Source organism: Balaenoptera musculus, chromosome 1 (genome assembly GCF_009873245.2).
Source record: "Balaenoptera musculus isolate JJ_BM4_2016_0621 chromosome 1, mBalMus1.pri.v3, whole genome shotgun sequence".
Taxonomy (NCBI): domain Eukaryota; kingdom Metazoa; phylum Chordata; class Mammalia; order Artiodactyla; family Balaenopteridae; genus Balaenoptera; species Balaenoptera musculus.
The window spans coordinates 7,117,546-7,186,879 of NC_045785.1; the positions used below are offsets into that span (position 1 = coordinate 7,117,546).

Genomic DNA, 69,334 nt, shown 5'->3' on the forward strand with positions numbered 1-69,334 from the left:
GATACTTAAAGCATTTACCATCACAGTGCCCCACTTACTTCCTTCGTGGCATTGGACACGAGGTAATAGCTTATTGTACCATTTGTTCTTTTGTTTATTGACGGTCTTGCCTAATGGAATTTGAGCTCCGTGACGGGTGGGGACCACTTCTTGTTCTTACCTGAGTCCCTAGTGCCCAGATCAGAAGGAATTCAGCTAGAAGCTGTGAAAAAAGAAAAAAAAAATCAGACTTTTCGTGATTCAGTGACTCCGTTAAGTCCTGAACTGATTCCAGGCCTAGAAAGCAACACGTGGGTGATGATGTCCTTCTGATGGTGACCATCCAGTGGGGCAGATGAGGTGGGCTGGGGAGGATGGGCTGAGGAATCAGTAGATGGGCTTTGTCAATGGTCGTCCCCACCTGCCTACTCAATCCCCATCTGGAAGTGTCAGGTAGGTGGATATTCCAGAACAAATCTAGGGAAAGGGTGGAGCTGCAGATAGAAATTGGGAGTCAACACGAATGTCATATGGATGGCTTTTTAAGTCTTGGAACTTGATGACATCACCTAGAGAGAGGGTTTGGCCCCCAATCACAGCATTGGGTGGCTTGGCTGTCTTTGAGCGGTAGGGACCACATTTAAAACGCTTTGTCAACCACCCAGCACGTAGCCTTCGGTGATGGGCATCGGGATCCCATGGAATCGGGAATGATAAGACTCAGGTCTCCTGTTATTTTTGTCCCTTATGATCTGTAGAGCTATCGAGATGCAACATCTCCAAGCCTCAGTTTCCCCATCTGTAAAATTACTGTGGGACACATAACTTACTTTATTTATCAATAATCCAACTACACTCCCCCAATGCCCTCGCATGCTGGTGTTGGGAATGACCTGTCCCTGTCCTGGACCCCACAGTTTAGTGGGAGAGCTACAAGGAAGGAGTGCACTGAGTCACAGGGAAGCAGGAGGGGCCACTTCTTACTCTGAGAGAGGGTGTGTGTTGGGGAGATTCTGAACACCCCGGTGAAGTAAGCATTTTAAGCATCTTTTTATAAAAGAGGAAAGTCAGGTTCACTCCAGGTCACACAGCCCATAAGTGGCAGAGCACACAGTGACATGCTCGGCTATCATTAGCTTTGATGCTCATGGCCATGGCCGTGGTAGCCAAAGCCCTCTGGTAATGAGAACCCAGCTTGTCTTCTTTCCCTACCCCTGCCTTCCTCTCCCTTCACTGGTAATAGATTTACAATTCAGCACAAAGAGTGGTGATCGATGGCAAGGTGGCTTACAGATCAGGGAGAAAGAATAACTATGCATTCTGCGGAGAGCCCCTAATCCAGTCCTGGGAGGTTTGGAACATAGTCTGGAGCCCAACCACACTGGTTCAAAGCCTCTGTGCCTCAGTCTCCTCATCTGTAAAATGGGGACAAGAATAACATTCTCCACCTCACGGGGTTGTTGGGACAGTTGAGTGAGTTAATACAGGCACAGGTGCTCTATAAAGGCTACTAGGATTCTGGCTCCCTTTTGTACACCTGCCCCCTCCCTTGACCTGGGCCCAGGGTAACAGCAGCCCCACTCTGCCCCACTTAGACTGTGGGGCTGCCAGGCCTGCAACCAGAGCCAGCTCCCCATGGGAGGACAGCAAATGCGGGATAATTTCCAGGAGCTAATGAAGCCTTCAAACCCTGGTGCCCTGGTTCCCCCTCCCTGGGCCAGGCAGCCCAGGAAAAAAGCCCATTGAGAAGTCAGCCGTCGGAGCCTGAAGGACAGTCCCAGGATACACAGGCACCTGTGCCCTCCTGCACGTCTGCAGGGACCCACTGGGACTCCAGCCCTACTCTCATGTCCCCTGTCTACCAACTCCCCTGTGGTCCTACAGGAAGCCAGAGAGAGCTGTAATTTCCCCCAGTTCTGTCACGTACAGCTGAGCTGAAGCTGCCCCAAGAAAAAGAGCCCTTCTCCACCCAGCTTCCCCAAGGCAGATCCTCAGTGCATTTCTCCTGTTTTGCTTACACGGGTGGGTGGTTTTCGGAGCAGGGTGAAGGGGAACACTGGGGTCGTCACTGGGCTCTGACATCCGCCGTCATCAGCGTTGGAGTTGGGACGAGCACCCTGGCTCTAGGTCATCTATGTTGGGCCCACACATTTTTTTTTTTTTTGGCCCTGCCGCGCAGCTTGCAAGATCTTAGTTCCCCGACCAGGGATAGAACCCCGGGGCCACAGCAATGAAAGTGCTGAGTCCTAACCACTGGACCACCAGGGAAGTCCCTGGGCCCACGCTTTAAAATCATAACTGGTCCAGGCTAGGCCAGGAGAGCCCAGCGTGACAGTCAGCAAGTTGGGGGAAGAAGGTAGAGGAAGCCATGCCCCCGCCAGCCGAAGGCTGTAACAGGAGTGCCCCCCAGTCCATTATACGTGGGCTCAGAAAACCAGCTGTCTGCCACAGGGACCACGGTCTGTATCCCCACCTCTCACCCATCCCTCACACAGTCTGTCATCTAAATAAATGCACAGCCCTTTCCTCTGCCCCCTATGTCCTGACCCTGCTCTAGGCTACCACTCTTTTCTTGTCTGCACCATTCAAACATCTCTCTGATTCTAATCTTCCACCAACCAATTCTTTGACCACACAGCAGCCAGAAGCATCTTCTTCAGAAGTCTTCTCAGGTCGTACCAGTGCCCTTTTGAAACCACCACCCTTCAGTGGCTTCCCATTCCCCCCGGGATAAAGTGCAAAATCCTGGGCCTTATTGGTCTGACCTGGCTGCCCTTTCTCCCTGCCATTCTCCGGCCCCATGGGACTTGTTCTCTCTCCAGGCCTCAGGCCCTTTGCCCCTGCTGCTCTTCCTCCATGGGCCATTCTCCCCCCTCCTTTTAGCCTGGTTCATTCCAGGTCAATCTTCAGGTCTCCAAGAGACTGAAGCCCCAGGCATGCAGGACCCTATAAAATTCATCCACTAAGGATGCCCTGTGCCAGGCTCAGGTTTGCAACAGAGAAGCGGGCAAATCAGTATTTGTTGCATGAATGCATGGACGAATGAATGAGAAGTGTCTGCCCTGTTTCTCTCTCCTGCTCAGCCCCGTCCGCCTCAGTGGTTGGAAGCTGCTTTGGGTCTAGACACCGCTGCCTCTCCCTGTGGGACGGTTGCATCCACCTGATGCTCCTGACCCAGCATCCCTCAGAGGTCAGCACAGTCGGCACTGGGTACCAGGTTGAGGAGGACAAGGGGCGTCTCCCCAGTTCAAGGCCCCACCCTGTGGACAAGAACCCAGACCCCGCTTCTCAAAGTCTCTCACCCAACAGCCTTGCCAACTGCCAGCAGCAGCCCCCTCCCCAATCAATGTAGCTTAAACCCGTATCAAGGGGCTGGGGAGCCAAAAGCACGATAATAATGAGGCTTATGTTTACTGGCAGTTTCTCTGGCCAAGGCACAATTAGCTTATGTAATCCTCTCCACAACCCCGAGAGGCAAGCACTATTAGTATCTATCTCCTCTTTATAGTAGGGGAACAGATGCTCACAGAGGTCAAGTGACTTGCCCAAAGTTCTGGAACTTGAACCCACACGGCCTGACTCTAGGTGGGTATGGTTAACCTTTGTGGCCACTTGGTGGTAAAGCACTCCCATTCTGCAGGCAGGGTAGCTTGCTTAACCTCACCTAAGCTCAGTTTGCCCAGCTGCAAAATGGGTATAATAAGAGGTCATGGTTTGTTGGGAGGATTAAATGAGATAGCACTGGACCTGGCTAGCGTGAATGCTCTTGCCATTGTCTCTCTCAGGGCTCTGTGACCTCAGGCAAAGTCCTCAGCCTGGCCGCTCGGGTGGGATAATACCCACCTCCCAGGCTTGATGGGAGGATGAAGTGAACCACTGCTCCACAATCCCTCATCCACCATCCTAAAATCCAGAAAGCCCCGAAAATTGGAGGCTAACTCCCTCGGCAGCAGAACCTGACCTGGAGCCACCTCACGCGGCGGCAAACTCTGACCTTGCTGGATCATGAGGCTATTTACATGGTGTATTTTAATCCCACACGGTGTGACTATCCAGAACTGTTCTGTGCTTGCTGATGGAGTGCTGCCCTGGGCCTGGGGTGTCATCTAGCATGCAGTATATGCACCGTCCAGTGTTTCTAAAATCATCAGAATAGCTCTGACTTGTGACACACACCCCAGGGTTTTGGATAAGGGGCTGTGTTTACAGCATCCTCTGCACAAGGCTGGCATATAGCAGGTGATCAGTAAATAACCGTTCTCTCTTCTTTTAGGGTTATACATGTCCTTAGCCCCTCTCTCCAGCCTGCTCTGCTCTTTTAAATTGGAAATGAGAGTTCTTGTGCCTTTCAATGGATGCAAATAGATACTTGGTGAGAATCCTGGTCATAACTACTGTGTATTCAGTATTGATCATGGGTAGGGCTCTAAGCTCTTCATGTGTCCTACCTCAGACCACGCAGCTGGGTGGTTAAGAAGTGCATTCCCTTTGTTCAAATCCCAGCTCTGTCACTTATTAGCAAGGCCTGCTGTGTGATGACCTCCCCCCCACCCCATGACATAGTAAATGGGGATACAGTCATAGTTCCAACTGAAAGTGTCCTAGAAGGACTTAGAACAGCATGTAGCACATACTCAGTGTTAGCAGAATTATTATTATTAATCTTCACTTTGAAGTACATACCGTAACTAGCCTGGTTGAACAAGTGGGGTGACTGAGGCATGGGGAGACTAAGTAACTTGGCAGTTGGGCGACACAGTGCTATATTCTACTGCCTCTCAGAAGTTCAGGACAAAGGGAAGAGTGGGAGGGAGGGAGGGAGGGAGGAGGGAAGAAAAAGGGCATTATCCACCCCAGCAGTGCCTGCCCAGCCGGACAGATTGTCCAGTCAAGTCCCAAGCTTTATTCAAAATGCATCAGAAGCACAAGTCTGGGCCTCCTAGAATTTACATTTTACTGAAGGCGCTTTCCTTTTAAGAAACAGTCAGGAAAACGTGGGGTCGGGAATAATGAGCTCACAAATCATTTGGAAAAACAGGTTCCAGCCTGTGGACAAGGAGAGGGAGACCCACTGGCAGTGGCTTATCCTTGCAGGAGCCAGAACAACACGGCCTTTCATTAGTGAGAAGGCTTGGCTTGCGGAGCCTCATTAGCATTGTAACCAGAAACCCGGCTCAGGCTGGGTCTGGTAAAGAGAAAGGAAAGGAGGGAGAGAGGCTGCTGGCCTGTGTCCTTTGCCCCCAGTCACACCACCTGCCCCTGCTTCCCTCCAGCCCCCAGGCGGGCACAGGCCTTTCAGCATCTCCTGAGATGTGGGACCCCTCAGGAGAGACTTGTCCCTGCCCCAGCCTTAGACTCTGCAAAACTGAAATGCTCCTTACGAATCTCTGCAAAGAAATGAAATCCCAGGTCCTGGGGGTGGGATGGGTGGTGGGATGTTTTCCCTAGAGTGTCCCTTTTGCAGAAAAACAAGGATTAAAGAAGCAATTAAAGGTTTGACAGCCAACTGTCAGAAGAAGAAAGCAAAAAGAAACTGGTAACAGGTCAGCAGGAAGCCTCAGGACCTTCAAAACCAAAACCTCAGGTTTGGTTACCAAAACCCCAAGCAAGTCTCTCCTCCAGACCCCACCAAGTCTGGGAGCAGTCCACGTCTGAAACTAAGCAATGCCTAAGTGGATCTCCGGGTGTAACTATCTGTCTGTGCCCTTCCACATTTCTAAACTTGATATGATGTACACATATGCATTTATGTAGTCTGCCTTACTTTTTTCTTTTTAATGAGTATTATTGAGATATAATTTACATACAATAAAATGCACCCATTTTTTTTTTAATTAATTAATTAATTTATTTATTTATTTATGGCTGTGTTGGGTCTTCGTTTCTGTGCGAGGGCTTTCTCTAGTTGCGGCAAGTGGGGGCCACTCTTCATCGCGGTGCGCAGGCCTCTCACTATCGTGGCCTCTCCCGTTGCGGAGCACAGGCTCCAGACGCGCAGGCTCAGCAATTGTGGCTCACGGGCTTAGTCGCTCCGCGGCATGTGGGATCTTCCCAGACCAGGGCTCGAACCCGTGTCCCCTGCATTGGCAGGCAGATTCTCAACCACTGCGCCACCAGGGAAGCCCAAAATGCACCCATTTTAAGAGTAAGTTTTAATGAGTTTTGACAAGTGTGTATACCCTGACCAGAATACAGAACACTTTCATCACCCCAAGAAGTTCCTCTGGTCTCTTCGTAGTTAATCCCCTTCCCAGCCCCAGGCTCAGCCCCAGCCCCAGGCATCTACTGATATGTTCTCTGTCACTGTAGACTAGTTTTGCCTTTTCTAGAATTTCATATATAGAATCATGTACTCCTTTATATCTGGCTTCTTTGTTGTTATTGTTGGGGTTTTCTGATGCTATTGTAAATAAAAATTTTTTTAACTTCATATTCACACTGTTTGCAGCTAGCAAAAGAAGTATTTCTTTTTTTGTATATTGACCTTGTCTCCTTTGAGCTTGCTAAATTTACTAATTAGTTCTAGCAGTTGTTATATAGATTCCTTAGGATTTCCTGGTAAACGATCACATCATCTATGACTAAAGACAGTTATACTTCTTCCTTTCCAATCTTTATGCCTTTTATTTCTTTTTCTTGCCTCATTGCACTGACTACGACCTCTAGTACCATGTTGAATAAATGGCAAGAGCAGACATCTTTCCTTGTTGCCAATCTATCTTAGGGGGGCAAGCATGCAGTCTTATGCCATTAATTATGATGTCAGCTGTAGGTTTATTGTGACACCCTTCAGCAGGTAGAGGAATTCCTTGCTCCAGTTTGCTAAGAACTCTTTTCAGGAATGGGTATCCTGTGTTGTCAAATGCTTTTTCTGAATAGAGTCGATACTCAATAAAAATGTCTTGAATGAATGAATCAGATAGCTTCCTTGACATGGGGCTCAAACAATGTATGCTTTTCAACATTTTGTCAGAAATGTCCAGACTTGTCTCTGAAAATGTCCCCGTCTTCTCTCCCACCAACACACACATCAGGGAATGAATGCTGGTCCAGCTCATTGCCACATGGCACAGCAACATGGCCTGGTAACCACAGCCACGGTCCCTTGGCTGAGCCATGAGGGACAGGAGAAAAAAGCACTCCATTTCCCCCAGGCAAGCAGGGGGCAGCTTCACAGAGAAGGTGACTTCTGAGCTGGTCTCAGAAAAGGTCCAGAGGAGTCTGGCCAATGGAGGAAGGGGACATCCTAAGCAACAGCATGTTCCAAGGCAGGGAGGCATGAAAGATTGTTGCATCAGCCACTAACTAGATGTGTGGCTTTGGGCAAATCTATTCTGCTTATCCTTAAAAAGGGAAGGAAAACAACAGGGCTGCCAAAGAGTGTGAGTATCCAATGAGATAACTACATGAAAGACCTTGCAAAAACTCTTAACATGAAGGCAGCATTACTATTAACAAGAGGATGGGGAAGCCTGTTTATGTGTCCAGCACAGCCTAGACTGACAGTCCTTAGGGAAAGAAGGAGGGGGCAGGGTGCTGCTGTGGTGTGAGAAGCCTGGGTCCCAGTCTCAGACACCTCTATGGGAGAGCAGCCAAGATGGAGGGCTGTGCTCCAAGGATGGAATCTCCTTGGGTTTAGAATCCCACCCAGATGGGAACAGCTCCCTCCTGGTTAATAGGGTTGCATTACTCTCTCCTGTTTCTACTCATGCCTCATAAATCGTCTTCAGCTAAAACCAGCACTGACTTTCTGAGCAATTGAATCAAGGGATTTGGGAGATCCAGGAAGCATGAAGAAAAACCTTTCTTTTTTCCCTGCCTCCCTCATTTCCTTCCTTCCTTCTTTTTCCCCAAATATGGAGCACTAGTATGGCTTTCCCCCTTCCCGGGGGAGTAATGGCTTTAATATACAGCATTCACTGTGTTTGCGTTTTGGATGACTGCTCCTAAGAGTTGTTTTTAAAGAGTCCTCCCAGCAATCAAATACCTAGCTCCTGTGTTTGCACACAATTTCCCTTCTGCTCAAGCTCTTGTTGTGTTTACACACAGGACATCTAGCAGCTTGGTCTGATCAAGGTACTGCTTTTAGCAGCTCTGGGAGACTGAAAACAAAGTGTTGGTATATTCTGTACCTGGTGCCTCTGGAGAGGGGTGAGAGTGGAGGACGACAGACTAAAGGGTTGAAGGGGTGGCCTGTGAGAGCAGGTAGAAGACTTTTGTTACAAGAGACGAAGACTTGAAACCAGCAGCAGCAGTGAAAGGAGCACAGAGAGGGGGATACTTTCGGAGAATTCCAGGAAACAGAAGTGCCAGGTGGACTTGTGGGGGGAGGTAGGGGAGAGATAGAGAGAGGAGTCCAAAGTAACAGGAAAGTTTCTGGCGTTGGTGACTGTGCAGATGGTGGTGTCACCATCTTCCAAGACAGGAAATACAAGAAGCAGACAGGTTTGGGGGAGGGGAAGAATTATGTCTCGAGTTCTGTTCAGGACATTTATTCATTCGTTTCTTGGGCATTACTAGTGGCAGATACCTTGTCAGGAAACACCGTGAACAAAAGAAACAAAGTCCCTGCACTCCTGAAGCTTACACTTCAGGGGCGGAAGGACAGTTTTTACACAAATAAAAGAACAAAGTAACTGCAGAAGCCTGTGTGAGGAAATTAAGCAGAGTTGTGTGGTTGAGTGTGCTGCAAGGGAGGCCAAGGAAGGCCTGTGTGTCCAGACTTGGAGTTAAGAAGTTGCCAGGCTGAGTCTGACGGTGACCCAAGGACATACAAGCAGAGAAGCAGCTCGGATAGAGAAGCTCAGAAATCTGGGCTGGAGATGATCAGAAAAAAGGCCAAAAACCGTATCGCAGCATATAATGCTATTTCTAGAAAAATCAAAGATACACAAAATGATACCACGGGTACACTGGGGGTTAAGGCTATTTGGATCTTGTTTTTCCCCTAAACTGGGTGATGAGTACAGAGGTGTGAGATGTCATATGTAATTTAAATACTTTTTTACACAGCGTATCACAAAGTAAACTGGACTAAAAAAAGGAAAAAAGGCCAGGCGCAGCGTCTCACTAAGCTCAACGAAGCCCCGTTTTTGTACCTCCCTCATCAGGGACCAGGCAGCCTTGGCCGGTTCTCGCTTCACGCGCATTGGCTCAGGCAGTCGCCCCGCCCATGTCCGCCCGCCAGCCAATGGGCGTGCGGGATCCGGGTCCACACCCCCGCCGCGCACCGCCCCGGGTCCGCGCCGCCGAGTGACGTCACGGCCCGGCCCCCGCACGTGACAGCCGCGCGCCGGGCTCCGGCTGGCTGCTGGGCTCCCGCTGGCTGCCGGGCTCGCGCCGCAGAGGCAGGTGAGGCGCCTGTGGCCACGCGGCAGAGGGCGCGGGCCGAGGGAGCCAGTCGTGGGGGCGCGCGCGCATGGAGGCGGTGCCGGCGGCCTCCTGAGGACAGCCGGGAGAGCGGAGCGGCCACCTCGTGCATCCGTCAAGCCGCCTCGAGCCCGCGGCACCCGGCGGCTGCGGGCCGCGGAGCCGGCGCGGCCATGGCGACGGGCAGTCAGCAGAAGGAGAACACGTTGCTTCACCTCTTCGCCGGCGGGTGAGTGTCCCGGCCCGACTCCGCGCCCCCGCCCCGCGCCCTCGGTGCGCCGGGGCCGGTTACCGGCCCTCTCGGGGCTGAAGCTCCGCCTCCCGAAAGAGGAAGTCCCGGCGTGGGGGTGGTGGGAAGCGTCGGGGTAGAAGGGCCTGTCCCACCTCCTGGCCGCATCCCCGGAGGGTGATTTTACGCCGCGTGCGCCGCGCCCACGCCCACCCCCATCCCCACGGCATCTCCAGCTTTTTCTCCTTTTAAACAGTTAGTGGCTGGTCTGACGAGTGTCACTCGGGGGCCGTCCTGCCTGGCCACGCTGCGCTTAACGACCCTCTGCCTAGATTCTCCTGCTGGGCCTTTTCCCGAAGGCTCTGGGCGGTCTTGGGGATGCTCCGTTTGGCCCGGGAGTCCCTCAGGGTAGCGCAGGGGCGAGTTCAGATGGTCGAGAGGGCTGCCGGTATTGGGCATCAGCAGGGGCCTGGAAAGTGCTAGTGAACCGTGATGCTGCGGTCAACAACCTGTGGGAGAGCAGTCGGGAAGGTGTGCTGAAATGCTTCTCACCTGCTGGTTGAAGCGTCCAACGTCAGAAACAACATTAAATCTAAGATGTGCCCTGTTTTGAAAGTATCATTAGTTTGATCGTCATGGCACCTTGTATTTTTTCAATGGAGGCAACGTATTTTTAGGGAGGTGGGGTGGTAGGGGATTAGGAGGGGAGCTGGTGTTTTTGTTTTTTTTCAGAAAATAAAAGTAAAAATGTTTTGTATTAGTAATTTGTTTTCTTTTAATGCAGTCTTTGGGTCCTTTTGGAGTCTTCTAGATGTTTGGAGTCTTATTTGAGGACCTCACAGGCCTGGCACAGCCATTTTTAAGTGTAGGACATTCTGCATAAAGTAGAATTTATCCTGGATTATTATCTTGATTTGTGTATTTTAGTTGCAGCTTAGTGTTTTAGTTACTACCCAGATATGTTCCTTATTACAAACAAGTAATGGTTGAGAATTTATTTGCAAAAATGAGCATGATGAAAGTGTTCCTGAGCGCTCTGTACTTTTTATCGTAGTGGATTACCCAGTTACGTTGTTTCTCCGGTCAGAAAATTGGTTGTTCTTCATACACAGGAACGATTTCTCATTCAGCTCTTCCCTATCAATCCCCCTCCTTTTGCTTCATCTCCCCCTTGATACTTACTTTGAGAGTAACACAAGGTTTGGGGAGGGATTCCTAAATTAAGAGTACATTAATTTGTCATTGTGGGGAATTTTAAACAAGTTGACCATGTTATTTAAGTCATTTCTCAAGCTAAGAAGGATAGCTAATCTTTTTTTTTTTTTAATGATTTTATACTCAGTGATTTTGATTTACAGTTTTTAAGTGAGGTGGTCTTTTAAAAAATTCTTGTATTCCGAACTGGGAGAGTTACTTGCTCTGGAGCAGCCTCTGTGAGGCTTGCTTGGTAATTGATTCCCCTGTCGACATGAATCTCCCTACACGCCCTTCACAGTGCCCTCTGGCTGCTGATTCTCCTCCCGGAGCACCAGCCTCTTACCTTGTGATGGAGGAAAACTGCGATAGCCAGCACAGCTCTGGACTGATTGAAACGTGGAGTTTATTAGAGTGGTGCCTGGGGCTATTGTATTTAATAGGTTTCCTTTCCTTCATTAGCAGTTCCCGGGATTCCTTGCAGATATGCAAGAAAGAAAATAAATCTTCGAAAAGGATGCTTTCAGAGTAACTAATTGGATTTCTACTCATTCCCACTAGCCTAAAATATACTACTTCCATTTCTTTTAGGGAAGATCATTAAAGGAGCTAAGTATCCAATGGATGTATCATGAAGTTAAAATCAGTCAGTGCAGTGGTCCCCCGCTGTGTGGTGGAAGTCTGTGCTGCTTTGCTCCAAGTAACTAGTTTCCACTGTTAAGCTGGCCTCTTTCCAAAGAACTGAGTACTTTCTTTGAAAAGGAGTCAGAGCCCCTGCTTTTTAAGGGGGGCTCTGTGACATTTCTCCTGATTATTGAATAGCCATTGGAAACTAACATCAAACAAGTTTAATGCTATAACTAATTAATGATACTGAGTAAATATTTTTATCAGGTATAACAGGCTTATGAATAGTTGAAAATTAATTTTAGATCCTGGAAAGTAAAAACTACACCCAAAATAACTCGCTGTCTTTTAAATTTCTTAAAAAAATTTTTAAGCAGTTTTGTGTGTTCTTCGCAAGGCAAAAATACTCCGAAGTTAACCTGTAATAGTCATCTTTTTAATATAGTGTTGCCCTTTAAGAAAGAAGAGAACTGGAGGAGAAACACCCACAAACCAACACCTAGAAATAAGCACTTTAGAATCAGGTCTGTGTGTGTATATGTGCACCAAATGTAATTTCATAGTTAATTTTAAAATAGGCTCCCATTCTTTATACATTGCTTCCTCCTTAGAAATATGTTGGGTTTTGATGGCAGCATGGTAGTGAATTCTCTGAATGTAGTCCTAATCAGTCGTTACTGTTCTGTGGTTGCAGTGAAGAAGGTAAACACAGTTTCCAAGCCCAGTGACAGGAATTCAGGGAGGCTCTTATAGTGATTTATGACAGGGCTACCTAATTTATTCTGATTACATGATTTCTTTCTGATCTTTCATTGCTAATTTTTTGCCGTTATAAACTGGACATCCTTATGTGTACCTGTGTAGTTGTCTGATTAGTTCCTTAGGATAAACCATTAGAAGTACAATTGCTGAGTCAAAACACATTTTTAAGGCTTTTGATAGCTACCAGCATCTTCATAAGCCATCTGTTAGGGTGGTTTGCTTCTGTGTGAGGGAACCTCATTCATTTGATGTCGATTTTTAGTATTTTTAGGGATTCTGCTGTTTTCTGCTTTCTCTCCTCCTATCCCCAAATCTGGGTAGTATTGTTGTCAAGACAAAAAACCTAAACAAATTTTATTGTAAACCTATCATTCCTTTTCTACTGTTTAAACCAGACCATTAAGAGAACCACTGAAATCCTCCGAAGTGGCCCTTCTGTGTCTAGGCCTTATGTCTGTTGAGAAAAATCTCTTCTTAAACTTCCCCTGTCAAATGACTTGGGGATTCTGGTTGTGCGTGTAGTGTTGGTGATGTCCTTCGCCTGCTGAACAAGCAACAACGTGGCAGGGTGGCGATTCAGGAGAGTACTCAGCACCTGAAATAGCTGTGCTAAGCTGCCCTTAGATTAGAGGTTGATGGCCTCGATAATATGCATTGTCTTATTTTTATGGCATGGTTTTGTCATTAAATGTACTTACATAGCCTTTAAAATGTATTTTAATGGGGATATGGTATGTCTTTAAGGTTTTTAAAATATGTAACCTAAGACAATGTTCATAATTCAGTATTTCCCCCCATTACGGACAGCTGTCACCTGGTGTACTCCTGTACTGTCCTTGTCCCTACAGATTTAATCTGTATCAGCTAATGGTTAGTTTTGAAGTGTTAGGCACATGTTAATATATCTGCTAAGGAACGATGTAGAGAAGATGCAAGATTTATTTGCAATGATGAAAGAAGTTTTGATATAGTGTGCCCATTTATCTTATATAAGGCTTATATAAATGTATTAAGGCTATAAATTGACTTTGATTTCATCCAGTGTATTTTATATATGTGACATTTTTAAAAAATGTATTGTGTTTGGATGAAAGATTCCTGCTAGAATTTAAGCTTCATGAGGGTAGCACCCATGTCTGTTTTCTTCACTGGTCCATCCTAAGTACAGTGCCCACCCCACATGTTAGAGATACTTCACTGATACTTGTTTAATGAGTAACTAACTGATGTGGCCTGTTAAATTGTCCCAAATAAAGAAAAGCAGTACTTTATTTGCGAATTATGAACATGGTTCTGTAGTAAGATTTGCTGAAACTGAATTGGCATAAGGTAATATTATTTTGGATTTGTGTATTTGTGAAAGATAATGATTCTTTTCAGATTCAGCAGGTACTGTAGAGGGTTTTTTCAATAAATTTATTTATTTTATTTATTTATTTTTGACTGTGTTGGGTCTTCATTGCTGCACGAGGGCTTTCTCTAGTTGCGGAGAGCGGGGGCTACGCTTCATTGCAGTGTGCGGGCTTCTCATTGCGGTGGCTTCTCTTGTTGCAGAGCACGGGCTCTAGGCGCGTGGGCTCGGTGGTTATGGCATGCAGGCTCAGTAGTTGTGGCACAGGGCTCAGTAGTTGTGGCTCGCAGGCTCTAGAGGACAGGCTCAGTAGTTGTGGCCCATGGGCTTAGTTGCTCCATGGCATGTGAGATCTTCCCGGACCAGGGCTCAAACCCATGTCCCCTGCATTGGCAGGCGGATTCTTAACCACTGCGCCACCAGGGAAGCCTGCAGAGTTTTTTTATTCGGGTGCTGTTTCAGATTTTTTTTTCTAAATGAGGTAGAATATAGAAAATGGCATCTAAAGGATAGTTAGCTGCATCAAAAAATATGCGTTTTGCTTTTACTGAGTGAATACAGAATTTGCATAATCAAAATCTTCTAAGCCCTATGCTAGGGATTCAAATAAAACATTCCAGATAATTATGTATAAAGAGGCACTCTTTTTTTTCAAGTAGTGACAATAGAGGTAGCAGATGAAAGGAGGAAATTACCAAAAGCTCCAAAGATTGGGATCACAGGGTGTCTGGCCATATTATTAGTTAGTAGAATCCATATTGTAGTTAATGTATAAGCTGTGAGTCTGGAAACCAGTTTACTATCAGTTGGGTAGCACTTACAATAAAGAGCATCTTGGTCTTGGCTTTAGTGTCTAAAATGAGTGGAGTGTATAGAAAACAGCTTCTTGTTGAAAACCTCTAGGTTTTAAAATCCTCCTTGTTGCTTGAAACTCAGAGTTAAAAGGTAAAAATTTGTGTACATAATTTAAAAATTTTGTCTCTGATCACATAAAGATTGTAGATAAATGCAGTGTATATATTGTGGTAGTAATAGTCCTGTTTGTTCTGCTATAAAGTGGAGGGGAGGCGCCTAATCCACAGGTGGAGAAAACAAGCAAGGCCTGTGTGGGTAAAGGTAAACAGTTAAACACATCTTTATGTCATAAACACAAGACTTCAGTTCTGGGCAGGAAGAATGAGGGGAAGGGGAAGGAACAAGTAGTAAAAGATGAAAAAGGTGCAGAAAAACACAGGTAATAGGTTTTTTTTTTTTTAAGAAATTAGGCAAATAGGTTTCAGAGAACAACTACCTCTTATGGCTGCTTTGAGACATGTGTAATTTAACTGCTGAACAAGCAGCAACGTGGCAGGATGGTGATTCAGGAGAGTACTCAGCGTATTTTAGTGGTCTAAGATATGGGTATCCAATCAGAATTAGTCAGTTTCTTGACTGTGTGATGCCAGGACTGCGTCACTGTGAAACTCAATGTCGAATGTGACTTTTCCTGCCTTCTGAGCGTTGGCTACCAGGGCCCCCAGCTGAACCTACTCTAAGACTTAGAAGGAGGTGGCAGAATTTGGCTGACTGCCATTGACCGCTGCACCCCAGGCTGTATATGCAGAGCAGAAAGGTTATAGTTGTCAGCATTGTGGCGTTTGGAGTGTTGAGAGAGGCTTTTCCCGTCACTGTCCCCTTCCCTGTCACCAGCCCCTAATGGTCTGTATGTTGAGGGAGGTTGTGAGGCTGAGAGATGGGCACCTTGCTCTGTGTCCAGAGGCTTCCTGAAGGCGGGAGGCTGCTGCATTATCGGCCCACGCCAGCAGGATGAGAAGGGGCAGTGTGGTGTGCTTGGGAAGGACATAGGGCTGACTTCCTACCCAGTGCCAGTCTTGTTGCTTCGTGGTGGGTGTGGAAGGACACTAGTGGGCTCCATCGGCTTGGTGTCAAGGAGCATGGGGACCAGAGGAAGGAAGGACACCTAGTGCTGCCTGCAAGGTTCCCAGGCCAAGTTAGGCCAAAAGGAGATTGGGGGTGGACTGCTGGTGGGCCGAATACAGGGGTTCTCAGTGTCGGGGCTCTTGGGGAGATTGAGCACCACCCCAGGGAGGCCTGCGCACCATTTACACTGACTCATGACATTCGCCGAGGCCACCAATATACGTAACACATGGCCAGGTGGACCCACAGCTAGACCTGGACCATTTACATAAGACTGCTTCTCTCCCAGTCCTCGTGCCCAGAGAGCCCTAAAAGGAAGGGAAGAAAAAAAAGGCGAAAGAGCAGACCAAGTCCCCTCGATGTGTTCACGAGACTGAATTTGAACAGCTGCAAGGACAGGAGAGGCAGGATTCGGTGGAGCACAGCTGAAAAGCAGTGCCAGGGAGGACCGGCAGACAGAGCTGAGGTCTACACCGTCTCTGGATGGAGATTCCTGAAGGGCTCCGTTAATGCCTTCTGCAGAGTCGCGGTAGATGGGGCTTCATCCCAGCTAGTTGACCGGGTGAGGAGCCAGGCTAATATTGAAGGTCTTTGCATTGAAGAATTGAGAATTGACAGGACCTTTTTTTCCTACAAGGAATATAATTTGTTGTACCCTGAAGTGCTTTGGACCCAACTTGACTAAATATCTTTAGAAAATTTAGAAAGCCAATCTAGGGAAGGCAGTGTTTTGATTCATATGATGTTATCTCCTCAGACTGATGAATGTCCAGGACGTGTGGTTCATGAAGAAAGAAAAAGCAGTTGAACTGAAAGATTAACTTTTAAAATTCTGCTGTGAAATGTCTTAAATTTCAGGAAGAATCTTCTTTGGACAATTTAGTTTAATGTCAGAACTTGTCTTCTAATTAAGAGTATTTTAGTGAATTTGTATCCAACACAGCTTAATGATTTAAAATATCCTTTGGGGGGACTTCCCTGGCAGTCCAGTGGTTAAGACTCTGCACTCCCACTGCGGGGAGCATGGGTTCGATCCCTGGTCAGGGAACTAAGATCCCGCATGCCAACCTGCATGCCAAGCTGTGCAGCCAAGAAAAAAAACAACAGTCCTTTGGGTATTTTTCATCTAAGATTTTTTTTCCTGGTAGATGGGGAAGGGCTTAGCTACTGAGTTTACAGTTGGCAGTGCTTTCCCAGTTTTTAGTTGTTCCCCGTGACGCTGCGAGGCTGCCTCATCCCTCTCGTGGGAGAGGCACCTGGAGAGCCTCAGCTTGCCCTGAAGGAGGCCAGGACCTTTTCACCGCCCCACCCCTGCCCTGGGCACGGTGTGTAATGTGTAGAACGGTGGCTGTGGAGTGAGTGTGGCCCGCCATCGCCAGGAGGTGCCCAGCTCGCCTTCGGTGGGCATTCGCTCTGTTAGCAGGCACCGTCCGGCAGGCCATCCTCTGATCGGTGGCATTGGTGTGGATGACAGCTGGCCGAGGTAAGGAGCACTGCTGACCTGGGGGCAAACCAAAGGTGGTTGACCCGTGTCGTATTGGAACTTGTTGACTTTCTGATGAAAGAATTTACCCAAAGCTCTATTTATTTTATTTATTTATTTTTTTCAGCGACATGGAGTCAGGTTACTGACTTCAGATATTTCTTTATCTTACTCTGGAGCTTGTAAGTTTTCCAATGTTTAAAATGTTATACTGTTTTTCAAGCACATGGCTCTTTTTTAAAAATATTTATTTGGTTGCACTGGGTGTTAGTTGTGGCAGGTGGGCTCTTTAGTTGCGGCACGTGGGCTTCTTAGTTGTGGCATGCAAACTCTTAGTTGTGGCATGCATGTGGGATCTAGTTCCCTGGCGAGGGATCGAACTCAGGCCCCCTGCATCAGGAGTGTGGAATCTTAACCACTAGAGAAGTCCCGAACCTGTGTATTTTAATGCCAGGGATACAAAGATGAATACAACACAGGTCCTGATCTTCAGTGTTTTCCAAAGAGTAGAACCTGTGTCGCTGGTGGTATGGGGGTGGCTTTAGATGGTACAGGACATTGTTACCTAGAACCAGCCCATCAGACGTGCAGTTTCATGGATATTATTGTTTAAGAAAAGATGAAAGTAGGTATTCTAGGATAAATAGGTGAAAAATATTTAAATTTTAAGTTCAGGTAATATTTCAGCATGAACAAATTGTAAAGGGTAGTTTGGGGAACGCTGACCCACAGAGACAGTGCATCTAATGAAATCCCAGAGGATGAATTGATTAGTTCTGACTGAGGGAAACACAAGGACTTAATGATTAAAAAGTAAGCTTTAGTTTGATTTTCAGCAGAGTCCAAATTAATCAGATTTCAATGAAAATCTGGGTTGTAATAAACACTGATTTTCAAAACAGTAGCATTACCTGAATAACTATTTTGTTTCACTGTGAAAAGATGCATTCTCTAGAATATTCATTGCAACATGAGAGTGAAATTGGAAATGACATGAACGTCTAACGGTAGGAAATAGGTTAAAATATTATACACTGATAGAGAGGAATAGTATGCAACCATTACAAATGGTAGTGTAGGTGTACATTGACATGGAAAGACATTCACGATATCTAGATAAGAAGAAAAAAATGTGAGATTGAAAAGCCACTAATGAAAAGCCCTAAAGGATGTACTAACGTGTTAACAGTGGTTATCTTTTTAAGCTGCTGGGATTTCAACTAATTTTTTTTTTAACTCTTGGTATGCTCTAATTATGAGATGAACATAGGTACCTTTTTTTTTTTTTTTATTGGAGGCAGAAGCAGTCAAGGGTAGCTTAGGGTTAGGGTTAGGGTTAGGGTTAGGGTTAGGGTACGGCTTAGGGTTCGGGTTCGGGTACGGCGTAGGGTATGGGTAAGGGTTAGGGTTAGTTTTAGGTTTAGGGCTCGGTTTATGGTACGGGTTAGGATTGGGGTACATGTTAGGGTTAGTGTAGGGGTTAGGGTTAGGGTACACGTTAGGGTTAGGGTATTTATTAAACCTATCCCACTCTCTAGATACCACTTAGCACGTAAAGGAATATTTTTTTTTTTACCCTTTTTTTTTTTTTTCACACACACACACTGTATTTTATTTTTACAAGAGATAAATAGACTGACACCAAGCATTGTACATGGATGACCACAACAAAAGCAACAATGATTGCAATTACCAAACATGAAACACACTCATACTATGTCATAATATTGACATTCAGTCCAGCAATCCTCCACTGTAACAGCTCTTTTACTTTGCAGTGAAAATTGATTTGTATATTCTTTGCCTCTGAGTCCTTGTGGGATTTTTTTTTTTTTTAATTCAGACAGAAAGTCACAAAAATTATACTCATCCTCATCAGTTCACTCAGTCCCATGTAATTGATTTTTTTTTTCATCTTGATCTTTTGTTAGCACTTTTATGAGTTCATCAGTTTTTCATTAGAGTTCTGAAAATGCTTATTCATTCAGTTCAGCAGTACAGTCAGTTACCAGAAACCTGTACTTGTCAGAGTCTTTTCCATGAATTTCTTGAAGATGAAAGCCTTTTATAGGAACATATTTGCAAAAGCATCAGAGTACACCCAGAACTGTCTGTAAATGACAAAAGACTTAAAAATGACCACTGTTAAAGATTTGATGAAAGTTCATAATAATGCAGTTGACAAGAAAATTAGTTATTTCTGAGATATACATTTTAAAGTAATAACTAGGATTATGACTTATAACATTATACCAGAACATATAAGATTTTTAGAAATTTCATGTAATGTCTGAAACATTTATATTAACATATTTCCATACATATTTCCATACAAATACAAATATAAGATTTTTAGAAATTTCATTTTTTTAACAGAGAAAAGTTCAGTTTCCCGTTTCCTCTGTGTACAGAACAGTATAGCTTTTCTGATCCTGTTGTGATTTCTTCTCTTACAGGTGTGGAGGCACGGTTGGTGCTATTTTCACTTGTCCACTAGAAGTCATTAAGACGAGGTTGCAGTCTTCAAGATTAGCTCTTCGGACAGTCTATTATCCTCAGGTTCATCTGGGGACCATCAGCGGAGCTGGGATGGTGAGACCAACGTCAGTGACGCCTGGACTCTTACAGGTTCTGAAGTAAGTTCAGTCCCGGTTCCAACTCCTGCCCCCAGCCCCCCCACCCCCGCCCCCGCCCCCAGTGTCAATGCAGAATGTTCATCAGGCCCATCGGATGGAATGTTCTGTTTGTACAGGCTTTGTCCAAATTTAAGAATTAGGTTTCTGTACCAATACCTTTGAACTTTGACCTTGCTCTCTTGGCCTGAGGGCTCCCGGTGTGCACGTGATCATCGTCCAAGGACAGTTAAAGTAAACCTAACAAAGCAAACCCAACACCCGTGTTTAAACTGTTGCATCAAAGTGTTGCTCTTGCCCCAAATCTTCTGAGGGCCAGCGAGAAGCTCTGAGGTGGCAGAATGAAATTAAAATGTTTTAAATTACACAAGAGGAGGGTTGTGACTATTTTAAGAGGAAGTAATATGGAAATAAAATGTTACAATTTTTTACTTTTTATTTAGAAATAATTTTACATTTATAGAAAAGTTGAAGTATATATTTAGTAAAATGGTCTTTAAAATTTTTGTTTCATACCTAGGCTATCTGCCTAATTTATTATTTTTACTGCATTAAAATATCTCATTTGTTTACAAAGTAGCTAAATATTCTTAGGTCAAAGTTGGCTTATCAGTCTCTATGCGTAAGGCAAAATCAGTAATTCAGAAGAGCGCTTGGCAATGTCTGCGTTTTAGCTTGGGGCCTTGTGCTTTAAAAGAGATGTTCAGTAAATGATAGTTGAATTTGACTACACTGATATTCAGAACTCTAGCACTGATCATTGGGAGAGCATGGGTTCAAGAGAGACACAGCTGTGTATCAGTGTGCATGTTTAATTGGGAAGTGTTAGAAAAAGATGCAGTAAAATGGAAATGCTCTGTCTTAATAACCACAACACTTCGCACTTTGGGCAGAGTTCCGTCACGTTTTAGATAAGGTAGAATGGATTGGAAAGCACTTAACTTATTTTTAGGTACGTTTTGTTTGTAAAGCCGACTTCTGAGTCACTCAGGCACCCATGCCAAACACACGTACGAGGGTGCATCCAAGCTCGGGCAAAACTGGGCAGCAGGACCAGCTGCCGAGGGCAAGGTCCCAAGTGGGAGAATCAGAAACCCAACTAGGGGAAGAGGCGGCTGGTACCCAAGACTCGAGGAGAATCTCTCTTTTTTTTTTTTTTTTTAATTGAACGCTGAGAAGGGTTGGGGAGGCACAAAAGGCAGAAAGTTAGGGGCAGGCGCAGGGAAGGCGGAAGCACAGAGACAGGAGGCACGCTTTGCTCTCAGTAAGGAGAGAGACAAGCCCGTTTCCTCCAAAAACGTGGCTCTGAAGACACCCCATCTCAGTTCGCCTTTTTATAAGTGTAGTCACTAGCAGTGTCTCAAATGACACCTTTCTTCTGAGGAACTTAAAATGCTTTGGACCTAGTGAAACAGGTAGTTTGCCAACTCTGCTAACATCCAAGGTGAACTTCCTCTTACATGCTTGCCAACAACGCATGACTAGTGGATTCATCTACTTACTGTAACTGCGAAACTCCTGGCCGGAAGTTGAGGGTGTCACCGGGGCCAAGCCCGTAAGGTAGATGGGACTGCTTCTCTAGTTCAAGTGTTTCAGGATGCGTGTTCTGCGCCCCCAGTAACTCTGTCTCTCTATCGCCAGTAAATCTCTCTCCATGTATGTTTTTCCCCAATTAGGGCAATTGTTTACTAAAATGTAAACCAAAGGGGAAGAAAAGCCTCTCCATCTTTTAAAGCACATGAACAGTGCCCACACCGCATGCAAGACAACCCGTTTTCCTAAGTGGTCTGGCGAGAGACCTTGCCCCCTGCTCCATCCTCGGGAGCAGCGGAGAAACTTCTGCCCAGATGCCTCCAAGGCCCATGCCCCACCCCCCAGTAAAAGCCAAAGCTACCCCCGGGGCCTGCCGGTCTCAGCACCCCTGTCACCCACCCCTCCCATTACCTCCCTGACTTCATCTCCTCGTATTTCCCCTCCCAAACCCTTTTGGCTACACCAGCCTCCTGCTGTCCCTTTAAAAGACCGGGAACTCTGGAACATTCCACAGCAGGGCTTTTCTACTGGACATTATCTGTATGGCTGGCCCTCAGTTGTCACTTTTGCAGGAAGACCTTGCAGTGACCATGCTGTTGAAAACTGAGCCCTTCCATCATGCCCTGTGCCTCCGTCCTGCTTTATTTCTATCCACAGCACTCACCTCTATCCAACACACAGTGTAGTTTACTTATTTATATTGTTTCTTTTCTCTTCCTGCCCCCACCAGAACAGAAGTACCTCAGAGGCAGGGACTTTGGTTTGTTTTGACCACCGAGGTATCCCCAAGCACTGAGAATGCTGCCTGTCACACAGCAAGAATTCAGGACAAATAGAATGTGGCACATCAGTAAGACACTGAATATAAAGAGCTTGACACACACTGCTCCCCCCACCATGTAAATAATAAATATTAGCTGCTAGCATAATACATACTTTTTGTACTTTTGAAACATAAGAATTATAACTGAGTTTCTTGGTAGCCAAGGCAAAAAGGGGACTCTCATACTACATAATTCTCCTCTGGAGAAAGCACACTTGCTCTTTGGGGCAGATGTATGTCATTTCCTATTACTAAGTTCTGAAAGCAGTCTGTTACCCAGTACTTACATCAGACAGTGTACCAGCATAAGAAGCATATCTTTTAGGATGCTTTAATGGAGGCTGACGACTTTTCACTTTACCACCACCCTCCTGGCTCATCTGGGTCATTGGACTGCTTTCTGATTCTTCCATTAATCACCCCTAGGCTAGGGCAGTGATGATGGTCTTCAGAGCGGGCTCTTTATCCAGGAAATAGTAAACCGAGGACAGAGATCCAGGCCTTTTCTCTATGCCACAAAGCCCATCAAGGTTGTCCCTTCACAGTTTTAGAAGCCATTGGGTTTATCAGATGATTATTCATTTAAAACTAAGCTGCTTATTATTAGTCTTACTCTTCCAAGAAGTACTGCATTTATCTCTTTTTTTTTACTTGTTTTTATTTGTTTATTTATTTTATTTATTTTTATTTTTGGCTGCGTTGGGTCTTCATTGCCGCATGCGGGCTTTCTCCAGTTGCGGCGAGCGGGGGCTACTCTTTGTTGTGGTGCGCGGGCTTCTCTTGTTGCGGAGCACGGGCTCTAGGCACGTGGGCTTCAGTAGTTGTGGCACGCGGGCTCAGTAGTTGTAGCTCATGAGCTCAGTAGCTGTGGCTCACGGGTTCTAGAGTGCAGGCTCAGTAGTTGTGGTGCACGGGCTTAGTTGCTCTGCGGCATGTGGGATCTTCCCGGACCAGGGCTCAAACCCGTGTCCCCTGCATTGGCAGACGGATTCTTAACCACTGTGCCACCAGGGAAGCCCAAGAAGTACTGCATTTAAAGACTTAACAGACAACAGAATTTGTGTACAGGAAGTTTATTTTTCAAAGTACAGATCAGTGTTTGCTTGTGTCTCGTGTTAGGTTAACCTATTAGAGCAAAAATATTCTCCAATGGAGCATCAATTACCTTTATATTTTGAATGTAGTTACTTAAAAAGAAAAAAGGCAAGATGTTAAAACAATTAGGCTCTCACTATTAAATTTACCAAGGGGTAATTAATAATCCTTTTATTCAGGTATCTGCCTTAAAAAGTCTTATGACTTAATCTTTTTTTTTTTCCTAATCAGAACTCCTGTTCTTTAAACTACTTCAGGTACTTTATTTTTGTTTTTTGAAGTACCTCTTTAATCTGAAAAGTAGTATGTTAGTGAGGTCATTGCTGTTTTAAAAACTGATGGGTTCAGATGAGAGCTTTGTCCTGGGTTGGTCTGTGGTATGCATAGTATGATCTAAAATAGTGAAGAGAATGAAGCGCTCCAAACAGGACCCTAATTTCTTTCTGCATTTCTTTCCTAAATGAAAGTTTCTATGACTGTGGGAAAATTAGTCTGGGTCCTAACAAGCTGAGGAGTACCATTTATAGTAGGAACTTGATTGTTCCAGAAAAGTTTTGTAAACATCCAGCTAGGTTAGCAGTTTGAATTATGTAACAGATTTGACTTTTTGCCCACTGTTAATATGCGTAACTATGGAGACAGCCTTTCTGCAGTTCTTAAAAGGCCTGAGTCACTTGAGGACATGCATTCCCTACTGTATTATAGATGAGCGGCTCCCAGCTCCCTGGAGCCAGAGATTCCCTTAATTGTGTGTAGGTGACCCCTGGGCCGGCTGCACGGTGGACATTCATGGGGACCAAAGATGGAGTCTGAACTTTAAAAAATGTTGAATGTATTGACCGTTTGAAATCTTTTACATGCTATACTATAAGGTGTAGGTCACTTCAGGGTGTTATTTGAGAGAAGTTTTCGATGAGCGAGCCTGGCTTTTTAAAAGCCCAATCCTGTTTTGAGAAAGAGTAACAGTAAAGTATTTAAAGTTGAAAACACTAAACTCTGATGCCTGTATTAAGGACCAGATGGCTTGGTTTTGGCCAGTGTGAAAATGCACTGGAACTCCGTGTCCTTCATTTGGAGTGTTAGGTTTACAGAAACCCACGAATTGTCTTTACCCCAACCCTTGCTTCGCGACTTTGTGGGCTACAAACATGAGTTCAGTATTTTTATAACCTATGACCTATAGCTTTTTTTTAAGAACTTTTTTTTTTTTAATAATTTCTAACTTACAGAAAAGTTACAGGAACAGTACAAATAACTTGCTTATATACTCTACCTCAGGTCACTTGTTTTTAATATTTTGCCACATTTGCTTATTTGTTTTTGCTCTATATACATACAGTTTTTTTTTTTCTGAACCATTTGAAAATAGGTTACATGCATTATGTCCCTTTACCCTTAATTCTTTAGCATTTATTTCCTACGAAAAGGATATTCTCTTAAAACCACAGTACAGTTTTCAAATTCAGGAAATTTAATATTGATGTACTGCTTTTTAACTAATCTACAGTCTATATTCCAGTTTTATCATTTATCTATTGTTAAGCGATTGATTTAGCACAAGGGTTAAATTTTGTTTTAAAACTCTGTTCCTACCAATATGACTTCTGTTTTCAAAAACTTTTTCAGTGAGGCTTTCTGGGTTTTTATTGTTTCTTTAACTGCTTTATTAAGATGTAATCCACATGCCATGCAATTTGCCCACTTAGAGCACACAGTTCTCCTGTTGTAGTATGTTCAGAGTTTTGTGCTCCCATCACAACAATTCTAGAACGTTTTCATCCCCACTACAAGAATCCCCTAACCTGTTTACAGTCACTCCCCATCCCCAGGCCCCCAGCCCTAGACAACCAAGTACTAATCTTCCTTCTGTCTATATAGATTGTCTCCCGGATATTTCATCTAAATGAAATCGTACAGCATATGGCCTTTTGTGTCCAGCTCCTTTCACTTAGCCTACTTTTTTTTTTTTTTAAGATTTATTTATTATTTACTTTATTTATTTTTTGGCTGCGTCGGGTCTTAATTGCGGCACGCCGGATCTTCGTTGTGGTGCGCGGGCTTCTCTCTAGTTGTGGCGTGTGGGTTTTCTCCTCTCTAGTTGTGGCGCGCAGGTTCCAGAGCATGTGGGCTCTGTAGTTTGTGTCACGCAGGCTCTCTAGTTGAGGCGCGCCAGCTCAGTAGTTGTGGCGCATGGGCTTAGTTGCCCTGGGACCTGAACAGATATTTGGACACTCACGTTCATAGTAGCCAAAAGGCAGAAGCAGCCCAAGTGTCCATCCACGGATAAATGGGTGAACAACATGTGGGGCATCCATATAATGGATTTATAATTTAGCCTTAAAAAGAAGGAAATTCTGACACATGCTATAACATAGATGAACCCTAATGACACTGTGCTGAGTGAAAGAAGCCAGTCACAAAAGGACAAATACTGTAGGATTCTACTTGTATGAGATCCCTAGAGCAGTCAAATTCGTAGAGACAGAAAGTAGAAGGGTGGTTGCCAGGGCTGGGGTGGGGGGATGGAGTGTTAGTGTTACTGGGTATGGAATCTGTTTGAATTTTTGAATTTTATTTTATTTATATTTTTAATACAGCAGGTTCTCATTAGTTATCCATTTTATACATATTAGTGTATACATGTCAATCCCAATCTCCCAATTCATCACACCCCCGCCACTTTCCTCCCTTGGTGTCCATACATTTGTTCTCTACATCTGTGTCTCAATTTCTGCCCTGTAAACCGGTTCATCTGTACCATTTTTCTAGGTTCCACATATATGCGTTAATATACGATATTTGTTTTTCTCTTTCTGACTTACTTCACTCTGTGTGACAGTCTCTAGATCCATCCACGTCTCTACAAATGACCCAGTGTCGTTCCTTTCTATGGCTGAGTAATATTCCATTGTATATATGTGCCACATCTTCTTTATCCATTTGTCTGTTGATGGACATTTAGGTTGCTTCCATGACCTGGCTATTGTAAATAGTGCTGCAGTGAACATTGGGGTGCATGTGTCTTTTTCAATTATGGTTTTCTCTGGGTATATGCCCAGTAGTGGGATTGCTGGGTCATATGGTAATTCTATTTTTAGTTTTTAAAGGAACCTCCGTACTGTTCTCCATAGTGGCTGTATCAATTTACATTCCCACCAACAGTGCAAGAGGGTTCCCTTTTCTCTACACCCTCTCCAGCATTTGCTGTTTGTAGATTTTCTGATGATGCCCATTCTAACTGGTGTGAGGTGATACCTCACTGTAGTTTTGATTTGCATTTCTCTAATAATTAGTGATGTTGAGCAGCTTTTCATGTGCTTCTTGGCCATCTGTATGTCTTCTTTGGAGATATGTCTATTTAGGTCTTCTGCCCATTTTTGGATTGGGTTGTTTGTTTTTTTAATATTGAGCTGCATGAGCTGTTTATATATTTTGGAGATTAATCCTTTGTCTGTTGATTCGTTTGCAAATATTTTCTCCCATTCTCCCATTCTGAGGGTTGTCCTTTCGTTTTGTTTGTAGTTTCCTTTGCTGTGCAAAACTTTTATGTTTCATTAGGTCCCACTTGTTTATTTTAGTTTTTATTTCCATTACTCTAGGAGGTGGATCAAAAAAGATCTTGCTGTGATTTATGTCAAAGAGTGTTCTTCCTGTTTTCCTCTAAGAGTTTTATAGTGTCTGGTCTTACATTTAGGTCTCTAATCCATTTTGAGTTTATTTTTGTGTATGGTGTTAGGGAGTGTTCTAATTTCATTCTTTCACATGTGGCTGTCCAGTTCTCCCAGCACCACTTACTGAAGAGACTGTCTTTTCAGCATATAGATGGGTCTTGTTTTTGTATCCATTCAGCAAGCCTGTGTCTTTTGGTTGGAGCATTTAATCCATTCACGTTTAAGGTAATTATCAATATGTATGTTCCTATTACCATTTTCTTAATTGTTTTGGGTTTGTTTTTGTAGGTCCTTTTCTTCTCTTGTGTTTCCCACTTAGAGAAGTTCCTTTAGCATTTATTGTAGAGCTGCTTTGGTGGTGCTGAATTCTTTTAGCTTTTGCTTGTCTGTAAAGCTTTTGATTTCCTCATCGAATCTGAATGAGATCCTTGCCGGGTAGAGTAATCTTGGTTGTAGGTTCTTCCCTTTCATCACTGTAAATATGTCATGCCACTCCCTTCTGGCCTGTAGAGTTTCTGCTGAGAAATCAGCTGTTAACCTATGGGAGTTCCCTTGTATGTTATTTGTCGTTTTTCCCTGGCTGCTTTCAATAATTTTTCTTTGTCTTTAATTTTTGCCAATTTGATTACTATGTGTCTCAGTGTGTTTCTCCTTGGGTTTCTCCTGTACAGGACTCTGTGCTTCCTGGACTTGGGTGGCTATTTCCTTTCCCATGTTAGGGAAGTTTTCCACTATAATCTCTTCAAGTATTTTCTCCGGCCCCTCTCTCTCTCTCTTCTCCTTCTGGGACCCCTATAATGCGAATGTTGTTGTGTTTAATGTCCCAGAGGTCTCTTGGGCTGTCTTCATTTCTTTTCATTCTTTTTTCTTTATCCTATTCCGCAGCAGTGAATTCCACCATTCTGTCTTCCAGGTCACTTATCCATTCTTCTGCCTCAGTTATTCTGCTATTGATTCCTTTTAGTGTAGTTTTCATTTCAGTTAATGTATTGCTCATCTCTGTTTGTTTGTTCTTTAATTCTTCTAGGTCTCTGTTAAACATTTCTTGCATCTTCTCGATCTTCGCCTCCATTCTTTTTCCAAGGTCCTGGATCATCTTCACTATCATTATTCTGAATTCTTTTTCTGGAAGGGTGCCTATCTCCACTTCATTTAGTTGTTTATCTGGGGTTTTATCTTGTTCCTTCATCTGGTACATAGCCCTCTGCCTTTTCATCTTGTCTATCTTTCTGTGAATGTGGTTTTTGTTCCACAGGCTGCAGGATTTTAGTTCTTGCTTCTGCTGTCTGCCCTCTAGTGGATGAGGCTATCTCTGGAATCTATTTGAGAAGATGAAAAAGTTCTGGAGATGGATGCTGGTGATGGTTGTACAACAGTGTGAATGTACTTTTTGCCACTGAACTATACACTTAAAAATGGAAAATGGTGAAAATTTATGTATATGTTACCACAGCTAAAAGTTTTTAAAGAAAAAGCAGGCAGAGTATTCTCTTTGAACTTGATATACTAAGCTTTGGCTTTAAAGAGCAATCATCCGTCCCATGAAAATTACTGGATTTTTCTATCCCTCATTTCCCTGTTTAGGGCTCTCCTATAATAGGTAAAGATCTAGAAGATAGGATTATTAGAAATAAGGAATAAATCCAAAAGAAATACCATCCGAGGAAATTTCTCAACCTGTTTCTCAGTGAATCTTGTCATAACAAGGACATCATTTCCTGTTTCAGACCCTTTGCTGCTCTCTGCCTTCCTAGGATGTCAGTGGGTAGTGCAAACCCTGAACACCTTGCTCCTGCCTGAACAAGGGAGATTTTGAAGCATGTTTTTTCACTGTAGTAATGAAAGCAGTATTCATCAGTTTTCTGATTTTGTATTGTAATATAATCAGATAAGACCCTGGGGTTTTGTAAACATTCTGTTCTTTATTCAGGGAGCTAATGTGAAGGCTGACCCCTTATCATTTTGCACAGGCCTTGCCTAAGGATTTTAAAGCTACATCTTTTCTCGTTATTCAGGTCGATCTTGGAGAAGGAGGGACCAAAGTCACTTTTTAGAGGCTTGGGTCCAAATTTGGTTGGAGTTGCACCATCAAGGTAAGCATTAACCTTTCGGCTAGCTCACTGCATACAGTATCTAATACACTGAGTCCTTTCTTACTGGAGGGGCAATGCCACTAGATGTCTAGTTTCTTTTTCTGTGGAGGATTTGCCAGAGTGCATCTGACATATAGAAATGGTGATAACTGTTGGCGTGTCTTTCAGTGTGTGCGTGAGAAAGAGATTCTTAGTTATTTTGTTCTTAAGTTGAGAATGATTCTGCTCCCGTCACGTGGTGTCCTCTCTGGGTGTTTGCTGCTCTCAGTATGGCGTGCGGTCAGCAGCATTGGCATCACCTAGGAGCTTGTTAACACTACGCGATCTCAGACCACACCCCAGACCTACATCAGAATTTGCATTCTGCCAAGACCCACAGGTGATTCATATGCACTTGGAAGCACTGATCTAAAGCAATTTTAAAGGCTTCCAAGCTTACTTTATTTAAAAAATTCTTATTTGTGTTACAAGGTTTAATTCTCTTTAAAGCTTATTTGAATATATCAAGCTGCATTGTCCCAGTGCAGTAGCCCCTGGTCATGTGGGGCTACTTAAATCAATTAAAATTAAAAATTCAGTTCCTTGGTCTCACCAGCCACATTTCAAGTTACTTAGCATTCATATGTAGCTAGTGGCTCCTGTGTTGGACATCATAGGTATAGTACATTTCCATCTCTGCAGAAAGTTTTTTTCGACAGTGCTGATACAGAGGATAGGCGTGTGCGGATATGAAAGTGAACGTCTGCGTGTGCGTGTGTGTGTGTGTGCGTGCGCATAGCAGCGTATCTCTGAAAAGTAGGTAAGAAACTGCTTCTAGAAATTGCCTCCTGGGAGGGGGAGCTCAGTGACAAGGGTCACTTACGTGAATCCACATAGTACTTGAATAGACTTTAAGCAAAATTAATCTTTATAACAAAAATGAGAATTTTGTTTTATACAAACTGAAGACTAAAAGCTTCTAGAATACTTGCATATCAGTGCCCCAGTTTATACACAGATTTCCTGAGGATGTTGTAAAAATGCAGAGGTCCAAGAGGGAGGGGATATAGGTATACATATAGCTGATTTACTTCATTGTACAGCAGAAACTAACACAACATTGTAAAGCAATTATACGCCAATAAAAAAAAATGCAGATTCTTACTAAATCCTTTTGTTCCTTTGGAATTCTGTAGCTTATGTGTATAATCTATTGAAGATATAGAAAGTACTAGTCTGTGAGGTTATATGAGGTATGCATTATTAAGAGAAGGCAAACATACTGCATATATGTAGTAAATTTTTAAAATGGAGTCAGATCTACTTGTGGACAGTGCTAATTTCTGTCAATCTGATATAGAGTCCTGGCCACCACACCCATTTAGAACAGTTGGGACCTAGAAAAAAACGAAAGACTGTTTTATAACACATTCATGATACGTAGTCAGGATCCTAAGTTGAAAAATACATTCTGTAATTGATCCACGGGCCAGCTGAAAAAAAGCATTTTCCCTGACATTGCTGGTGAAGAAGCAGGGAAAATCACAGCCAGGCTCTGCTCTCCAGCCCCAACAGGAGAGGAGACAGAAGTGGGGAAGCAGGCAGAGGCGGAGAAGAGAAGACCGGAGAGCCAAGGTGGGGGGCCCGCCACCCCCAGCAGTCCCTTTCTGGGGCTGGGAGCACGTCAGTGGAGGGCGCACGTGATGAAAACGCATGTGCCACCATACGTGTTCCTGTGTGATCCTGCATCATCAGGAAAAACATTCACAGTACATCTGACATACTCATTTTGGTGTAAGGCAGGACAAGTGTGGTATGTTTTAGAAATGTATTATAAATTTTAACAGTTATAGTATATGTTGGTGCTTAAAAGGATTGGCATTCATCCAGGATGAAGACTGTAAACGGACTTTGTATGTATATTACCAAAACCTCATTTTCCTCAGTTATTTTGGGCACGTCCATCATCATTGAGTACTTTCTGGAGGGACAATCAGGAGCTTCCGGAAGATGCCTGCAGCAGGTTTTGGTTTTAGCACAGATAAGGTCAAGCTTTCAGTTACATGTTAACTTCTTTCCCATATTGCTAAATTTGTCAGGGGTTGTGGAAGGACATACGTATTGTATAGCGTCGAACCAGCGTCTTGATAGCATTCTCTCTTTGTTCTAACAGGGCTGTGTACTTTGCATGCTACTCCAAAGCCAAAGAGCAGTTCAATGGCATTTTCGTGCCTAATAGCAATACTGTGCACATTTTCTCAGCTGGCTCTGCAGGTATGTTACCGTAGTGAGTGGAGATGAGTTGCTCACTTTCCTAAAGCATGTGTTGTACCAAACAGCTTTCTCCAGGAATTAGAAATTAGGTGTCTGCTTCGTTTGCATCTAAAATCATTTTCCTAAAGCTTTATGTTAGAAGTGATAAAACATGAGTGTTTGAGAGCGGTTTATAACTTGCTTCCGTTTTGTTTTACCCCTGAAGCTTTTTATTCTCCCTCAAAATTGACATGTTCTCATGCATGCTACTGGTTAGTGTGATGTATCTTTTAAAGGAATATTAATGTATTTTCTTGCCTTTTTATTACATTATTTTCTAAAATTCGAGCTGCTTTTTCTGTGGCTCCCGACGGTGTCCAGCCTACCCTGAGTACAGTTGGCACTTCTGTCCTTAACAGTTGGATTGTATGATGAGGGCTCAGGGCTTGTAGCGGGATTCTTGGAGTAGGATCAGTGATAGATTAGGTAGCTTCTGTTCTTTTTTGAGGGAATCATTCCACCTACCATAGAAAATTCACAAAAGGATTTTTTCCCCAGGAAATACTTGGCAAAAACATGGACATGTAGATTTCTGAGAGAAGGCTATGTCTTTTTCGATGTAACTTTTATGTCTATTTAAATAGAAGGGTATTTTAGAGAATTAAATTGGCATTTTATGAAAACTTTCTACCCTCCAAGTTGTACGTATCAGTTTTGTCCCTGTTACTCCAAATGAAAGTACTAGTAATCCATCTGAATAGTTACAGATAATGATTTCTGGACCCCAAATGGGAAATGACATTAGCAGAGCTGCTTCACAACAAGAAAGGTGTTTTACAGAATATGGAGCTCTGAGAGGAGTGCGTGGGGTTCAGAGGAGGTCAGGCTTCACTGCCGAGGCCGATAGGGCGTTAGCGATACGCGAAAAGCTGTGCCCCAGTTTTGTAACTTTTGCAAAATTAACTTAGAGGAACCTTGGTAGATAAAACAGACCTGGAGGGAGATTTTTTTTTTTTTTTAGTGAAGTCTTTAATTTGCTGTTTTAAGGAGCTAATGTTTCTGTCATTGTTTTTTGTTTTGTTTTTTTTCCTCCTTCCTGGTAACATTCAGCTTTTTGGTTTTTTTTGTAATTCTAGTATAGCTGATGTACAAAGCTTTGTTACTTTCAGGTGTACAGCAGAGTGATTCACTTTCTTATGTATATACACACACACATATATATTCTTTTTCAGCTTCTTTTCCATTCTGGTTTATTATAAGATATTGAATATAGTTCCCTGTGCTGTACAGTAGGTCCTTGTTGTTCATCTGTGGAGGGAGATTTTTAAACCATTATCTAGGGTCCTATTATCTAATCAATCTACTTAGACTGTGGATGAGGTATTCCAGAGGACTCACTGTGTGTCAGGTCAGTACTGCTTTTTTGGTTGGTCTGGAATGATTAACAATATTAAGATGGAGAAGACTTACTTTAAAAATGGTTACTATAGGCAGATCAGTCTTAAAACTTTGATTTCCTAAAATGGTCGGGTATTAAAATGTCAAAGTTTGGATTCAGGTAAATGGAGATTTAGTTTCTTCTATTTTAAGTTATATATCAGGTACCCTTTTGGATTAGATCAGCAACTTTTTAAAACAAATTATTTCTGAACCTGAACCTTTCCATTGAGTTTTAGAATAGTTTCATATATATTTACCAATGGAATCACATTAACAGGAATGTCAACAGCACCACCTAGCGGCTGAATGGACTAGACAGGGCTCTAGAAAATTGAGAGATATATGTTAGGTCCTACATACCAGTAGATGTTACATTTTAGGGGACTATAGCTTCCATCTGTAGTATGGAAATATAACTGCTTCCTACCATCCGTTTTTATTATTAAGCCATTGAAAGCCTGATTTCAAAGTTTATCACATGGAATAGACAGCTTTAATAAGCATTGACTCTGTTCACTGATAACATTTTCTATTCTTTTTTTCTTCCAGCTTTTGTCACAAATTCCTTAATGAATCCTATATGGATGGTTAAAACCCGGATGCAGCTAGAACGGAAGTAAGTTGTTAATTGTTCCTTCCTTAATATAAGAACTCTTAGGGCTTTTTTTCTTCCACCAGTTCCAGCTGTGGAGTGAGATGTGTAGCGCGTCCTTAGCCATCCCCATCCTTGTTTTGCCTGAATATAAGCATATGTAGAAACTCCTTTTGTCTTGAGGGTGATACTGCCAAGCCTTGTGGGGAGACAAAGGCCAACAGAAATAACACACAAGGGGGTGTCGGAAGTTCGCTTAGTTGTGGCCCCTGATCTACAGGGTGGTCGGTGGGTCTCTGCTCCTGGATGACCCCACCGCCCCCAAGTTGGAGTGCTGCGGGCTCTCCTCCAGGTGGCCTCTCTTTCAAGTGGGACGATGCCAGGAAGGGCAGAATAGCAAATGCCCCTAGTCTCAGAAGGGGCATTCTAATCTCCAAGGCCCGCAGATATCTGAGATTCCTGTGCTGAAACTAGCCAGGGATTCTTGAGATTTTTCGTGCTGTGGGTTCTCTTGGCAGTCTCTGGTGAAGCCTACAGGTGCTTTTTAGAACAATATTTTTAAAAGCAGTGAAAACCGATTATTGAAATACAATTATCAGTGGGTTTTTTTTTTTTTTTTTTTTTTTTTAAATTTAATTTTATTTTATTTATTTATGTCTGTGTTGGGTCTTCGTTTCTGCGCGAGGGCTTTCTCCAGTTGCAGCAAGCGGGGGCCACTCTTCATCGCGGTGCGCAGGCCTCTTACCACCGCGGCCTCTCTTGTTGCGGAGCACAGGCTCCAGACGCGCAGGCTCAGTAGTTGTGGCTCACGGGCCCTGCTGTTCCGCGGCATGTGGGATCTTCCCAGACCAGGGCTCGAACCCGTGTCCCCTGCATTGGCAGGCAGATTCTCAACCACTGCGCCATCAGGGAAGCCCGGGTTTTTTTTTTTTTAATTGCAATATAGTAATATAATTCTTTAACACATTAAATAAGATCAAAGAGCATCCTGGTAACTACTGTAATTTCAAGTTAGTGAAGATGGTAAACGATGCCTTGTGATAGGATTCTAAGAACCCTTCTGTTACTAGGTTGCCTAGAAGTGTTGTGTGGGGCGCTGGAAACTTCAGCTAGTCCAGTCTAACCTTAAGCTACCCAGTAAAGCACGGGAGAGAGCGAGCAAGAGCGCCCCCTGGAAGTGGAGGTGGGGTCAGCCTTAGCTTGTTTTTCTCTTGAATGACCCCCATAGCCTCTGAATTGGTGTTTGATTCTGTGTTCCCCCTAGTCCGTTCTGTCTGAAAGAACCTTCTAAAATGCATCCGGTCTAATCATTTTGAATAGATTGCTTGCTCAGAATCCTTCGACGAATGTCAGTTACTCTCAGGGTCAAATCCTCACTCCTCGGCTTAACGTTCAAGGTCCTTTGCGATTTTCTAAAAATGTCCTGTGCTCTCGTGCTTCCGTCTCCCTGAATCTGCCGTCCCCTCGCCAGGAATCCCGTTTCCCCTTCTTGTCCTGCAAGCTCCAGACCAGCGTCCTCTCCTGGAAACCTCTGGCAATCACTCCCAATTCCAGGTGTGCACACAGTGTCCTAACGTCACTTCTGTTTAGCAGCGGATAAATGCACGAGTCAGCTGAGAGCCTTTCTTTATATGCATTCTTTTAAATCTGGCTGGTGATGACCCGTGCTTAGGACATTTGAAAGCTGTGTTTGTGTGGGCTGTGTTAACATAGCCCTCAACAATGAGTATTTGTTGCGTGCTTCCTGTGCAACTAGTCACAGCAGAAACAGCAGGGAATAAGACATGGGCCCTGCCTTCCAGAAGCTCACAGCTTCAGAAAATAAATAAAGAGAATTCTAGGCTGGTGGGATAAGAGGCCTGAGGTGCTCCAGGACCCTGGAGGGTCCCTAATGCAGTCTGGGCAGGACGTGCAGCCAGGGAGGGGCTCTTGTGGCATCCACCCTCCCATCTACAGAATAGCCGGTGGCCAGCGGCAGGTGCGAAGGTGCCTCAGTCAGGGAATCTGCTGTGCAGAAAATCTGGAGGCAAGAAAGCGTTGTTCATTCCGAGCAGCAGAAAGAAGGGGTGTGTCCTGCATGCAGATGTGCTGGAGAAGGAGGGAGGTGCAGGGAGATAAGATGGGAGAAGCCAAAAGAGAGGGCCACATCCTTAAAAGCCCTGGGGAGGAATGGGCGTTTGGACTCGGCTTTATTTTGAGGCAGCAGAGAGCCGTTAGAGCAGTGGTTCAGGCGGCCTGTCTGTCCTCCATTAGAGGATATTTGGCAATGTCTGGAGATGTCTTTATCTCTCACGACTTAGGTGGCATCTAGTGGGTGGAGGCCAGGGCTGCTGCTAGATATCCTACAACGCATAGGACCGCCCCCAGCGGAGAATGATCTGGCCCCAAATATCGATGGTGCCGAGGTTGAGAAGCCCTGCATGAGAGGATGTTAAGCAGGGGAGTGACGTGCTTGGCGTTTGTGTTACAAAGGTCACTCCAGGTAGGGAGTGGGGCTGGGGGGACCCAGAACCCTGGTCTGCTGCCCCACGGGAGGGTCTCCCACGTGCGTCGGGTGAACGCTATCCAGTCCTGGGACTCTGTTTGCACCCCGGCAGTTTATGAAAACTCCCTGTCGTGGGGTAGGAGCATCCAAGCCCAAGGCTTTTTAGTTACTGTGTAGTCCATTCTGTGTTTATAATTTCACAAATGTAGAAATAATGGAATCAAAATACACCATTTGGAGACTAGAACGATAAGGAAGAATACTCACACTCACCACCCTGTCGGAATGTTGGGGAGTTTTCCTACAGTATTTTCTTAAAGCATATTTGTACAGTAATCGCAATTATCCTTTACATGTAATTTTGTCCGGCTCTCCACTTTAAGCACTTCCCCGTATCTGACTGCCTTCACAACTGTTTTAATCTAGTGTATGTACCACGGTTTACGTATCTATCCCCAGGTGTAGACACTGGGATTGTTTTGATTCTGTTGCAGTCGTATTTTCCTCTGTGATGCACACCTTCCATATAGCTCTTTCCAAAAGTAGATCGAAGACCCTGAGCACGAGTCTGTGACTCAGTACAGGTGCACGTCCCACCCTGTGGGCCTGTCGGGTGTCCGGGCTGATGGGCCTGGCTTCACAGCAGGCCGGGCTCAGCCAACCACAGACCAGGGAAGACTGTGGCGCCCACCGTGCGATTTCTCTTTAGCTAATCTTTGTGACTCGGTGCAGCAGGCGGGCTCCTTAGCGTGTTGTCGTAACGGCCTCTCGTTGGTCTCCTTTGTGCAGAGTGAGAGGCTCCAAGCAGATGAACACGCTCCAGTGTGCTCGCTATGTTTACCAGACGGAAGGCATTCGTGGTTTCTACAGGGGACTAACTGCCTCGTACGCTGGAATTTCAGAAACCATCATCTGTTTTGCTATTTATGAAAGTTTAAAGAAGCATCTGAAAGAAGCTCCCTTAGCCTCTTCTACAAATGGGACTGAGAAAAATTCCACAAATTTTTTTGGACTTATGGCAGCTGCTGCTCTTTCCAAGGGGTGTGCTTCCTGTGTCGCTTACCCCCATGGTAGGTTTTGCTTTCCTTCCGGAGCAGGAAAATAGCCATCAGTTTGTGTGAGTACATCCGGAGCTCCGTGGCCCAGGTGGACGTGCAAGCCCCTGCAGGTGACAGGGGAGCCGAGCCCAGCTGGCTGCAGCTCACGTGCGCAGCTCACGCGGGCGGTGGGAACTCCGCTTTACTTGGCTCCAGCAGACTGTGGCCAAAACTTGGCTGTGTGGAATGTGGGCCCTGGGTTGTGGAACTTCTGATGTTTCCAAAGAAGCCAAAAATCTGGATTTTATTTAAAATTCCTCAATTTAAAAAAATTATGTAGGAGCCAAGCTTTAAAAAAAATTTCAGCTTCCATTTTGAATGGAGTGCTGAGGAAAACTACTTTGGGTAAGTGTACTTTTTAAGGAATTAATAAGAGACCTAATGTTCTACTGAACTACTTTAAAAAGAAAAAAAAAAAACAGCTTATTTTATTGTGCCATGAAAAACAGGTTTTGTTTTCGAACACCCGCTGCACTGTCAGCTGTGACAAATGCACACGGTCAACTTCTCACAGGTCATTGAGTCCCCGTCATGTGCTGGGGCACCGAGCAGCCCCACGGGCTTGCAGAGAGGGGGTTGGATGCTTCCCGGGTCATGTGCCCTGAAGTCCGCTCGACAGGCAGTCACAAGTGTCATGCTGTGGGTGCCAGGGTGAGGCAGGGCCAGGTGGGCAAGGGTCTGAAAAAGGAGCAGGCTGGACGGAGTGGAGAAGGATCCTGGTAGGAGGAGAAAGTTGGGGAGTACATGGGAAGAAAGTTTTGTTGGAGATGTCACCATACATAATACAAATACACCTCCAGGGAAATGACAGTGTTTACTTCATTGAGAGTAGAAAACCATAAACTATCTTAAAATTGAGTCCCATTCAAACTAAGCTTATTTTTTAAACCCTTAGAAGTTATTTGGTACTTTTGTATGTATACATCAGTCTTGGGACAACTGACCAATTCCCAGAGTTAGAAAATGTTCTGAAAAGAACTTTTAATTGTCTCTGTGTGACTACCCCAACCAAATAGAGCCGAGATGGCAAAGAGCCATAGCTGTACATTAACGTTTATAAAGCTGTGTGCTTCGCGTTCTCTGCACACATTGCTTGGAAGTACAGTTCATCTGTAGCCTGAAATGTGTGTTTCTCTCTGCAGAAGTCATAAGGACACGGCTCCGGGAGGAGGGCACCAAGTACAAGTCTTTTGTCCAGACTGCTCGGCTGGTCTTCCGGGAAGAAGGCTACCTGGCCTTTTATAGAGGACTCTTTGCCCAGCTCATCCGGCAGATACCAAATACTGCCATTGTGTTGTCTACCTATGAGTTAATTGTGTACCTGTTAGAAGACCATGCTCAGTAACAGGCCTGAAAATTGTGCTCTAGAAGAATAAAACTGAGAAACTCTAGAGAATTTTTTTTTTTTCCATTGATGTGTAGAATGTTTGAGACTGAAACAGGAAAGGCCGTAGAATATCTGGCTTGTATCACCTGTTGGACATTTCCTTTTGGATTCATGCTTTCTGGAAGGTTTAAATTCATTAACGTTAACAGTTAATTATAACTTTTGGTTGGTTTTTTTGTTTTGTTTTAACTTAAGAGAATTCAGGATTAAGCAGCCAGTAAATTAAATCATGGTATTTAAGTATAAATTTGTTTTGTGTCCTCTTTTATGTCCGCCATAGGGTAAACTGTAGCTAAGGACTTCAGTGAAGCATAAGCCTAGAAACGCAGAGAAAAACTATCAAGTCGAGGTACAGTTGTTTTCTCATCTGACTGTAAGATCCTGCACTGTGGGACAGGTAGGAAGTGCCACATCTTGATGGCACAGGGCAGACCAGGACAGACTTCCCAGCTAGTCTCCAGACCTTCCACAGATTGATCATTTAAGCTTTCCGGCTGCTGAGTTTAAAAAAATAAGTACAGCTTCCTGACACTAAATATTTTAAATTATAAACCTTTTCCAGAAGTTATCCTCTATCCCCAGTTTGAACCAAAGGCAAGAGTTTTAAAGAATGGTTTACCAACTTACCTTGCCCCTGGATGTACTTCCCCCAGTTCAGCCTAGTCAAGCCCAGGTCCCTTGTGAGAGTGTCGGAGGGCAGCCTCCCGAGTCAGCTGTGAGTGTGGAACGTGCGCGTCTGCAGCCCTGTTCTCGGGGCTCCACCACTGGAGAAGAGGGGCGGGGAGCACCGTTGACTGCCCACCCCTAGGGTAGTGCTCTTTTATTCTGACAGGAGGCATTGGTGGTGTTTAAATACCCTAGAATTTAAGGTTAAAAAAAAAAATCCTAGAAACGAGAAATCACCAGCGTTGTAAACCCCCCCTCATTTTTAAAGGAAATTTAATAAAGGACAGAAAGATAATAAGACAGAAGGCAGGTAAGATAGATGGTCTTCCCATGAACTCTTTCACTGGAATTTGCGTATACTGTACATTAAGGTTATTTTTCAATCTGAATATCTAGAAAGATACTTGATTCTAATCACTGATGCACTGTAACTTCAGATTCAGTGGCAGATACTCTGGTAGGGATGAGAAGAGGATATTTTCAAATTGAAATGCAATTGAGTTTAATTCTCTTCACCTTTGGTCATAAAGGAGGTGGGTTGGTGTTTCTGAGCCCTCTAGCATAATTTGCTACAACTGTCAACACTAAATGGAAGTCAAAATACATGACTTTAGTCAAACTTCAGTGATTCTACAATGCGTGACAGCAAAGATATTTCTATTCCAGAAGCTCATTTTAACTGTTTAATAGTGGCACTTAGCAACACCTTCCTATTTTAATGTTCATACGAAAGCCTGAATTTTTCCTCAAGATTTTATCTAATATGAAGGTCAAAAGTTAGGTTGCTTAATATTCACTAGTTGGGTATGAGAATTATTTGGAAATAATTTTCACTTATACATTCTTGAGGTAATAAGTTTGACGTTAAGCTGGTATAATTTAGTTCTCTGCTTCTGCACCAGGGCATTGAAATGAAAGAAACGTTGAGTACCAGAAGTAGGAAGAGAACAAGCAGGGAGAAAGTGATGCTTCCTCTAGAAAGGGGCTTATTGGATTTTAAAGTGGCATATATCACTGAGCTGTTAATGGAAAAATCCCATGATTGATTTCTCTCTTTTCCACAAGCTTAGTCACTGACATTTCACCATTTTTCAGTAGTCATATGTATAAGACTTTTAAAACCCTCGTTGCTTACCCGTGTGTGCCATGCACTGTGCAAGGTGTTACTTTCTCATTTAAATTAATTCTGACAAACTTGGGAGGCACATTTTACCATCACGCACATTTTACAAATGAGAGGCTCTGAGGCTTGCCTGGCTCGCCGGAGCTAAGTAGTAAACTGAGCAATCGTGGGTTTGTGCTGCTTGCTGAGTAGATGAATGTAAGGTGGAAGGGGCACCCGAGCCTACGCGATGATCCGACTCTGAAGCTAAGGTCCAGCAAACCATTCCATTCAATTCACTTAAGGATTACGATTCCACCCCAGTCAAGGTGAGCTTCTAGTCACGCCCAGGACAGAACTGTTGGGTGCATTCTTTGTCCACATAGATCACAGAGCCCTTCCTTTGAGTGGGACGTTCTACAGACACTTAATCTTCCTTGGAAAGAGAATGGTGCTTAAATACAACGCCTCACATTCTGAAGGGAAGCTTCACTGCTATTCATTCATTTGTGGTGAAAGCAGAAGTGAAGCACAGGAAAGCCTCTGCTCTGACACCTACTTCCAAGAAAGTGGAGCGCGCAGGCAGACTCTCATCACTGCCCAGGCTTCGTGCCCTGCTCCCTTGTCTGCAGTTCCTGGTGAAGGCACAGGGCTAGGATGTGGGACAGATTAACCAGCAACAGGAAACAGGTAACATTTGCTGCTACATCACCCGTCACTGTCCAGGACGGTAAGGATTCTAGTGTTGACCTCAAAAAACACGAATAGTTGTGGAACACTGAAATAGATATTGCAGAATTAAATACAAATATTCCTAACTTGCGCTTTTTTTTTTTAAGTTATAAAAGTAATTTAGCACAAACCAGTAATACTAAAACACTTTCGTGAAGTGAATCTTCACCCCCCGAGGTAGCTGTTTGCAGTTCAGTATTAATCATCGTCTATTCCAATAAACATACACATATTGTAGGAGTTTATTCAAACTGAGGTATTAACAAAATTAATGTGCATGTTGCTTTTTTTTTTAACTGTTTCGTCCCTCTAGGCCAATACCTATAGCTCTGACATTCTAATAGTTGAATTACGTTCCGTAGCATGGCTGTCCCATGATCTAGTTATCTTCCTCCCTATGGCGGGAGGCGGCGGGGTTCATGTTTCTACAAACTAATTTTTTGACCATTGGAGTGGCTTCAGTGGAAGCGGCTTAAGAAGCTCCGACTTGCCGTAAAACAGCGTCGCGCGCATAGGCCCGGTTTGGCTAAGCGTTGGGAAGACCGGACTAGCCGGGGAAAGACTTACTACCCCGGGATGCTGAAGTTGGGGCGCCGGGCGAGCAAAGCGGGAGCGGAGAAGGGCCGGGCCGGGCCCCGCGCCACCTCCCCCCTCCGGCCGCGGGAGGGCGCGCTCTGGCCAGTACGGCGACTTCCGCCGGCGCCCCGCCCACCGGGCTCGCCCCAAGCTCCGATTGGCTGCGCGGCGGGAGCGCGCCGAGTCAGGGGGCGGGCCCGCGCCGGCTACAAAGCGGCGAAGGTCACGGCGGGAGGAGGCGCGCGCCGCCGCTCCGCGTCCCGCCCGCGGCCCTCGGCCCTCGGCCCCGCCGCCAGCGCCAGCGCCAACGCCGCCGCCTACCGCCTGCCGCCTGCCGCCGTCCACCGCCCATCGCCCGCGCCAGGAGCCATGGAGGGAATGAGCGCGCTGCTGGCCCGCTACCCAACGGCCTGCCTGGCCGGTGGCCTGGGGGTCACGGCGTGCGCCGCCGCCGGCGTGCTGTTCTGCCGGATCGCGCGGAGGTGAGTGCGCGCGGCCCACGCGGCCGGCTAGTATCACGTCCGCGCCTCCGCCTCCGCCTCCGCCCCCGCTCTCCGCCCGCCGTCCTCCCAAGACCGCCGGCTCCGGGGCCGCCCGCGCCTCGCTGTCCGTGCGCGGCGAGGCCGCGGCGCGGCGGTGTGGCCCGGCCCGTATGTCCCCGCGCCGAGACCCACCGTGCACGCCCCGCCCCCGGAAAGAAAACCGGGCTGAGGATCCCCAGTCGGGAAGCGGCTGAGGAGTGGGTTGGGGGACCCCAGGAATGTGGGGCGGGCGGGGACAGCCAGCGCGTGAGGTACGAACTTCTTCCCCCGCGGAGACCTGGGCTGGCCCAGCCGCAGGGTCTGCAGGGTCCCCAAACCCTGCGGGAGCGTCGAGCGGGAGTCGGGCCTTGCTCCTTTCCGTCTTGAGCCCCGATCCCTGGTCCTCAGGAGCACGTTGGGTCGCGTGAACACCAGCCGGTGGTTTCTGGGCCGCATACGCTGTCTCGGGCGTTGTTCTAATCTCACATAAGCCCATTTCAGAGTCACAGCCCCTGCTCTGTCTAGAGAAGCTGAGGGACAAAAGAGCTACATAAATTGTTATTAATTAGACGAGTCAGGGTGTGAGCTGAAGCATCCTGACCCTGGAGCCTGCATCCCTAACTCCCAGGCTCTACAGCCTCCAAGAGCAGGCAAGGCTGACATACTTCAGAGGTGTTTAAACCGGGCTGGGCTGCTGAGCGGGTTCAGTGGCGGCTCCCCAACCCCGACCCCGGCTCAGAGATCATGCTGACCCCCCCGTGCAGAGCTGGCCTCCATGGTCAGGGATAAAAGCTTAATGGCCTCTTGCTTCAGGAGGACCTCAGGGACAGCCCCACTGTCTCCCCACTTGATCCACCTTCCCAGGGGATAGGGAAAAAAGGTGGGGTTGTGAGAACATTCTGGAGACAGAATGGGTGGGCTTGTAGCTTCAGCAGGGGATGTGGAAGCACAGCTCTTAGGCGGGAGAAGCGAAGGAACTTGCCCACGTTCACTCAGCAGCAAGCGGGGGAGCTGGGACTTGAACCTGGAGGGCATGTCTGTTCTTCCTTAGCCACCACCGTGTACTGCTTCTCACCCAAGGGGAAAAGAAGTGAGGGCGACTGAGTCACAGGCTTCCCGGGGGAGGAAGGGGTAGGAGGGACATCAGCTGTGTCTGCAGGATGAGCCAGACCGGCAGGCTGAGGAGGGGGCGGCCTCAAGGGGTCCCTGACAACGCACAGCTCTACGTGTCCCGGCTTGTGCCCAAAATTTGGAAGCTGGAGGGGCTTGCCAGACCAACTGGTTCAAACCAGTCATCTTACACGCGAGGGAACTGAGGTGCAGAGGTGCATGCCGCTTGCTCTTGCCCAGATTCCCAGAGCGTGTCGACAGCAGAGGTGTGCCCAGAGCCCGGCTTGCCTCCCAGTTAACCGGGGGCAGGGAATGTCAGCCCAAGGATCAGAGCCTGGGCCAGGCCTTGTCTCCAGGCTTTGCAGCTGTCACTCGTGTTGGTGTGGCTGGATCCGCACTGGGTTTGCTTACTGTGCCTCAAGCTCCCGTCTTGTGCTGTGGCTGTTCCTGGGGGTCCCGTCTCCCCTCCTGGGCTGCCAGCCACAGCTTTCCCTCTCCCGGAGACAGGAGTCTGAGGCCTTGGTGCAGTGTTGGGCGAGCTGCTTGGAGGGGAGCCAGGAGGGTACCAGTGTGGCATGACACCAGAGTCGTGGTGTGGCGTTGGGACCTGTTGGTTGAGAAGGACCAGCCCTTTCCCAGGAGGCTCTGAGATTCTACCAGAGCGCTGGCCTTTGTCTGGGGGTCATAAATTAGCCACTGTCACGATTCAGAAGCAAGACCAAGCTGAGCCCTTCTCCCTCTGGGGGGGAAACTGTGACAGTGAGGAATGGCTTTGGCCACAGCGTGGGTTTTGAATGACCCTGGGGAGGGCATGTGAGGAGAGTTGTTTCTGGAAATGGACTTGGCCGGCTGGGTGTTTGGGGGCTCAGCACAGAGATGGAGGGAGCTGGACGGAGGATCGGCCGGGGAGCAGGAGGAAGAGCCCGCTTCTCTGAAGGGCTGCGGTCCCCAGAGCCTCAGGCAGGGCCAACCCTGGCTTCCCACCCGCGGAGTCCTCTTGACGGGACCGTGTGTCGTGACCTGGGGGCGGGCAGGAGCTGCTGTTGGCCCCATTCTACAGATGAGGAAACAGAGGCCCAGGGAGATTGTGCTTCCTGCCCTACGACACCAAGTTGCTAAACGGCAGAGCCCTGCCTCACTCTGGCCCTTCAGCTCCTAACCAAGCCTCGTGCTCTGGATCCTCACTGAGCAACTTGGCTGTCGCTCTGCACCCATAGGAGGCCAGGTGGAAGCCCCAGTTACAGTTCCCCAGGCTGGCGCGCCCTGTACCCAGGCAGTCTTGGTGGCTTCCTGTGCCTCCCCCACCCAAACTCCCACCCCCGGGCTCTGCCGCTTGGCATCGTGTCCATCTCCTGCCAGCACATCCCTACTCAAGACCTCTGGAGGCCCCCATAGGTGGTTACTGGATTGTCCACTTTCTGGTGTTTGGAGACAGAGAGGATGCAGCCTCCCGGGTAAAGGAGCAGAGCCTCGGCCTGGCGCCCAGGGTCCCTGGTTCCCGCTCACCTCTCGCCAGGCTCTCCTGGTGCTGCGCACTCTGGCTGGGGGGACCCCGCTCTCTGCACGCATGCTGGGTGGTGCCCCCCCTGCCCGCAGTCCATCTGTTTGAGGGCCATCTGCTCGTTTGCCTTGCTGGCCGGCAAACCCCTTCTTGAGGGTGACGGCAAATGCGCCACTTGCTGGCTTTCTCCTGTGGCACCTGTCACCAGCTGCCCTGTGAGGTCGTCATGCTCGTCCTTGTGTCCGGGTCAGGAGTGGAGAGCCTCGCTCGTCTCTGCCTCCCTGCGATCCAGCGTGTGCCCAGCCAGCGCGGGCTGTGCTGAGGAACCGGCGTGGTCCACCGAGGGCGGATCCGGGCTTTCTGTCTTGGCATTGGCTGGACTGCTGAGGGCCTAAGTGTGATTCGCCTCGAGGCCGGCACGGGCGGCTGGAGGCCCGCTGGGTCCTGGTGGCACTGTGTTGCACATTGGTGCCGCTGTCCCGCTGCCCAGGAGGCTGCTCCTTGGATTCTCCCCGGTGGATCGGACAACACTCAGGGCACAGAGGAGCAGGTGAGGAGCCGTGTGGGGTCCAGCAAGGACCCCTCGCCTATGAGCCTGTCCTGGGATCCCCTCGGGGCCCTGCTGGAGGCTGACCTCTCGGCCCCCGAGGGAACCAGCCTGACTCTCAGAGACCATCTTCCAGACCCCGCCAGGCCAGCACATGGTGCCCAGGGTCACAGGCTGTGTGCCAAACCCTCTTGGGGAACTTCTCAGGGCCTGGCGGAGACTGGTGGACGCACGGGCCTCCCCCAGGTTCTGAGCACACCCCGCCCCCAACAGGGACTGAGCCCCACGCAGTGTCTCTTCCATGTGGCACAGTGCTGGGCTCACAGCAGGTGCCCGCCCCCTGGCAGGGGAGCTGCAGCCCTCAGAGAGGTGGGCCAGTGGTGAGCTAGAGCTCACACCCGCCCGCTCCCACCAGACCTGTAGGGCACAGCGGGATGCCAGGGCATGAGCTCTGTTGTAACTGACTGCCCGTGTTTAGGGCTGAGGGGGTGATACCATTGTTAGGGGCCTGTGTTCATCTTTTCTTCCCCATTGTGGGTTTGGGGCTTGTGGAGGGATGGTTCCAGAGCATGCAGCTGCCCCTGGCTCCCCCCAGGGGCCCATCCTGCCCTTGGCTGCCTCAGGCCTCCTCCAACCCCAGCAGAGGCTGAGAGCTCAGCACACAGGTAGCAGGAGCTGGGTGAGCACCTTCCAGACCCTCCTGGCCGCTCGCTCTCTGGGGCCCAACCTTCCACCTGAGGTGGCCTGGCCTGGACCCATCTAACTTGCTCCTGCCTGTGTCACAGGGACATTCTGTCTTGTCCCCTCAGATCTTGTCCACCACGAAGAGTGGTTGGACCCAGAGCCTCACTGGGGGCGCAGGTTGTTGGCTTGCGGGAGAAGCGGGTTGAGGGATTAGGAGGGGAGCAGGGTGGAGGGGCGTTTCCCTGAGCAGGACCCCGGCTAAGCGGGCTCAGATAGGCTGACCCAAAGGCTCCGCGTCAGGCCTGGTAGAGGTGGGTGCAGGCCCAGAGGCCAGGACCACCCAGCGGCTGTGGGGACAGTACGTACGAGCTGTGCAGTCAGCCGTCATGTGCAGCCCGCGAACGTGAGTCACTTCATCCACGTGTCTGGCGCGTGACGCTTCGGGCGGGCGGCAGCGGCGCTGGTGCTTGGGGAGCTGACATTCACACCCAGCTCCCCGTAGCTTTGCTGGTCCGTCTGCCGCTCACAGGCCTGCACGCGCTTTCAGGGCTCACCCCATGGGAGCTGTGGGAGGTGACTTCCTGGCACGGGGACCCCATCTGGCCAAGGTGGCAGGCAGCTGCCCTGTCCGCGAGAGAGGACCCTCACCCCACCAACCCTGGGCAGGGATTACCAAGCCAGAGCCGCTGGCCCCGGGACCAGGACTCATCCCCAGCCTCCCCTTCCTGCCACCCCCTTCCAGGCCAGGCTCACTTCCCTAGCAACAGAGCTGGAGGTTCAGGGTGGAAATGATGACTTCCTGGGCGGGAGGGGCTTCTTGCCTGGCCCCCTGGACCGAAACCTCAGTTCCTGCTCGCCTGCCACCAGTCGTCTTTATTCCCTTCCCATCTCTCTTTACTCGTGGGCTGCCAGCTCTTCTGCTGGCTTCTCTCCAGAGGCGGGGTGTGGTGCGGTGGGCTTCTGGGGTGAAGGGGGCAGAGGGGCCCATCATGAGGACAGCAGGACCTGGGGGCAGAGGGGAGAGGTTTTCCGGCCTGCCTCATCACCCCTTTGGACACACCACTGTGCACTCTAACAAAGAAGCCTGTAAAGCAGGTACAAATTAACAAAGAGAAAGCCAAGTGCTTAACTGCCCAGGAATGGCAAGTGCCGGCTTCTCAGCAGAGCAGGTTCCCATACCGCTAGCCGCCTCCTTCCACCGCTCTTTGCCTGAAGCCCAGTGAAGCTGTCAAAATGCCTCCACTGATCACCTGCCCAGCTCAGCGCTTTCCTAAATTCTCTCATTTGATCCCCTCGGCAGCCTTTTGGGAGCAGGGATTATCATTATCCCCCTTGGCCAGATAAAGAAATGACTTTCCCCAAAGGCCACACCGTGACCACGAGCCGCGCTGCCCAGTGCTGCAGTTTCTGGGCCTCGCCCTCTGGTTCAGTGATGCTGAAGACGTGCGGTCCCTTGTCGTCCACTCTGAGGGCCTTGGCCTGAACTGGAGCTGCAGCTGCTTGGGGTGAGCCAGGTGCCCTCTGTGGACCCTGGGACCCTTCCCTGCAGGGTCTGGTTTCATGTCCTTGTCTCTGTCCGGGCTTTCTCCTCCCCTCCCCTGCCCTCCCCATGTAAACTGTCATTTATTGGGTATTTAGCTGGGCACCGTAAGCGCTTTCCACACTTGACATGTCTTGTCCCCAGTCGACAGGTGAGAAGACTGAGGCTTGGAGAACCCTAGTAACCTGCCCATGGTCAGTGGAAGGGAAAGGCCAGGAAGCATCAGTGGTGTCAGAAGCAGCAGCTCTGCTTCCCGGCGGGCCAGCCTTTCTTCCAGGCCCCTGACAATCCCGGGGACAGGGTAGTGACACAGCCAGCGCCCTGCGTTGCGAAGCACCTTTACGTGTCTTGTGTCACTGGGTCCTTGTAACACGCAGATGCCCTGGTTCTGTGATCGCTCCCACTTTGCAGATGCGGGCCAAGGCTGGGAGAGGAGAAGGTGGCAGGGCCGGGGGCTCTGGCTCGTGGAAGCTTGGGGCCGTGCTGTCCTGTGGACAGTAGGGGCGTCCGTGCGTGGTGTGGCTGCCCATCCCAGCAAAGGCCCAGGCGGCACCCCCAGAGCTGGAGGTGGACTCTGGGGGTGAGTAGGGAGACGGGAGTGGCAAGGCCAGGACCCCAGGGCTCAAGCAGCTGCCACCTGTCGCCCACATTGTTTTAGATTCTTGGGACTGGAGGGGTTTGCTTGGTAGTTGCCATGTCCATTCCCCAACCCCCTCGACACACACACCCCCAACAGCCAGGGAGATGGATGGAGGGCCCTGGAGCACAGATCCCTCGGTGTCTGGGCCGGGACTATCCTGCACACCCCACCTGTCAGCACACGTGGCTGGCAAGGGCCACTGTGGCCAGCCTGTCCTGTCCCCCTGCCGGGGGGGGGGCCCAGGCTGAGCAGCCTTCTGCAGTCCCTACCCCTTGGCCTCCTTGGCCCTCGCTCTCCTGGGGACTTCTGTGAAGCCCAGGAGGTGCCTTCCATCTGGAAACTCCCCAGGGAGCACCATTTCCGCATCCTGGGAACAGGCCCAGGTCTGCGGGCCTTGCGGGGAGGGAGTGTGGCTTTAGAGCCCGGTCCCTGTCGGCCCCGTGGCCTGGCTGGCCCTGGGTTCCTGGTGCGTCTCCAGCTCGGGGGAGGCTTGGCCTCAGAGGCCAAGGAGAAGCCCAGGTCCTGCCGTTGGACACACAGCGTCCTACCCTCCTCCGCCTGCCTGCATCTCCAGCTCGGGGTCCCCGTCCCGCTTCCCACATGCTCTCCCTGGCCTCCTGTCGCATGGGTACGGAGGTCTTCCCGCTGATTCCACTCTCCTCGTCCACAGGATGAAGCCGACACACACCGTCGTCAACTGCTGGTTCTGCAATCAGGACACGGTGGTGCCCTATGGGAACCGCAACTGCTGGGACTGCCCCCACTGCGAGCAGTACAACGGCTTCCAGGAGGTGCGGCCCTCCCATCCAGGACCTGCGGGCCCTGGGCCCTGACCCTGGGCCCCTCCTTTGAGGAGGAGCAAACAGGCACGGGGAGCTAGGGTGACTTGTGCAAAGTCACAGCTCTGAAACTGGCAGGTTTGGGTTCAGACCCAGATCTTTCTGGCTCTGAAGCCTAGTCTCTGCCTTGCACCAGGCCGGGGTCAGCAGGCTCTCTGCAGGCCGGGCAATGAGGAGTTCAGGCTTTGCAGGCCACGCGGTCTCTTGCGACTGCTCGGCACTGCAGAGTCTCCACAGACATGAGTAGCGCCTGTGGCTGTGAATAAAGCCCAGGGAAGCAGCCAGCCCATCGCCAGAGTTTGCCGACCCCTGTGCCAGCCCCTGTTGGGTCCTGAGGAGGGACACCAGGTGGGAGTGTGGGCAGGGGGCGGGGTCCAGGCTGCACCCTCAGCGTATCGCCTGTGTTGGGGGTTCCCGTGAAGTCTTTTTGGAAGGAGAGCTTCTGCGTTGCACGTAAAGCGAGGGAGTGTTAGCGATCCACTTCCGTGGAGTGTCGGCACGCGGGGCCTCTGTCCGGCGCCTGGCCCGAACCCGTGGGGAGGCTCTTGCCTGTGGGGAGGGGCTCCCCCTGACTCAGGTCCTCCTCCCCACCCCAGAACGGCGACTACAACAAGCCGATCCCCGCCCAGTACCTGGAGCACCTGAACCACGTGGTGAGCGGCGCGCCCGGCCCCCGGGCCCCCATGCAGCCCCCGCAGTGGGTGAGCAGCCAGGTGCTGCTGTGCCGGCGGTGCAGTCACCACCAGACCACCAAGATCAAGCAGCTGGCTGCCTTCTCGCCACGTGATGAGGTGAGCGGGGGTGTGGGAGGGGCTGGGGGCTAGAGCAGCGGAGGGGAGGCCCCTCCTCACCCCGGCCCGTGCTGGCCCTGTGTTCCGCGTGTGTGATCTAGTCATCTCAGCTGCCACTCGCTTCTCGCTCTTCCTGTCTCGTGTCACTGCTCTGGGGGCCCCAAGCCTGGGAGCGTCGTGGAAGGCCCAGCTTGTGCCGGTCCAGAGGGCTTTGTCCCTGGGCAGGGGGAGGGAGGGTCCTCGGGCTCCAGCTCGGGGCCCTGTTGGACCATCCTGTCCGTGTCCCTCTGAGCCAGTCTCAGCCACTGGCTGGCGGGCAGTTTGCCCTGGAGTTGGTGGACGATGTCCCGGCTTGCGGGAGAGGAGGGGAGACAGGTGCTGCCCAGAGGCTTGGTGTTAGGGCTTTGCCTCCGCTGGGTCCACCGTGGAGCCCAGCAGCCTCGTCATCTAGCTGATGTCACCTCGCCCAGTCTGGGGGTTCCGTGAGCTCAGGAGAAAATCCCAGCTGAAGCCCAGAGACACTGACTTTCCCAAGGCCCAGCCTGGGAGTGGGGGAGGGAGGGAAATGGAGGTGAGCTGGGGCTGGGAGGGGAGAGGCGGGGAGGCTGCAGAGAGAAGGGCAGGCATGTGCGATGAGGCAGCCAGGGCAGGTCTTCTGGCACATTCAGTCCCAGCAAGAGACCAAACTGATAGCCCTGCCGCCCTCCCCTGGGAGCAGGGCAGGGGGAGTGGGTGTTGCTGCGTCTCCTGGGGGAGGAGGGGTGGGACTCGGGTCTCCTGGGCTGTTCCTGAAGCGTAAAGGCCCTTTGGTTTCTGCTAGGGCCCTGGCCCAGCCGGGGGCTCTCCAGTGTCTTCTAGACCACTGGGCTTAAGGGGGGAGGCAGGCCCACCTCTGGGTTGTCCATCTGTCCACGTCCAGGTGGTGTCAGCCCAGAGCTACCTTCCCCCGTGGGTCACCTGCCTTCCTGGAGCTCTGGAGTCCGGGAGCAGGGCCTGAAGCAGGGGCCACGTCCCAGGCTCTGGCCTCAAGGTGCGTCCTTCGGAGCGACAGAATTGGCTGGAGTGTCTGCTGTCACCTGAGGGCCCTGCCGTGTCCCGGCCTCTGGGCAGCCCTTATTCCCAGCCATTTGTCCTGTTGGGCAGCGGGGGAAGCAGGTGCAGATTGGGGATGACTTGCACATGGTCGCCCCCTGGAGACCCTGAGCCTCCGTCCCCCTCCGCAGGGCAGATATGACGAGGAGATCGAGGTGTACCGGCACCACCTGGAGCAGATGTACAAGCTGTGCCGGCCGTGCCAGGCAGCCGTCGAGCACTACATCAAGCACCAGAATCGCCAGCTGCGCGCCCTGCTGCTCAGCCGCCGGTTCAAGCGCCGGGAGGCCGACCAGACCCACACGCAGGTCCGAGGGGCGTCCGTGGGGCACTCCAGGCATCCCAGCCCTTGAGTCCGTGCAGGAAACCCCTTCCCAGAGGGCTGGGCCAGTGACTAGGGGCAGCTCTGCAGAGCTGAGGCCCTTTTCCCTGGGGCAACAGCTGTCCCGTGGGGCCACGTCCCAACCTGTCCCCAGACGGAGCGGAGCAGGGGTCCTACGGAGAATGTTTGTTATTTGCGTGCGTGATGGGGGCTTCTGAGCTGCCCTGCTGAGCCTGGGCACCTCCCAACACCTGTGTGGGTTCCTCCCAGCGCCTTCGTGGTGGGTGCTCTCCAAGGCGCCATGCAGACCAGACTTGGGGAGGTTAAGTCACTTGCAGAGGCCACGTACCTGGTGTGTGGTGTCACCAGGATTTGAGCCCAGGACTGGCTGGCTAAAACCATTGTTAATTTTTATCACTGTACTCAGATGCTGGCGTGTCCTGGCTTAAAACAATGTGATATAAGTAGCAAGTGGGTTTAGAAGTAAAAACCATCCTCCCCAGAGAAATTCCCACCCACCCCCTGGGTCCCCAGAGGTGCCCTGCTGGTTGTGACCATCTCGCTGACTGGTTGGTGTGTGCTTCCCAGTCTGCAGCCAGGCCCCCGACCACACAGCCACGCGCCAGCCACACGGCCATTTGCACAGTGGGATGCTCTGACCCTTGCTTTCCTCCTCTCCACCGTGTTCCCAGACTGAACAACTTACTGCTGTATTTTTTAACTTAATTTTGGCCAGAGTTATCTGTATACTTATTACAATTCCAGTTAAAGCCGCAGTAGGAAATTTTTATGAGAATTTGAAAACGATTGAAAAAAACGTACTTGAAAGAAGAGGTCATCATCACATCAAAAGGATTTCTGTAGAGAATGTGGCAGCACAGTTCTTCCCCACACAGGAGCTCGCAGTGGGGTGACGGCCCAGAAATGAGACAGATTAATGGGACCCAGTGGTGAACCAGAAACAGAGCCAAGAGTGTGTGAGAATTTAGGGCATCTCTGATCATCAGGAACTGGTGGGTTCTTCAGGAAGTGGGCCCCTGGCCAGACCCCCATGCACAGAGTGGGCACCAGGACGGATGTCGGTGGCTCTGTCCCTCTTGCTGACCAGTGTCTCCCTCTCTCCCTCCCCCCCTCAGAGCTTCTGCTCGTCCATGGTGAAGGCCCCGCTCCAGGTCATCGTGCTGCGAGCCCTCGCCTTCCTGGCCTGCGCCTTCCTGCTGACCACCGCGCTGTATGGCACCAGCAACCCCTTTGCCCCGGGGGCGCCCCTGCCCCCGGCCCTGCCACCTGGTAGCAACGGCTCGGCCCCGCCTGACAACGGCACAGCCCCTGGGGCCGAGGGCTGGCGGCAGCTGCTGGGCCTGCTGCCCAAGCACGCAGCAGAGAAGCTGCACGAGGCCTGGGCCTTCGGGCAGAGCCACCAGATGGGCGTCGTGGGGCTGGGCCTGCTCACCTGCCTGCTGGCCGTGCTGCTGGCCGGCCGCGTCAGGTGCGTGGGGGGCAGGCGGGGCGGGGCACAGTGGGAGGAAGGCCCCGGGCTGGAGGGGCGGGGCTCTGAGGGTCCACTGGGGCCACGTTGCCTCGCTGCTCCACCTCAGGCTCCTCATCTGCAGAGTCGGGTGGTGATAACCTAGCTCGCGGGCTGTTGGAGGGTCGAGGGGCGCCCTTGGGCCTTTGCTCTGCTTCCCTGTGTGGTTGCAGACCCTGTACCGAACGGTGTCCACATCATCTCCCAGTGACTCTGAGGGAGGCTTCTTAGCCCCATCGTACAGACTAGAACACTGAGGCTCAGAGAAACACTGACTCAGAGTCGTGCGGCCTGTAACTGTTGGAAGTGGCATTCAGAGGCCCACGCTCTCCTCATGGCCCTGGGTTCTGTCCTCTGAGCAGGGCTGGGGGTGGATGAAGGTGGCAGGAGCAGGAGGGGTCGTCTTATCCCGCCTCGCTGGGCCCTCACTCCCGCTCTCCCTGCAGGCTCCGGAGGATCGACGCCTTCTCCACTGGCCTGTGGGCCCTGCTGCTGGCGCTGCACCTGGCCGAGCAGTACCTGCAGGCTGCCTCGCCCAGCTGGCTGGACACGCTCAAGTTCAGCACCACGTCCCTGTGCTGCCTGGTGGGCTTCACAGCCGCCGTGGCCACGAGGAAGGCGACAGGCCCACGGAGGTTCCGGCCCCGAAGGTCAGAGAAGCAGCAGTGACTGCGGGGGGAGGACAGACGGACGGACAGGCCCAGGGCTTTGCCCGCAGCGCAGACAGGGCCCCTCTGTCTTGCATCTTTCTTACCTGCCTCACTCCCGCCCCCTGCCCAGCCTAGGGCCCCAGGTCCTGGCCCAGCCCCTCCACTTCCCCGAGGAGTCAGGCCTGTCCCCCTTTCCTTTCTGGCCCCACCAAGCCATTCCCCAGCCCAGGCCCCCACCCCCACCGAGTGCTTTCTAGCTGCTCACTGCCACCACCTCTCTGGCCAAAGACCCCCTCACTGTCCTGAGCCTGGAACACGGGCAGCACCCATGCTGCCGGCCTCTGACCCGTGGCTTCCTGCTGGCAGCTCCAGGCACCCCACACTGGCCACGGCCCTTTTCCTGGCTCTGACACCACGGGAAGAGGGTTGCAGGCCGGCTGCCTGCTTCTCCTCTCACCTTGCACCGTCTCTGGACCCGCTGACATGGGTTGGTGACAGTGGCTGCAGGCTGGGCCCTGGCCGCATGGCCTGACCACTCGGGCTGCTTGGCATGGGCAGGTGCTGCTGAGCCGGGGCCAGAGCGGAGCCCCCTACCTCGTCCCACCGTCACTTCTCTGGTCTGTCCCTTTGGTCCTGCCCATTGCCCCGTAAGCCCCGTGGAGCTGGTGAAACCAGGAGGAGACAGGGCTGCCCCCTGGGTTCCCTGCTCTGAGACCCTGTTACCCCTCAGCCTCCTTCCCCAGGAATGGAGAGTGCGGTTCTTAGGCCCAGACAGGCCTTGACCGTGAGTGTGTGGGGTGAGGCCTTTCTCAAGGTGGACAGGAGGAAATCCTGCTTCTCCTGTGCTCAGCAGGTTTCTTAACAGCCAGGCCGTGGTGGGAACTGGCCCAGGCTGGGGGGAGGTCTAAGGTCTAAATACTCTCTCCTTTACTTCTCTATCGCTTGGGCACCACTGTGAGCCAGATAGGCAGAACCCGGGCATACACACTCTGCCCACTCTCCTGGGAAGCCCCTGGTTCTGCCCTCGAAAGGCAGGACCCCAACCTTTATGGCCAAGCCCTCCACTCACTCCCTGCAGGGACTGGGGTTCAGGCTTCCTGGGCCGAGGCGGCCCTGATTGGCAGGCAGCGCGGGGCCTGAACTGCTCTCGTTGGCCCTGTTCCCTTCCCCCCATGCCAGGGGTGTCCCCAGTTTCCTCCTCTCACCCCCTTCCTCCAATATGATGCCTGGCAAGAGTTCCAACTGCCCAAGGTTAGCATGGGGTAAGGAGCCCAAGGGACACACAGGCCCATAACACCAGGTCATTGTCACCTTGTTCCTCTCTGGCCTGTCACTGCCCTCCTCCTGGTCCCTAGAGCCCCTCAGGGAGGGCACCACAGCTCCTGCTTCCCACTTCCCTGTAGGGCAGCCGTAGACCCCACAGGGCTTCAGCCTCGCTCTCCCTGGGCCAGGCCCTGCTGTGCCAGCCTGTTTACCGCCTGTGGAGGGAGAGCTGGACCCCTCTCCAGGGCCCCTGAGTGCTGACCTTGGCGTGGATGTGCTCTGGAGGCTGACATGCTGTCCACCTTTGGAGGCAGTTCCCAGACTGGGGGCTGCCCTCCCAGGGCCGTGGCAGGAGGCCGGACCAAGGCCGTGCGCCCCTCCAGGGCCCTGGGTCCTGCCGCTCCTCGCTGCAGGCATGAGCCCCCTCCAGGTGTGGCCCCAAGTGCGCCAACCCCTCCGCTGTACACATGGGAGCCCAGGGAAGGCAAGAGCGGATCACACACGTGTGCGGGTCCAACTCAGGAAAGGGCCGTCAGCTGGCTGAGCCTGAGGGGCAGGTGGAGCGTGCCCGGCTCAGGCCCCTCGCAGAGCCCCCGGGGAGCAGGCCCCGCCGTCCTCATGTTCTCGGGCTCCGAGGCGGCCGCCCCTCCCCACTCACCCCTCGGCATCCGTGTGCCGAGCGCCCGGGTGGGGAGGAGCATGAGGTGGAAGAGCGCTGACGAGACGGAGGAGGAGTGGGGGGGCTGCCCTGTCCCTCGCCCCGGCCGGCCAGCCTCGGGGAGAAGGGGCGCCGGGCGGGGAGCCCGTGTCTGTTGGCTGTGCGTGCCCTGCCCTCTGGAATGCCCTGTTCTCAAGGAAACTGGCGGCGCAATGCTAATTACTGTTTTTCTTGGTGTTGAGTAGAAGCAGGACATCTGTGTGTACGTGTGTATTTAAGTTAAATTATTTATAACAACCCTAACCAGCTCTCTTGCTGGCCCGGAGCCTGCTGAGCAGATGTCGCTCCTGCCCCCTAGTGGGGACGGAAGGACACCTTCATGTCACGAGATGGAGCTCATCGAGGAAGGCTTCCTGGCCTCTTTAGTGTTTGGTGTGATGTTTGAAAATCACCCACCTGTCCCTTAAAGTTTCATTACATAGAGCATATTCCAGCACCTTCCGACATTACTGGCGACAGCTGAGGAAGTGCGGGCACCACTGGGATCGTGGCTTATGACCTGGGAATGTGTCGGCCCTGCTGGGGGCCTCTCTCCCCTCCGCTGGGGACGACAGTCAGACCATCTGGGATCAAGGGGCCGTCTTCTCCCTCCGGCTCTGGGGTCCCCGCCCCAGGCCGAGCAGGCTCGCTCGTAACGCTTGCCCAGGAGCCCGCCGGGAGGGGCCCGTGTCCCTTCTGCCTGCAGCTGTCACCGAGTGTCCCATCCTCTCTTGTGTAGACGTGGATGATTGTCTAGTGATCCTCTCATTACTGTAACCGCAACTCCCGGCCATAGATGTAGTGTTTTTGATGCTGTATTTTCAATAAATGCCTCCGGGGCCCTGCTTTGACCGGTGGGCGTCAGGCACCACGTCTTTTCTGGTTTTTTTCTTTCACGTTCCTTCAGAGGCTTCTGTGCCGGGGGCGGGGGCTTCGGGGGACGGGGGTGCCCACCAGAGTCAGGTTTGGGAGCTGGCAGCGTGGGCACCAAACGGCTCAGGGCCCACCATCCTTGGGTGCCCTGCTGGCTCATACTTTTCCTCGTCTCCATAAACTGCTGCTTAAAATGTAGTCCTCTCTCTCCTGTTGTTCCCGGCTTGGCCTGGGATTGGCTTGGAAAATCAAAGGTCCCCCTCAGTGTCAGATGGGAGGCAGTGCAGGCAGCCGCCCGCCCCCTCCCCGGAGCCCCTGTGTCCCGGCTGACACACAGACTTGGATCCAGGCTGGGGCCTCTCTGAGATGGGATTTGAAGGCACAGGCAGTCTGGGTGGGCCTCGCCAGAGGAAGTGTCAGTCCCTGTGCAGCACTCGGGAGCCTGGCAGAGATGGGGCTCCTTTGACAGGGGCCTCCTGGGGCCTGTCTTCTGCGGAGCCAGGACAAGGGGTCACGCTTGGTGCTTCACAAGGATCTGCTAGTTGAGTGATACCACTGCATGTCCCAGCGAGAGGGTCAGACCACAGAACCGTCTCCCCCTCGGTGCCACCATTTGTAGTAGCATCAGAGATTGGGAAAGCACCTGTGCCAGGTGGATGAGAGACTCAGGTTATAAGCTCTGGGGCAGCCCCAGGTGTGAGCAGAATCTGGGAAGAGTAGGAAAGAGCTGACAAAACCCAGCTTCTGGGCCCAGCTGGCCACCTCTGAAACCTGCAGCCCGACTTGGACCCTCTCCTCTTACTTGCCGATTACTGCAGGTGGCCCTCGGCCGACTCCCGGCCTGGCCTGGCCTGTGGGCTGCCCGGTGGGGCGGCACAGGAAGCCCAGTGCGGGCAGAGTCGCGCTGCCACCCGCTGGAAGGGCCCGGGCGTGCCCGCCCCCATGGCCCACGTGCCCTGCCCTCATCAGGCTGCGCTGCACAGGGCAGATGGGGTCCTCTGGGAGGTGCAGGCCCCAGCAGGGGGCGGGGCTTCGTGCATAATTGGAGCAAGTTGGCCAAAGGTCCCAGCGCACCTTCACTGCCCTTCACTGGAGTGCCGAGTGTCCCCCCACCTTGGGCCACTCCTCAAGGTTGTCTGTCCTGCCAAACGGTATGTCATTCTAAAATGACAGCACAAAATCATATCTTGTATTTAGAGGCAGAACCTTCCGCAGGTGTTTTGGGGGAAAGGAGGCAGGGGCCAGACGGGCTTAGGCAGGATGGGTCAGCGGGTGGAATGCAGGCGCGTCCAGCCTGGGGCCAGCCAGGTTGCCCAGACTCCGCCGTAGATTTGCTTGATGAGCTCCTACCTTGATTTCCCCGTGTCCCCCAAACACTGGGCCCCAGCTTTGGTTCTGAAGTCCAGGTGGCTTCCTGGTGCTTTGGAAGGCTTTAAAGAGGTCACGCGATTCTCCAGGAGGGCATCAGCTGACCCCACACTTTCCTCATAAAACTTGTTTAAAGAGAGGGTCAGGGATGAAAGATAGGGAAATCAGTGGAGTGGAGCTTGGCCAGCGGTGCCCTGAGCTCAAGGTCGTGGTGGGCACGGGGTGGGTACCTTAGGCAGCCCCCCGGCTCTGCTGCAGGGACTGAGCCAGCCTGCCCGTCCATCGGCACATTATCCATGGGCTCAGTTGTCCCTTGGGGACCGAGGTAAGGCTGGACCTCCCGCAGCTCCGTCCAGACGGCGGACTAATCATGTATTAACTGCCTCTGTCCCTCCCCCTCTGTAATCGGTTGCCTTAATCAGAAGCATGGTTGACATTCTGGCTTGGGGCCACCGGGTCCTGTTGTGTGATCTGTACCATTCTCAAGTTAAAGAGACACTGTCACCTTCTGTCTTTCGGGCAGCCTTGCGATCGTTACGGGTCTTTCTAAGTTCAAGTTGGTGTCCGGCCAGAGCCTCTTCCCGGAGATTCCCAAGCTTGGCTGCCTTCCGCCCCGCTCTTCCAGGGGCTTTTGAGGAGTGTCTGAGACCAGAGGGCAGCGGCAGGACTCCCAGGGTCGGGCCCTGGGGAGCAGGGCCCCTCGAGCTCGGCCGCTGCCAGGGGGCTCTGGGCACTGAGCGGGAAGCGGCGCGGAGGAGCCCAAGGCCGTCGGCCCGATTGAGCGGCCAGCGCAGGGCTGGGCGTTTTTGCTTCGAGGTGAAGGGTTGGTGTGAGGCTGGTGAGGGCGACAGTGTCACTTTAATACCGAGACTCGTAGTGGACCTAGTTTGCTGTGAGGCTGAGGGGGATCGGAGGGGGCATGCCGGGAGGGGTGGGTCACGCTGGCACCTCCCAGCCACCCGCTCCTAATGGCGTGAATGTGGTCGGACTGCTTTTCTGCTGCAACTAACACACGCCTCCTCTGGGACCCCGACTCGTGCCCCACCTCGCACCGTGGGAGGGGAGGGGGCCCGCCGCGCGGAGGCCGCTCCAGGGCCCCCGGGGCTGACCCACTCCCCTCTCCCATGCCCGCCGGGCTCTCTCTCGCAGGTACTTCCCGGGAGACTCTGCCGGCCTCTTCCCTGCCGGCCCCAGCCTGGCCGTCCCCTGCCCAAGCATCGCAGGCCCCTCGCCGGCTCTGTTCATCCCTGCCCCGCCCGGCTTCCTGCCGCTTGCCAACCAGCAGCTGTTCCGGTCTCCCCGCCGGGCCTCGCCCTCCTCGCTGCCCGGCCGCCTCAGCCGGGCCCTCTCGCTGGGAACCATCCCCTCTCTGACGCGAGCAGGTAAGTGGCGCTCGGGCAGCGGTGGGCAGCGCGGGGCTGGGGGCAGCTGGGCTCGGAGACTCTGGCTGAGCCCGAGGTGGGTTGTGGTGCTTCTGCTGTAGAGACGGGTGGAACTGGGTTCAGACCCTGCTGTGTCCACTCACTGGCTGCCTTAGCCAAGGGGCTTAACCATGCTGAGCCTCAGTTGCCCTCAAAAAAAAAATTGAGTCCAGTAGTGGAACCCACCCTGTGGGTGGTCGTGAGGGTTAAACCGGGTGGTGTATTTAAAGCGCTTAGGCATCGGTGGGTCCACGTCCCCGCCCATGGGGTTTTGTCTTTTATCACCGTTCTTACCGTTACTATTAACTGCCGTTGTTTTGAGACACTGGGGGCTGGAAAATTTGCCCCCGGCCTTTCTGTGTGGTCCAGAGGGCAGGGATTCGGTGCAGGTCCGCTGCGTTTAGGGAGCCCCGGTGTGACCAGCACCTGGCCCCTGTCACGGGAGGCTTCGTCTCATCCCTCCCCTTCCCCAGCAGGGTCTTCCCAGGAGCCCTGCGGGGGCTTCCGTGACGACCCTCCTCACTTTGGCAAGCCACCCAGTGCCCACGGGGTTTGCTTCACCCTCGGGGTGCGGCCTGGGCTGCGGGGGTTTGCGGCAGGATCCAGCCTCTAGGAAGGTGGGCGGCATCTTGGTTAAGCCGGGCTTGCTGACGTGCAGTGTCTCAAGCCCCTGAGCAGCTCCCCCAAGCAGGGGCTCCCCCTCCAGGCCGACACCCCTCTGGACCTGTTTCCCTCCGGGACTCGAGTCCAGCGTCCCCGTAGGTAGGGGGTGGGCCACACTGCAGGAGACACGGCTCGCTGGACGCAGCGCGTGAGCTGAGCGGTGGGTAGTGTTTGAGGCCTTCAGGCTGGGATTGAAGGGGTGAGAGCCCCGAGTGGTACGGAGACCTGGACTCCAGGGACTTCTGTGTCACCAAACGTGAGCCACGTTGCTGGCGGAGGGTAGCTGCTGCCTGCCCTCCTCTGGAAATGGCTTTTCAGCAGAGCTCCTGAGCTCAGGCCCCGGGGCTGATAGACAGGGCCTCTGCGGGCCCTCCGTGAGCAGCAGCTGGAGCGGGGCAGGGGAGCAGGGTGGACATGGAATGCCCTGGACCCAGGGACCTGGAGGGCCCGGAAGCTGGGCCCTTCCCCAGAAGAGTGTTCTCTGGAGCTCCCCCCCAGGAGCCCGCCAGGCTTCCAGGCCTCCAGGGTGGGGCAGGGGCCCAAGCTCCCGAGCCTCTGCAGGACAGCAGCGTGGGTGTGGGCCCTGCACACTGTGTCAGCAGGCAGCCTCCCGGTTGCCCTGGGAGGCCCGAGGCGAGGGCTCAGGAGGCCCCCTGCCCCGAGGGTGGCAGAGCAGTTCTGGTCTCAGGGTGGGATCCCAGAGTCTCCATTGCTGGGGCGGGTCCTCGGCTCAGGCGTCAGGAGGCCCTGGTGGTCCGGGGCGCAGGTGCAGTGCCGGGGTCCATCTTCCCGTCTCTCTCTCTCTGCTCTACTTGTCTCTGCACCTCTCGCTGCAGACCTCACCCCTGCGTCCCTCCAGCTCACACCCAGCAGGAAGGCCCCTCCCCAGTTCTTGACAGGACTCCGGCTGTGCTTGGGCCACGTGGCCATCCTCACACAGTCACTTGGGGGTTGACCTGGGTCTGTGTCCCCGGACCGGTGGGTGGCAGGGGCAGGCGGGGCTCTGTGGCCGACGGACCCCTCGGAGCCCTTCGGGCAGTGGAGTAGCAGCCCCCATGCGGGCGCGTGGAGGCCGCCGGATCTTTCCACGCTCGGCTGTCAGCGGGGCACTTGGGGGACCAAGGGGCTCATGAGATGGAGCCCCTGCCCTTGGGGTGCACTTGGCTGAGGAAGGGGCAGCGGGCTCTGCGCACCAAGGCCCAGCGCAGGTGGTCAGGCGACAGGTTAGTGGAGCAGGGCAGGGCTCCAAACGGCTGAAGCGAAGAAGGCACAGGTCAGGTACCGGGACGCGACCTCCCGTGCGGCCTGCTGTGGGTTTCGGTCTCCTCATCTGCGAGGTGGGAACGTGCCCTCGTGAAAGCTCCGCACAGGTGACGGTCTTGGGTAACGGTCTTGGCAGAGCAGCCGTGCGAGGCGGGGAGGGGGCTGGAGCCGGGGCCCTGTCTCCGCAGGCAGGGACCTGTGTTGCCTTTCTCTTTCCTCTCCAGACTCAGGGTATCTGTTCAGTGGGAGCCGCCCACCGTCTCAGGTGTCCCGATCCAGAGAGGTTCCGGTTTCAGGTGAGGAGGGCAGAATGCCAAGGGGAGTGACCGGGAAGACGCCTCAGGCGGGGCAGCGTGTGGGCCGGCGTTTCCAGAGCGTGTGCAGGGCGGGACAGCAGCCGCATTAAGCGTGAGCTTTGGGGTCAGACAGGCCCCCAGAGGGGATCGTGTTCAAACCCCAGCCCTGTGCCTCCCTGCTGTGCAGCCCTGGGCAAGTGCTTCACGCCCTTGTGCCTCAGTTTCCTCTTCTGTGAAATGGGCGTGAGAGTTTCTACGATCAGCTACAATGCTGTCGTCCTTACAGTGGTGACGGATGGAGGCGGCATTTGGGGTGCCGGCGTCAGCAGGGCTCAGGGTCGCTGACCTCAGGTCTCCAGGGTTTATTTCTCCCCGGGCCTTGCTGTCAGCTGAGGGAGGAACCAGGGGCTTTGGATAGAAGTCGGGGGGAAGGGGGCAGAGGAGGCATGGCTGAGGCTCCGTGATCCTCTCCCCTCTCTCGGGTGCCTGGTGGAGTACAGGCCCCTCCTCCCTCAGTTCCCAGCAGGGCTCCCCTCTGCCCCCCAGTCTAGGCCCAGCCTTGCCTTTCTCCCTGGGTCAATACAGGAAAAAGCACCAGGATCAAAGCCGCTCCTCTAACCAGAGCAGACATTGACACGATATTGTCGTCTTTGTTTCTGTCATCCTCCCGCCCTCCAGATTACTTCTCTCTGCTGTCGGGGAGCTGCCCCTCCTCCCCGGTCCCTTCCCCAGCGCCCTCCGTGGCCGGCTCAGTGGCCTCCAGCTCTGGCTCTCTGCGCCACCGCAGGCCCCTCATCAGCCCTGCCCGGCTCAACCTGAAGGGGCAGAAGCTGCTGCTGTTCCCGTCGCCCCCTGGGGAGGCCCCTAACACCCCCAGCAGCTCCGACGAACACTCGCCCCGCAATGGCAGCCTCTTCACCGTTGAGCCGCCCCCCGTCCCACAGAGGCAGCCGGCGCGGGACACGAAGCACACCGTGGGTACGGCCCTCTGACCGCCCTCTCGGAGGCAGGAGAGCCCAGCGGGCCGTGGGAGGCCTCTGGTCAGTGTGCAGCGGTGGGAACACCGTCAAGAGGTCACACGGGGCCTGTCCTGGCTCTTATCTGACTGTGGCCACTCTTCCAAGTCCAGACATCCCTGGCCTGGCTTCTGGTGACCTTGAACCCTCCAGGACGTTGCCCTTTGTTGGCTGATTCTATTTTCTTCTTTTGCAATTGACTTTGAGGATCCTCTGTTCCTTGGGATGGATCAAAAATGCATCAGGCTGCATCTGGTTGCAGATGTTTTTGTTTTGCTCAAATGAAGTTTTTCTGCAAAGCATTTTAGAATTGTTTTAATTAGGCCTCAACCTTTAAAATCTAGAACTTTCACATGAATGTGTGGATTTCCTGTGTCTCGTATGATATCAGAAGATCTGGCCACGCTGGGCCAGACAGGTGGAAGGGCAGGCTGAGGTCCCACGCCCCAGCCTCTGCCACTCCCTGCCCCACCGACCTGCCCCCTCTGCAGCCTCGCTTGTGGCCGTCGTCTTCCACCGCCTGGCGGTGTTTGAGTTTGCTGCTCCTGATCTAAAACCAGCTCCCTTCACGGCAGCTACGCAGACAGGACCTGAATGAGGACCTGGCCTCCCACTGCCCAGGGCGGGCCGAGCGAGTTGGGACCGGCAGGGCTGGCTGGCCGGCCACGTCCGAGGACCATCCTGGGATTGGAGGTGGAGGTGCCCCGCGTCTGTCCCTGGGGGTGAGCCGTGAGCTCCCACTGAAACGCCCCTTCTCCCTGCAGACGTGAAGTCAGCGCCGGAAAGAGGCAGCACCTGCAGCAGCCGCTCCATCAAGAAAGAGGACGACTCGTCGCAGTCATCCTCCTGTGTGGTGGACACCACCACCAGAGGGTGCGCGGAGGAGGCCACCACCTGGCGAGGTCTGCACCCCGTGCGATGCGCGGGGGGAGGGCAGGGTGGCGCGGGGTCTGCGGGTCCGCAGCCACCTCCTGAGAGCTGTCCGAGAACAGCCCCTCGAGGGCTCTTGGGTGACAGGAGAGGGTGAGGTGGCCCACCCGAGGCCTCCTGGACCCCGTCTGCGACAGCATCCCCACTCAGATTAGGGTCTGCATCTGCGCTCTTACAGGAGCCTCTGGCCACAGGTGGCTCTTTACATTTAACAATTAAAATGTAATAACAATAAAAATCTACTTGCTTAGCACCAGCCACGTTGCAGGTGCTCCATTGCCGCGTGTGGCCTGTGGCCGTTTGATTGGACAGAACAGATACAGAACACTTTCACCTTTGGAGAAAGTTCCCCAGGAGGGCGTCAGCGTGGGCGCCCTGGGGGCCAGTGCAGAGGCTGCAGGCTGCGCAGGGCACTGAGTTGCCTGGGTTCAAATCCTGGCTCCTCTGCTTGCGGGCTGGGGGCGGGCTGTGAGATCAAATCCCAGTTCAGTGTGAAGCCCAGCAGTCAGCTCCTGGTACGGCCGCCAGACGTGTGGGAGACATGTATGTTGACAGAGGATTCTCCTGGAATGATCATCTTGAGCTGACTGGAAATGGGTGCTGCTCCCACATCAGGTGGGGTCTGGGATGTGACCCAGCAGCATCAACTTGGGGTGGGGGACCCCAGTCAGCAGCTTATCGCCTTTGAGGCCTGGGCAGGGTACTCATCCTGTCGTGTCTGTAAAGCTGGCGTACCCCATGGCAAGGTGCAGGTGTGTACCGCCCTGGCCCGTACCTGCCTGGTGGCACAGGGTCAGGAAGAGAGGCATCTCCAAGGAGTCAGGACTTGGGAATTCCCCGGTGGTCCAGTGGTTAGCACTCCGCTTTCACTGCTGAGGGCCCCGGTTCGATACCTGGTCAGAGAAGTAAGATCCCACAAGCTGCAGGGCACAGCCGAAAAAAAAGGAGTCAGAATTTAACCAAGTGACCCCACGTTCCCGTGTCTTTTCAGATGGGGAGGCCTCTGGGTGCCCGGAAAGAACTGGGGCGGGGCCTCAGCCCAGGAGCACCCCCCCTGGGGGCGGGGTCTCAGCCCAGGCAAGCCTCCCTGGGGGCGGGGTCTCAGCCCAGGAGAGCCTCCCTGGGGGCGGGGCCTCAGCCCCACAGCGCTCACAGGTCTCTCGTTTTCTCTCTGGAAGGTCGTTTAGGCCCCTCCCTGATCCGGGGCCTCCTGGCCGTGAGCTTGACTGTCAACGCCCTCTTCACCTCGGCCTACCTGTACCAGAGCCTGCGCTGACCCGCGGTCCGCAGCCTCCCGGCACCCAGAGAGTCTCGGAGGGTGCGCCCAGGTGCATGCCGCTTCCACCACTGCCGGCCTCAGCCCTCCTCGAGGGGCTGCCGCCTCCGCCCTTTTCTCCAGGACCCTTGACCTCGCCAGAGGGAGTCCTGTTCCCGGAAGCCTTCTCCCCACCAAACAGACTGCGGGGCTGGGCATGGTCTTGGGGACCACAGCCCTCCCCGCCCACCTCCTTGGCTGACATCAGTTGTGTGTTTGGTGCTGACACTCTGATCCTGAAGCCAGGGGTCCCCGAGGGGCTGCGTGACCCTGGGGTCCCTCCCCACCATCCAGCCCTGCCTGGCAGGAATGCCACGACTACTGTGACGGGATCAGGAGCTGGCCCTGACCCCGCACCCGCGGGCTGTGATTACATCTTCGTACTGTACTCCTCTGTCCCGTGGGCCGCCTCAGGCTCCCTGGGGGAGGAGGGAGGGGTGGTCTCCAGTCGGGTGGAGGGTAAACCTCCCCTGGCAGGCCCCGTTGAGGACCAGCATCCTTTGCCGTTGTCCTGCCCCTTCCTGTGGGCTGTGGGCTAGGCCTTCCCTCTGGCTCTCCTGGGTGGGCAGGTGAGTTTCCTGCCCAGGGCTCCTCAGAGTTCCTGGGTCTCAGGGGCCCAGCCGGACTAGTGTAAGCACCACCCCCCAGACTCATTTCTCCCTGCTTGCGCCCCCATTTTATTACCTCTGGTGACCTTCCCAGGCAGCAGCCCTGCAACCATGAGAGCACTACCCAGGGCCTGCCCCACCCCGTTTCCAGGCCCCTCCCTCATGCGCTGTCCACAGGGGCCTTGTTTGACCCCTCAGCCTGCAGGTCTCTAATGAGACTGGGCCCTCACGCCCACCCTCAGCATTCTGCTGTCACGGTGGGCTCAGCGTGACCTCTGTCTCCAGGCCACTGTGGCTAGCCTGCTTCCTACCCCATGCCCCTTGGTCCTGACACTGCCCTTCCGGTCTGCCCCCTACACCTGCCCTTGTGCTGGGGTCCCATCCTGCCCCCGAGTAGAAGAAGGATGGGTCTCAGTCTGGCACAGGGACCCTCACGATGCCGCGAGGAATGAGAGACTGACTGCCTGTGGGCGTCAGAATCCCCGTCCCGCTGCCCTGGGCCCTGGACACAGGTGTGGGGCTGTGTGTGTGCGTGTGTGCATGCACACTCGTGCACGTGTCAGTGCACGCGTTCGTGCCACTTCAGGAGGAAGCGGCAGCCTCTGTGAATTCAGAGACTCATTGGGGGGAGGGTCATGAGGGCAGGGGAAGGGTCTTCACTCTGTCATTCAGGGATAAAGTTTAATTTTATTTTTCTACACATTTTTGCCAGGTAAGGCATTCTGCTGGTAAGCAGGATGCCCCCATTCTCCCTGCCGGGGAGGTTTAGTTTTATTAAGCTTTGGGTGCTTTTTTAGTAATTTTTTTTTACCATGTGGGGAAGGAGGTTGCTCTGACATCCCCCCACTCCTGAGAGCTACTGTTTCCTGCCCTGCCCCTCACCCCAGAACGAGGGGGACTGGGGGCCAGGGGCCACGCCACGTCCCAGACTCCAGCTGCCAGAGATGGTTCCAACTCGGAGGTGGTGCCTCTTGGCCCCCATTCGTACCGTGGGCGTGTGTGTCGAGTTTTTTAATTTTACTTTTTGCCTAACCAAGCCAAATTCCATTCCCGAATGCCCTTCCTCTCTGGCTCTGAGGAAGCCCTGACCGAGTGCCCAGCCCCCTCCTCTCCCGCCTGGGCCAGCCTGGCCCCTCCTGCCCAGGGCCGGTGGTCCTAGCGCCCCCCAGGGGCAGGGGAGAGGCTGGGCGGGGAGGGGGCTGACTTATGTTTTCTTTCAAACAAAAAATACAACCTTATTTTTCTTTATAAAAGCAAAAAAAAAGGAAACCAAAAAAGATACCAACCTTTGAACTATACCTCAGTCTGTCTCGTCTTTATTCTCTTTGCTTGGGCAGCCCAGGCCTTGGACTGGGGGCCGGGGCGGTGGCGGGGGAGCCCGGGCTGCCGTGGAAGTGATTTCACTCGCTTGTTTCTTGGATACAGAGCCCGGGGTGATGGGTGCCGAGTGGCAGTGTCCCCAAGACTGAAGGATTTGAACAGGACGTTATCTGCCTGGACGGGCCTGGGCGGCGGGAGGGTGAACCGGATTCTCCTGAGCAGAGACGGGGGTTGTGGGGGGGGGGTGTTCTGGGCAAACAGCGTGAGCAGGGGCTTAGCCGTCTCTTTGCGAGATCCCGTCCCAACCAGCGGGCTGGCGTCCTAAGCGTCCCAGCACAAGTTCTGGGCCCAGGCTGCCTGGTGACTGCAGAGTCTGCATTTTCATGGGCTTCATTTTGACGCTGTGAAGTAACAAGACCACCATCCAGGGTTGAGCTGGGGATAATTAAAGCACCACACGAAGCAGAGGGCCTCTTTCGGGCCCAGCACCCATGGGGAGGGTGGATGGCGGGTGCCTGGCTCCCTGAGGCCGGCGGGGCAGATGGGAAGGGACGGGGCTGGGCTGTTCACTGACCGCACGCAGGTCACAGCTGACCTTCTGGGGCAGCAGGGCCAAGCTGCCTGCAGGTGGAGCCACAAACGCCCTGAGTTCACTGACCTCAGTGGTGTGATGTCCGCTGAGGCTGTGACCTCAGGGGGTCACAGGGCCCACTTCTTAGGAGCCCTCTCCTCCCTTGAGCCTGCGAGGTGCCTGCCCAGGAAGAACCAGAGGCTCCCTTAAAAGTCACGCGGGTCCCCTCGCTCAGGGCTCCCACCCAGCCCTGTGCTGGGAAGAGGAAACCCAGCTGAGGGGGCCGTGGGGAGGCTCAACCACAGTTGTTTCTGTGAGGGATTTCTTCCTTTAGATGTGTCTATTATTATCTTACTAATGTCATCTGTTGTTGTTTTTTTTTTTCTTTAAGATTTATTTATTTATTTATTTATTTATTTATTTGGCTGCATTGAGTCTTAGTTGCGGCACACGGAATCTCTCGTTGCAGCGCCCAGGCTCTTCATTGTGCCATGCGGGCTTCGTTGCCCCGTGGCATGTGGGATCTTAGTTCTCCGACCAGAGATCAAACCCGTGTCCCCCTGCATTGGAAGGGGGATTCTTAACCACTGGACCGCCAAGGAAGTCCTGTTGTTTTCTTATAAAAGGGAAATACGTTTATTGTAGAAAATCTAGAAGTACAAGTGAGCAAAAAAAAATGACTCATAATCCCACAATTAAAATATTGGCATCTACCCTTCTTCTTCTACATACATATCTTTTTTTTTTTTTCTTTTACGAAAATGGGATCTTTCTGTACACAACATTTTGTCACTTTATTTCTCACTTTACACCATCATGGGCCTATTTCCATATCAAGTGTGATTTCTCGTCCCTCTTAAAAGCTGCCTTCCCCATGAGCACAAGCAGGTAATTTTACCTTCCCTTACTGCTGAGCATCTAGAAGGCTTATTTCTCCCTGCTTTTATAATTGGGACAGCAGTAAGCATCTTATAGGAACCTACGTCTTCCGTACTTAAGACTTTTCATAGGATAATTCTTGAGAGTTGAGTTGTTCTATCAAAGGTTTTCAGGATTCTGAAGCTGTTGATACGCGTTGCCTGGTTGCATTCTAGAAAGCTACAGAAAATGGTGAGTTGTTTTTTGTTTGTTTTTTCAAAAATCTTGAGCTGACTTTTGCTTTGGAAACCTGAACCTGGTTACCAGACAGCTTATGTGGTGGGGTGGAAAGATGATCAGAAGATCGAACTTCTGGTCACATTTGTAAAGAGATGGTTCCCCACCCCCTCGGGCTCCAGGGAGGGACTTGGTGGAGGGTGAAGGGGAGCAAGCAGGGTGCCCAGCACCATGTCTAGCAGCGAAGCTCAGTTTTCAAGTGCTGGGCTCCACTTGGGTTGTATATCAGAAAAAAGTTCTGCAGATTAAAAAGAAAAAGTTTTGAAAATCACTGCTAGCATACCAGCTACCTTACCAACCTTGTGATGCCTGGACCCTTCCGTGCAACAAGAGCTGAAGGACCTAGATGATGACCTCCTTAGAAGGGTCCAAGGGGCGATCAGAGTCAGAAGCCCCCCCTTAGAGGATGTTTGAGGGGTCTGGAGTGGCTCCACTGCTGCCAAATGCTTTTTGTGGTAGCAGCTCTGAGGACGTTTTGCTCCAGGGGGCAGAAGTGGGGAAAGCTGCTCTCAGTCCCCGAAGGGTCTGGCAGGTGAGAGCGAGCTGGATTACGGTGATGGAGGCGAGAGATCCAGGATTTCTGCAGCATCTTCATCCATTGCCAGCCAGATTTCCACGATAATTATTGTGGTGCCCCTAGCATGTGCCAGGCTGTGCTAGGCACTGGGGCTACCATGGTGGGCAGAACAGAGATGCCCCTGCTCCCCAGAGCCTACCTGGAGCAGGAGGGGCGGGCTTAGGTAAGTACCCAGTACATAATTACACACCTGAAAGAGCTGTGAAGTCATGGGTCATGGTCCCTTGAGGTTAGAGATGAAACTTTAAGGCAAGATGAGATGTATCACTATAAGTGGGAGTAAGTGCTTATGCAAAGGCCCTGGGGTGGCTTTCAAGGAATCCAAAGGTTAGTGCGGCAGGAACCCAGGGAGGGAGTGTGCAAGTAGCTCCAGGTGAGCCCAGGAGGAGAGCAGAAACCACCCACAAAGGGTACCATGAGGGGCACATTAGGGATTTCAGATTTCATCCTAAAAACAAAGGGAAAGCCAGTGTCGAGTATAAGCAAAGGAGGGACAGGAGCAAATGTGCTTTTTTTTTTTTTGGTTGTGCCACGCGGTATGCGGGATCCTAGTTCCCCAACCAGAGGTTGAACCCGTGCCCCCTGCAGTGGAAGCGCGGAGTCTTAACCACTGGACCGCCAGGGAAGTCCCAGCAAACATGCATTTCTAAAAGATGATTTATCAGAGCAATGAGTATGGGTAGGAAGAGCACAAGAACAAAACCAGGGAACCATTGGGGGTGGGGAGGGGAGCTGCTACGTGGTTCAGGAGAGAGAAAATAGCAGCTGGGACGGGATGGAGGCAGAGTGACACTGTCAGGTTCCAGGGACAACCCACAGGACTTGGTGATTGGAGGTAGGGGCAGAGGAGTGTCCAGTTTGACCGCTGGGTTTTTAGTGAACACAATTGGCTGGCTGAAGGGGTCCTTCCTGACCTAGGGAAACTAGAGTGGTGGCAGGGGCAGAGCATAGGCTTTGAACATCTGCATGGGGTCCTTTGGAGACAACTGTGCCCCTGCCTGGAGCCCTCCTCTGACTGCACAGCTTCAGGTCCCACTAAAAGGCCGCCTTGAGAGGCCCGCTCTGAATGGGTTCCCCTATTATTCTCTCAGTATCGTACGGTTTCTTCCATGAATGACAAGTGGTGGTTGCCCACTGAGATGACTTACTCGGCTGCCTCTCC

The 69,334-nt window shown here is 51.4% G+C and overlaps 2 protein-coding genes across 3 annotated transcripts; both read left to right on the forward strand.

Annotated features, from left to right (window-relative positions):
* The first annotated feature begins 9,275 nt into the window (after positions 1–9,275).
* On the forward strand, positions 9,276–38,235 carry SLC25A33 (solute carrier family 25 member 33). Its single transcript, XM_036823973.1, has 7 exons — positions 9,276–9,577; positions 19,371–19,550; positions 28,685–28,762; positions 30,915–31,015; positions 32,984–33,050; positions 36,301–36,581; positions 37,751–38,235. The coding sequence occupies exons 1-7, from the start codon at positions 9,522–9,524 to the stop codon at positions 37,951–37,953; spliced, it is 966 nt and encodes a 321-aa protein (XP_036679868.1). The 5' UTR covers positions 9,276–9,521; the 3' UTR covers positions 37,954–38,235.
* A 3,055-nt stretch (positions 38,236–41,290) lies between these two features.
* TMEM201 (transmembrane protein 201) lies at positions 41,291–65,777 on the forward strand. 2 transcript variants are annotated; one of them, XM_036860630.1, is made up of 12 exons: positions 41,291–41,553; positions 46,799–46,939; positions 48,285–48,405; positions 49,050–49,244; positions 50,468–50,644; positions 51,795–52,147; positions 52,633–52,836; positions 58,187–58,419; positions 60,609–60,680; positions 61,359–61,658; positions 62,461–62,598; positions 63,805–65,777. In XM_036860630.1, the coding sequence occupies exons 1-12, from the start codon at positions 41,441–41,443 to the stop codon at positions 63,900–63,902; spliced, it is 2,145 nt and encodes a 714-aa protein (XP_036716525.1). In that variant the 5' UTR covers positions 41,291–41,440; the 3' UTR covers positions 63,903–65,777. The 2 variants fall into 2 exon arrangements, with proteins under 2 accessions (XP_036716525.1, XP_036716534.1); XM_036860639.1 differs by lacking the exon at positions 46,799–46,939 and having other exon boundaries at positions 41,293–41,553.
* The last annotated feature ends 3,557 nt before the right edge of the window (positions 65,778–69,334 follow it).

What these genes read in the sequence shown, in the direction of transcription:
- SLC25A33 (XM_036823973.1), top strand. Translation starts at nt 9,522, where the DNA reads ATGGCGACGGGCAGTCAGCAGAAGGAGAACACGTTGCTTCACCTCTTC. An exon ending in CTTCACCTCTTCGCCGGCGG is followed by an intron (nt 9,578 to 19,370) that starts GTGAGTGTCCCG and finishes CTTCTCTTACAG; the next exon opens with GTGTGGAGGCACGGTTGGTG. An exon ending in TTTCTCAGCTGGCTCTGCAG is followed by an intron (nt 31,016 to 32,983) that starts GTATGTTACCGT and finishes TTTTTCTTCCAG; the next exon opens with CTTTTGTCACAAATTCCTTA.
- TMEM201 (XM_036860630.1), top strand. Translation starts at nt 41,441, where the DNA reads ATGGAGGGAATGAGCGCGCTGCTGGCCCGCTACCCAACGGCCTGCCTG. An exon ending in AGTACAACGGCTTCCAGGAG is followed by an intron (nt 48,406 to 49,049) that starts GTGCGGCCCTCC and finishes TCCCCACCCCAG; the next exon opens with AACGGCGACTACAACAAGCC. An exon ending in GGACACGAAGCACACCGTGG is followed by an intron (nt 61,659 to 62,460) that starts GTACGGCCCTCT and finishes TTCTCCCTGCAG; the next exon opens with ACGTGAAGTCAGCGCCGGAA.